The sequence below is a fragment of the Spea bombifrons genome, chromosome 1, assembly GCF_027358695.1.
Source record: "Spea bombifrons isolate aSpeBom1 chromosome 1, aSpeBom1.2.pri, whole genome shotgun sequence".
NCBI lineage: Eukaryota > Metazoa > Chordata > Amphibia > Anura > Pelobatidae > Spea > Spea bombifrons.
The window spans coordinates 10803606-10875694 of NC_071087.1; the positions used below are offsets into that span (position 1 = coordinate 10803606).

The following is a 72089-nucleotide window of genomic DNA, read 5'->3' on the forward strand; positions in this document are numbered from 1 at the left end:
AAATCCTTTTGTCAGCAAATGTAATTTGGAAACAGAAAGGGACCACACCTACGCTCTACACAGACAATGTTAAGACGGATATACATTTTAAATATTTATGGCATGAAGAGGCAATACGGGGTGGTGGAGTGCGACTGTACGTGGCATTGTTAATCATATATGAAATCAAACAGTACTTAGCAAGGTGAGGCTGTAGTGTTAGGCTTTCTCCATATGCACACTAATAACAGCCGCTGCTGTGTGCCAGGTTGGTGGATTCTTGGAATAGTTTGTCGAAGATAACAAATCACCAGTGGTTACCGAGAGCAACACAAGAGAAAGTACACAAGATGAAAGAATTTGATTAAACACTGAACAGGAACAACCCCCTCTTCAGGATTCTAGAACATTATGTAATCTTTTCTTATTTATCTCTGTGGTTTTTAGGACGTTTTGGACAAAGAAACCAAACCCGTTCCTGTTTGGAATTGTTTTAAATACATTATTGGACAAACACAGTCCTTTCAACCATGAATGGGAACCTCTTGAATATAAACAGGAGACTGAGTTTTAAGCATAGCTCTTTTGGACATATCTTGTCAACCGTAAACTTGCCAGAGTGCCCACTGTCTTGGGTTGGGTCCATCTCTGAGATATTACGTTTTAGTCACTAAACGTTGACAGGTTAGTTTGCAGAGTTGTGGTTCTCTGCGTAAAGAGTTGAGCTGGCCCTGTATAATGTATAATGGAATAGGTGAGGAGATTTTGAGGAAATCTTACAGATTTAACCATACATTATACAGGGCCAATCAAGTTCTTCCTGCAGCAGAAGCTCGCTGGAGTTGGACCTTCGTAACGTCTACCGAAGTCATGGAGCTGAAACACAACTAACAAGGGGAACGTGTAGTGAACTCAAGCATGGCATGTTTTCCCCAAGGTGAGCTCCTAAACCTAGCTCACAGCAAAACTGGAACTTGGAAAATGTTGGAGCCACTTAGTCTGTGGTGAATTTATCAATCTTGGACTTGATGTAAACCAAGTCCAATCAGGCTATAATCCAGAAGATCCTGGCTTTTAGGTAGCTAACGAAAAACTTTTAGTTTATCTATCTAACCATTTAGTTAATGATGCCCATGGGGGGGCCAGCATGGGCTATAGTGGGCCTTGACTGTTGTGCGGAGGAGGGGTAGGCTTTTTGGCGGGAATTTCGGGGGTGGAGTTGGGGGAAGATTATATAAGTGGCTGCTTTCCCGGGCTCAGGAACCATTTTTTGTGGTTAGCTTACCTGGTTGCGTGTCCCACCCTCCCTCCCTTTTTCTTTTGTTTGTAGGTTTGTGTCGTTTGTCACAGTCTGTGGGGCGGCAGCTTGCCAGGTATCCAGGGGGTTAATGTGGTGGTAAGTGAATGGTTGGTAACATCTGGTGGGAGGTTCTTGGCTGTCAGTGCTGGAACCTCAGGTCAGGGTGGGGGCATCTCGGTATGTCCCTTCCTTAAGTGGCATTTGGTTATGGTACCTGGATTGCTTGGCAAGCTTGGGTGTTTTATTGTATATATTTACATGTTGGTGTTTGAGTCATTGTCCTTGTTAACGCACCTATGTTTAATGTTTCAGGTTTTGGCGTGACAATGACTCTAATAAATAAAATTGGCAGTGGCCTTTTCTCATCCATATTTATGGTGTGGTGTCATTATTGGGGGGTTTTTAATGGGGAGTTAAGCCTAGCCCGGAGAATCAAAGCTACAACAGTCATAGATCTGTCTGTCCTGAGCTGGATACTAGGCAAACTAAGAGACAAATAAGTATAATTTGTGTAATTCTTTATTTTTTGAGTGATAACTAAAATTGCCACTCCTTTGTTCTAATTGCGATACCATTTTTGACTGATGCCCCATGTAAGATACACATGTACAACTATATCCAGATCAATGCAGCGAGCCGGAGACCCATAATTATATCATGAATACATTTTAAATGTAAATTTCAATTTCACAACTTTTACTTAATTGATACCAATTGTAGAATTGTTCAATATCATAGAATCGCCACGCCTGCTGCCTTAACACTAGAAATTTTCATAAAACGCGGAAATAATAATCAGGTCACTGAGGTCACCGAGTAGTCAAGTGTACGTATATTTCACAATGTCTGGCCATTTTTACTTCTAATATTATAGTATAGAACATATTAACGAATCCTGTGAAGTAATATATATATATATATAGCTCTTGATATATAGGGGTCCTGTGTACCTTTAGTGGTGATAAGAGGCATCTCCACAGGTAGAGTTTTACCTTCTGTTTTTGACATACTGAGGGCTACCTATGTAATTTAGAAAGTATTTAGAATCAAAAATATGTATTTAAAATGTATTTTAATTATATAATTGAGCATATTTTCTCTGTCTCTATACCTATTGGTGTGACTGTTACGGCTACATAACCCTTTGATGTAACACATAAAAACATTCCGAGCTTCCAGAAGAGAGGGATCTGGGAACCTGAGGGGCTGTCCCTACTAAATAGCAACATACGAGGTGGCCCTGGCTTTTAAGGTCCAGTGACCACCTGATGACAGAGATGCAGCCGACAGCTGGATATGCTTGGCCACGTACGCTATCTGTGGGCCTGATAGGAGGTACGTGTTACTGGACAGGCATCTTGACAGGGTTGGCGTTGGGTCACCATATTACTTCAATTTCAGCTTCAAATGTTAAGACACCTAGATAGCCTCAAAAGCTTGAAATCTATTATAAGCCAATAGAGGTATTATCTTTACAAAACAGACGCTGTATTCTCATTGACATAGTGACACTTGGTACCCCGTACAACACCCTCCTAGGGCTGGTCCTGCACCCGTTAGCTGCTAGCTGTAGGGATGACCCCTGCAGGCGCTGTCTTTACTTGTAAAGGGTGTTCCCAAGGATTTCGCTTTGTGACGTGGGCTCTAGGTGCGGCTCACTTGTGAGCCTGGGATAATTCGGCGCTGAGAAAATGTATTTCAAGCCGGTGTGCGGACACCACAGTTATATTCTCCAAACTATTTTTTTATTTATTAAAGCAGCCAATCAGTGACAAAATATTGCATTCTCACTTGACAATTTGACAATAATGGTTAAAGTAGATAAAAATACGATGGCGTTAAAGTGTTTAAAATGTGCTGGGCACCAAGCCTCTGCGGTATAAGCCTTGTGGACCATTGTTCCTCTTGTGATTTAACAACGTTTTATATTGAGAATGTTGGATATATGATTATATATATTATTTTATTATTATTTCATAATTATATTATTATTTTGTTTCTGCATTAAGTGTTTCCGTACTCGTTATAACTGTCATAAATAATATTAATTTACAATTCAGAGTAAAAGAACAAAAAACATTGAAGATTCCATTTAGTCCTTTGGTGTCCGCTTTGGTGCCTAAAGTATTCAGCATTATCGGCAAGAGCGTGAACCAAATAGAGCTTAAAGGAACATATGCACACGAGCATGCCATGTAGTTCTAATTAATAGGGCAAACGGCTAACTGCCCCCGTGAATCACAGCCACCTGCTCCTGAGGACAGCAAGCATTCGTTGGACACGTGCCACCATCTGTTTAATCAACGGGCAGCAAACGGGAGAACAATTATTCGGCCTGTCTTTCCCTTTTAATTAGATCTGAGGATGGGCACTCCAATAAAATCCTCGTGTAAACCAGTAAACATCAACAAAGCAATAGCGTGGCGTGCCAGGGTCACCGTCAACTCAATGCAGACGGTCGCTAGGACAAAACCACTTGGTGGAGAGGAAACAGAGTAGGTCACGGCACCCAACGAGTCCCCTGATTAATTGGGGCATTTTGCAAATTGGCTTATTTCCCAGCATAAACACCGCAAACCAAACACTGCATGCGGCATACTGGGTGCTTTCAACGGGGAACGCAGCTCAGCCAAAAAAAAAAATTAAGCTAATAACAAGTTATGAAACAGCTTGATTAACCCCCTTCACAGAAACAGATGAATGTGACAGCTGGAAGGCTCCCCGGATATTAAATACGGCTCCCATATTATTATGTCGGTTTCCTAGGAGAAGGTGGGTCTTGGGAACGGCGGCTTTGCAGCTGTTTTGGAATTACCTGTTGGCTACATTTTCAAATTTGGGGTCATAAGTCTGATTTTAAAAAAAATTAAAATTACTTAAATAGGGCTTTGCTTCAACTTCCTGCAGAAGAACAGCTTTTTTACACTTAATTAGTAGCTCGAGTTTAATTGTAACAAGGAGGTCACTGAGATTAACGGGGATTGAAGCTTTTACCTAAACAAACTCGGTAAAAGCTGCCACCGTACGTTTCGTGGAACTCAGCCAAAAAACTTCAATGATCTGCTGTCTTGACACTAAACTCAACAGGAGGGAAAACCAACAGCTATAAGTTCAGCTCAAGACATTTAAAAAAGGTTAATGAATTCTCCAAGTGCCAATCATGGGGCCTTGACTAAGTGAAACGCGTAGGGAAGCTCCTTCTTTCCCTGCTTTAGCATATGTAAGGGACGTCTTAGGTAAAGCAAGCTGTTTATGGGCTGATGAGCCTTAAGGCAGGTGCCTTTCTCCTGGAGCTCCTGGAATGGCGATATCCACATTGATGTCCTACACCTTACGTTCTCGAGTTCTTTATGAATCATAAGATTTGGAGGTTTTGAGAGAATATCTATATGATCCAACTCAGTAGAACTAGAGCTTCTGTAAATATGGGGAACGTTCAACTATTTTGCGTTTCATCACATTTTAGAGTGTTGTAGACCCCGGTTCAGCTACCCAACAAAGCATTGATCGACAGGCATGCGTAGGGGGCAAATAAGTTGAGTTCAGAGCGGATCCCAGCAGCTAGGAGACTTCATTGGGAGCAGGTGAACCAGCCTGGCTCTAACCGTACATGCAGTGTCAAGTCTGGACAGGATCCACTTATCAGCAGCACTATTTCTCATGGAAGGGTTCCACGGTATTAGCAAAATCACAATGAGTTGAGCCACGATATGCCTCACTGATCCATGAAAAACATATGGTTGTTTGCTATACCTTTAAACCTTTAAGTTGCTGACCACAAGATCTGAGATAAGAGAACAGACTGGTAATTACAGGTGAAAGAATAAAATATCTAAGTGGAACAATTGGCTCAAGTCTGTGTTGTCAAGAAGAAAGAAGGCTTAAAAAATTGCTATGCAAACAATTGCAACATAATACTGGTTTGGCGTACACGTTCCTGTAAGCAGATTCCAGCCTCTTGCGCTATCTTTACACTTCCAGGTTTGCTTAAATACCAGAGCAGGTTTACCAAACCATACAGCAGGTTAGTAGGGGTTTAATAATGCAGTATGATCCGACACTGTACAAAGCATAAAACATGAAAACATCTACATATATGAACTAGAACAGCCTCTCAGCAGAAATGGTAGATATAAATGCAATAAGGGCATTGGAACATGCATGGGATAATCATTCAGCCAGTCTTTACAGGTTTGAGTCTTCAGGATAAATGGCCAGTCTAGATGGGCCTTCAAGTTATGTCTCTATGAAAGATGGAAGTCTCCAGCTGGTTTCTCCTCCATCTAACCAACTTGAGGTCTCTTCCACTTTGGGTCACTTGGGGCTACATTCATTGTTGGTAGAGTGGCTAGTAATGTGTCCAAAGTGCCCAAAAGTTGAGTCCTGATGTCAATAGGGACTCAGTTCATACGCATTGCCTGAGGGAAACTTGCTGGATCTGTTGGAAGACCGTTTCCCCCCAGCTTGATTATTTTCCATTAAACTTGGAAGGTGCTGAGGGAAAAGAAGTGTGTTTTGCGGCGATAATTGATTGAGTAAAGCCTAAGAATTAGCATATTTCTGGTTGATAAATGAGCCAACTCTGGCTTTAGTGAATAAGCCATTGTGTTGAAGATTTTTTTTTTCTTTCCGTGAGGGAAAGTGCTTATTGACTTGAAGAAGGCTTTATTTTCTAACGAGGCAGCAACCTAGCAGGACTCAAGAAATCTGGAGCACCTCATACATATGTATTAATGGCTCGGGATGTGTTTGCAGGGCATGTACCTTCATTCCTGGCATAGGCCACAAAATACAGGGGTGTGGAATATGCTGACATATTATTACACTGCGTATAGTCACAGATAAGAAAATGTGTTTTCTCGTTGTAAGTAACTATTACTGTGACTACTTCAACTTGGTGATCCAATTCTATTATAATATAGCACTGGATGTTTTAAAGCAACTCTCCAGCCTTTATATATCTACTTTAATGCATGTGATAGCTAAGAGGTCCCTTTAAATTATCATGGAGTTCTTTTTTTGGATAAATATTCAACAGAGAGGACTTACTGAGCTTCTGCCATGGAAATAAACTGTGCTTATGTCGATTAGAAGTTTCCCTTTGATCCTATTGGCTGTTCAGTGGTTAGGATGTAGTAACAGCATGTATAGTACATGATAATTAGACGCACAGGTTAACATGTTACTTGTGAGTATAAGCATACCTGGGAACTTGTGGTCTGCAGTTACCCGGAGCCTACCATTGCGGGAAATGCCCCCATTTAAAGGGGAACTGGGCAGGGACTGGGGAGTGTTAGGACCCCGCTCCCATGATCTGGAAGATTTGGGTGTTGACCTGGAGAACTGGAGAACCGGTTCTTCTAGGGCCAAACCCGGAGAGTTCCCAGGTATGAGTATAAGTTTAGTGTATTTTCTGCAAAAGTCTATATTTTGGTCAATAAATTGTGCCTATTATGTGTGAGTTCCAACACGGAAGAAAAGCTGCCATAAACAAAAATAGGTGCGTAAGACCATTGGGATAGAATGCCTCTCTGTAACACATCAGCTAGAGTTCCCTGGATTTAATGTTTGGATTTACATTTTACCCAAAATAGGAACTCTTCAGAAACTGAAAGAAAGAACACCTAATGTTCTATAGCATACACCTTTTGCTCTCAGGGTTTTCCCACTGCTGTTGAATAATATCTTTCATCACCTGATATATTGGGAACACCCTTCACTTTTTCTTTTAAATCAATTTTTGGTGAAGTCGCCAAGAAAAACATAATGACAGAACGTCTTGCAACTTTTATAAGCCAAGTAGGCCAGAAAAAGTCGTCGAGTTCACACAGGTATAGGAACGGAGTGTGGAGGCTGATAAATTGGGGAAAAACCTGATAAACCAGTTTTTTTCAGGTTTTTTTTTCCTGCAACAATTTTTTTTCCCTGAAAAAAATGTAAAAAAATATGGAGTGTGGAATATGTTCTGTTACAATGATAAATAATATGTTTATGACATGGTATTCAAACTATAAAACATGTAAAGTCTCAAATCATTGCAAATTCTAACACTTGAAGACAAGCAAATCCCCAAACACTGAGAACACAATTCTCAAATACAAGCAATACGCATTTCTGTCTCTAAGGGGCGCTGTAGGGATAAAAAGGTTTCGGTTTAGTTTGGTTGTGGCCGGGCTCCATCTTGTTGGTATACAGTCCTTTCTGTCCTCACATTTTAGGCCTTAATTGACAGATAATACGTAAAATTCTTCTGAAAAATTAGATCTATATCTATATAAACTTTATCTAAATGTCCCAGAACCCACATAGAGCAACACACAGACAGCAAAAGTGGAAGCGTTAAATGATTGTACCGGTGCCGCCACCTCCCTAGCGCTGCTAGGGGGCCATGGGTTGCCTCTTTGGAAAGCATGCCCTAGGCCCAATTGTGAAGAGAAGCCTCATCAATGAAACAATCCTGATGTGCCGACTGTAGAAGATGTCCACATCACTGGGTCTCAGCGTTTGAGCTTCTCATATATCAGAGCCTGGTCACTAACCAGGTAGATTGTTTGAGATCTAAACGCGATATCCCCTGTCTCCCAACATCACTAGTGAATATATCACTAAAGACCATCTCCAATGCACCTGAGAACCTGTTTGACGTCTACCAGGTTGTAGACCGAATGTTTTCTCGCTGAAACCAGTAATTCATACACCATGTTCCTCCCATGAGAAACATACACCGCATTTGGGATCCTCTACCTCCGACCCCAGGTTAAAATTCCATATACAGTATGAAAGGTGGGTTGATTTTTTTTTTAATAAAAAAAATGGGTGCATCGGTTATATGTTGACTCTCCATGTATCTCTGTTTTTTAGGTGGCAAAGATACTTTACAAGAATGCAATTGTGTAAAGTCTTCAGTCCACTATCCATAGTTTGGAGGTTACAAAACATTCCAAATTAGAATATACTGCTTAACGAGCAGAAAACATACTTGATAAACCATTTGGTCAAATACATTATGTTGTGAAAAATATTTATTTTATTCAACTTTAATTTGCACTGACAGTGTCTCCCAGGCAGTTAACATTTCTAGGTGGCATCTTGACTTTTTGCAGATCTAATAAAATAGCTGCCTATTATTCAAAATACACACATTTATAAATGCTACTTGTATGGTCTATTCCCTAAAGCATGGCGGACAGCTGCTCATTCTCTAGCAATAAATAAATAAGCCGTTAACACGGCCTGTGGTAGTTGGTGGGCTATGACATCATACGCCCAAATTAGTCGCCATGGGTTTCTCACCTTTTTTGACCAAAGGCAATGAGTTAAGAGCATTAATTGAGGGTAATTCAACAAGCATTTTCCTAATCCACTAGTCTCCACATGCATGATTAGTTATGATCACGGCGTGGATTAGTCAACGTGGAGAGACAGCATTTGCTTGTCATATGCTTCTGTTTTAATTGCAAGTTTGGAGATCACAGGGCACTTTTTGTTTAAGCTGCCTAAAGGGAAAAAAATCATTACGTTTATCAGCCCAGAGAGGGAGCAATGGCTAAAATGGGAGATTATTCAATAAAATCAACCCCTCCTTTTATAAAAGAACTAACTAATCTGTACATCAGATTCCCACTGTGTGATGAATTATGTTTGTTAATCATTATTATTCATATTGACCTTATACTAATTGGATCCTGTGTTCATTAGGAACTATGCAAGTGGGTACAGAAAGCTGATTTTCACAAATATACATTAATCTTCCCGAAAAAAAACTGCGTGATCAAATATATTACAAAGCAGCTTTAATTTAGTAGACCAAAAATGAGGTCACTGCAATGTGTCCATATGGAGAGGGTGTAGCCATCCCTCCACTTTGGTGAATATAAATTAAAAATGATAGCGTAGATAGATTTAGTTCTAGTTTGTAATAGGCATTAATTCCCCTGATAATACTTTGTTTAACCCACAAGCAAAGCTACCCCTCAACATCATCTTCGTACCCCTCACCATCTACAAACCCACCCACCGCCATCATATTCTTCTGAACCGTCATTTTTTTCTGCCCACCATCATCATACCTACTAATATAATCATTCATTCATTCAGTTATCACATTCCTACTTATCAACTTAGTACCATTCATAATCCCCATTCCCACCGTCTGATACCCCATTATGATTTCCTCTCCTTATCTTCATACCCTTCTCATCTTCATAGCCTACTAGAAATGCCCACCCTGCCATTTGTATGCCCATTCATTTTATATGTTGGGGAGCATAAAGCTGACGCAAGTACATGTTAGGCACACAGGGGCACCTGCCCATGCCAGAACCACCCTCCCTGCCGGCTACATAGCCCTACTTGCTTGTTGATGGAGGCCACAGTGAATGGGCCAGTGTTCCAGTGTTGTATCGAGTGTTCCAGTTCAGGCACCCTACATACAAAGCCGCTTACAGACCAAATAAAGCGGTTATTTGTCTGAAGAGCCGTAACTCATTGTACTGCAGAACAAGTCAATGGCTCTCTCTCATCTCATGCATACATGTAAAGCTCCCTGTGTCTAATGTCATACAGTCCTGACCCATATTTGCCTATTTTGTTTCCATGAAAAGAAGTATGGTCAGAATGTGCGTCAGTGGGATTGGATAAGGTGGGGTTGTCTTGATGTTTCATGTGCTACTACTCCGATCACCCTTAGCCAGTTGGAAGCTGTGGTTCTATGGATTACGCAGTCATTCCTATTGTATCCACTCCCATATATTACATCACAAAACAGGCACAGTCGGAAATGAAATCACATACCAGAAACAACACATTCTGTGTGCATTTAAGCCTAAAACATGCCCGTTTAACTAGTTCCTCAATTTCCTTAGTCTAGTGTATCCAGTCCCTGTATGAGGGTGTTTTATCTGTTTCCCAATAGAGAGGGATTGTGTGTTTTGCAGTGTTAAGGAGGTGTATGGCGAGAGAACGTCCCCGCACTGAAATGTCCTGGGGAGTATGATGGTGGAGCATCACACCTATAGGTGTGATGGACTGTCTATCGCCCATGACAACGTGGAATGAACCATAACCCAGAAGGGTTTGTTCTGCTCGCATTCCCACCGCCACTTGCCTTCTTTGTCGTGACAACGTCAACACTTAGGGTCAGCGTCTGGAAACAACCTACGGAGCCATATAGATCAATATAGAATAAAAGAAAATGTAACCAGCATGTGGCCGCGTGTATCTAGCAGGAAATGGCACACAGGAACTGATACCGGCCCATGGGGCATTTGGCCAGTCCGGGTCTGTTGCAAACCAAAGAAAGCAGAGAATTGTCTGAACGTAAACCTAGCTGTGGAGACTACGATAGTAAATTTGGAGCCGCTTGCAGCTATGTCCTGGGCCGCTTGTAGCCCGTTGGCGGCGTGTCACGGGCAATGAGATACAGTAATGACGGCTTAAGTGCCTTAGTATACACAAAGAATATAACAAGATCTGGATGTTCCATAATCTGTTCTAAGGATACAGAGTATTATATCGGCGTTTCTTCCAGGTGGATTTTCCCAATACTCCATAAGCATTAAAGAAGACAGCGCTGGTTCCTTATCCCGTGGCCAGAAAGGGTTAATATTTGCAGGCACTTCATTAACACAAAAGTGAAATAAAGTCCATCTCGCAGCAGCTGGCCATTTCAAGTCGTAATAGAAGAGAAGCGAGCTTCCCACGAGGGGCTTGTCCGAACTCTATAGGGTGGGCTCATAACTCCATTCATTTCCATATGTGTTTCTCCATATGGTGTGCACACATGGCGTCGCATTTACTAAAGAGTGACTTGTCGATGCGCATGCAAATGGACATCATGCCTATTCTGTTCACTAAACGGGATCTCCCGGATGAATGTGCTGGCCCCAAACAGTTATGAATAGCTGGAAACAGCTTGGGGTTCGGCTACCCCAAAACCAGCAGTATTAAAATAAAGAAATGTTCATATACGTTCTATTATTACTGGACAGGTTTCTGGCTGAGGATGATCAGAGCTATAATTCAACATAAACTGATATTAATCTGATATTTTCCTTTGAGAACAGACTCCAACAATCTTATCTGCAATAGATATGGGGGTCTGTGTCATATGGCACCTATCGTATGCTTGCCAACAGCCCCGAATGTGCCTGGACAGTCCTGACAACCAAGCTTATGCCCCTGCCAATGTTCTTATTCTCTGAACTGTTGGCAACGCTTAGGCATGGGGGATTGGTCATGCGCGAGAGGTGGCAGGCAAGCGTTCCATCGTCAGAATATAAGATGATGTCATCCTCTCGCATCACACTCTGTCTGGTGTTCCAGTTCCGGGAACAAAGGATGTTTGCAAGCATACAACATGTTGAGAACAAAATATAGATAAACAATGGAGAAGCCAAATGAGCCCATGAAGTGCAAACCCATTAGATGGGAGGGAATTTCTTTCTTTATGACACGTGGTTATCTATTCTATGGCAATTGGCATTTTTAACGGAGGAAGTACTAATGCTGACCTAAGTCATGCGCACATGGCCGGCCCCAGGATTCTAGTAGACCAAGTAGTCTATGTCATCCTTACACGTACTCATGCATGTCCACCGGCAGTGCCTAGGGTGCTTATGTCATAGGGATGGACGCGCATGAGCATAATCCGATTACACATTATAGCTAATGAAGGATAATGAGCGTTCTGAGCTAATTACCCCTCTCAGGGCCAGTGGATGTAGGTATGTATTGGGTGCCAACAGATTCACTTTACAGTATAAAAAATACGAGGTACAATAAGCGCTGTCATATAATAAGTATAATAAGCTACACACCTTTTTACTGGGGTACAGTGTGTATGAATACATTAGGAAAGGAGGTCCCTGTCCCATGGAGCTTGTAGTCTAAGTAGCAGTAGGGAGTGGGTAGACGTACAAAGTCTAAGCCAACTAGGTGCACTAGTACCGCTACCAATAGTATGACTATTGGGTTGGTATTAAGACATGGACTTTAACCAGGGCCGGCCCTACAATGGAGCCGAGTGGGGCAAGGGGGGGGGTTCATTTTAAACTTTGTCCCAGGCGGCATTAAGTCTTGGGCCGGCCCTGACTTTAACTTAATAACAGGTAACATTCCATATTTTCTGTTAGTGGAGCTAGCGCTCTTGCTGCAATACCCGTATTAAACAAAGTAACAATCACGCCATACTTATTATTATTATTAAATATGCATCTGAAGTCCATGATGCCCTCCCACGTTAAATGTGCGGACATTGAGAGTCAACATTTTTGTTGATTTCATTCAATACATGAGAACGAATACATATTTATATTTGAAACGGTAACGTAGGATCACGTTGCACACCGGTTTGTGTTTTCCTGAAGAAAGCACGTGTAAGGATAGCTCGAGTATCCGCTGACATTAATCATTCATTCCTGCCTACAACATGCAGGCCGCGCAGAGCTAAAGATAAATATGGATGCGGACCACATATTTACAGGGAGCTGTAATGGAAATCCCCGTTTCCACAGAAATGCAGCCAGAATTTTTCTATGTATAGTGCGGAATAACATGTTATCTGCTGGTTCAGCTGCTAGAAGCGTATGGAGGTCCCAATAATCTACAAGAAGCCATAAAAAAATAAATATTTCCTGTAAGCTACACATTCATAATACTAAAAATATGTGAGTGAATGTAAGGGTTGCGCAATAATATTATTATTTTTTTATACTTATCAAGTGAAGAAACCTTGGTCAAACGCGTTGACGTTAGAGCGTTGGAATGTAAAGGAGGATCTAAGGAGAATACAGGAAAAATCAGCAACTTGGATAACCTGGAGTAGTCTTTCAGTAGATATAGTGCAGGAAAACATAGTAAAGACATCTAATATGACTCTGAATATATGACAAGACCCAGGATTGATTAAGGTCAGAGTCTTTACATCAGGAAAAGCGGGCATGGACTGGATAGGCATAAAGTTTCATTGAAAAATAGTTTTTCCTTCGATATTTCAAACTAGAAACATGCTTCATGTGACCTCCATAGAATCAGACACCCCACAACTAGCACTGTAGTTAAGATGAGATGCTGTATTTTCTTATATTTCCGGAACTGCTCCTTTTCATGCAACCTGCTTGTTGGCGGCAAATTGTGCCTTGACGAACTTCAAAGAACTTTCCTGCACAACTTTGCCCTTTTCCTAGGAAGATTCAGGCCTGGGCCCTTCATAATGTATGGACAATATCATGACTTGAAATGTTTCATCTGAACACAGCTATCATTCAAAGTTTTCTGCTGCTATTAGAATCTTTTTGCCAACCAGATGGATCGCTTCTTAGAAGGAATCTTACAAATCAAACTTCAGACCCAAAAAGTTATTCTGCATCCTAATCGACAGAAAGAACATTTGGTGATTTCAACCTCAACTGAAGCAAATCCCCCATTTCTATACACAAAATGAATCCATGGAACGATGAAACATTTTTAGAGATCAAAATAGGTGTGACAGAACTACATTGCTGGGCCAGACACATCCCCTCCCTGAGAGATGACGTCTCGTGGACACCCGCCCACCCCCAGCCTGGGCATTTGGGCCGTGGTTCCTCCTGTGGGGGAAGCCTGGGGGGGGGCACTTGTAAAAATGCAGGTTGAAATGTACAAAGACTATCTGGAGGCTCCTTCCATAGACATTGTTTCCCTGCACCTTAACTTAGTTAATTGTATAATTGTTCTGTTAAGTCTTAATCTTGTGTGATGTCATTCAATTATATATTGATGTAATTGAGCCCTTTTGTTGGGTTTAAAACCTGGCTGTTGTCTTGATGTTTCTGTGGATAAACATGCTATATTCTGTTCAATTAAATGTTCATTCCTGCTGTACTTAACTTAAAGTAGCTGTGTCTACTTGGGTATGCATACCAGGGTTCCACGGTGTGCTCGCTGACTGATGCTGGAAGTGATTTCGGGGACGACAGGAGGATACATCTGGGCGATCTCTTGATGAACCCATTACAATAAGAAATACACAGGTCAATAATAGTTCTCTTGTCTCATATATGTGTCTCAATACTCCTAAAAAACCTAACCACTAATGTAAGAACGAGAACTCTATAGACAGTATATTCTATGGCACTAATGGCAACCGGACCCAGGGAACAAGATGCAGACTGAAGTGCCTCTGCTGTAGCGCACATGCATTCTGTGATAAAGCAACACAAGACATCAGTCTATTCTGCGTACATGCGGTTTGAATGGGGAGATATTCTGGACAGAAGTTCGTTGTGATGACTATGCTGCCATGTTCTGTTATTTCAGGAGAACTCCTTAAGGAGTATATTATAATGCTGTCATTCATGTGCTTGGCTCTTCATTCTTAGGGGATTCAATATGAAACCGTTACAGATTTAGAGATGAGTGAGGAGATGTAAGTAGGGGAACCACTATGAAGAACTTTGAAAAGTAAGAGTCAGGATTTATAAATGAATCCTGAAGCGCAGGCAGCCAGCGAAGAGACTGAGGGGGAGAGGTGTTAGTGAAAAGTTGGGAGAGAAACATAAGTTTGGCAGCAGCGTTCATGGGTGATTGTAGAGACCTAAGACAGGGTTATAATAATCAAGGAGGGCGATAACAAGGGCATGGACAAGAGACTTAGCGGCATCGTAGGTGACACCAAAGCAGCAAGCGTAAAGGGAAAGGGAGATGATTGCACCATTGACATTGAAACTGTTGAAGGAATGTTTGCATTGGAGGGAGTAAAGATAAGAAGTTCAGTTTGAGAGATTGAGTTTAAGGAATCATGCAGTCAGAGACAGACAACGCCGTTAGAATAGCAGCACGGTCTTAGAGGGAAGGAGAGATCGTGATAGGTAGGATCTGGGTGTCATCAGCATACAGGTGGTATTGAGAGCTAAGTTTGAGATTAGTTTACCAAGTGAGGTGGCGTTACATGAGAACAGAAGGGGTTCTAGAACTATTGACAAACAGAACACACAATCTACAGGTAGTTGTAACAAATCATTTTTGTTTTTAATATTAAAAGCTGAAGACTGGGCAGATCTCCTTTAAAACTAACCACGGATTTCATGTACGTTTGCTACTTGCCCAGTATCACTAAATCAGTCTGGAATCTTTCCCTCTGGGTATACATTCAATATTCTTTAGAAATGCAGAGGAATTCCCTGTTGCCGCTCCCCATACCTGTATAGCTCATAAATGTGAAACTCATCAAATACAGTACTTACTTTGACTAATTCAAAGGACAATACTAATATACTAATGTTTTTTTTTGGTTTTTTTTTAACTTACATTAAAGCAGAGTAGTTGAGTTGCCATTTGTGTTAAAACCTCCATCAACATGTAAATCAGAATTGATCTTTAAGGTCAATATTATGGGTATCACTTTCTAGATTCATAGAGGTCAGATGCTTCACTTTTTTTTATAAATACAACCTTATTTTACATTCTCAAGTAAATAAGGACATGGTTTAGGGCATCTAAGATAATCCCGATTTACTTAACATTACTTAAAATTACAAAGCCATTTTAAAAACCTCAATGGCCATTTATCATAAAAAATATCAATTTATAATCTGAACAAAAACCAAACAGAAGCCCGAGTAGTGTGATTTGCACGTTTAAAACGATTAGGTCTTCCTTATTGTCTGATCTTCCACTGTTTGAAAAAACACTCAGTGCTCCTGAACATATCCCCAATCCGTATGATCTGCCAGAAATTCTTCAGACCCGTTTTATTACATTCACAGGAACTAAAAACGACAAAAAATTCTTAGCTACATTTATATTTCTCACTACAGCTCTTGGAAGACGGAAAATACATTTTCTGGAGAAATTTTCCTCCGATCTCTTGAACTCGAGAGCTGGTGCTAGACAAGCTTGATGGGATTTACTGTAAGTTTACAGATGTTGAACGCAGAAATACTTTTATAGAACTTGCTTTGATTTGAAAATTTTAGTCGAAATCTTGAAGGTTCAGTACTTCTTTCCAGGAGTAAGATCACCATACCCACTTCCCAGTTACTCAGATCGCCATCTCCTGAGGGAGTGGCTCAATGAGGGGGCGGGACACATGAGGGTGTGGCTGACAAGATATTACATGGGTTGGGAGTGGAACAGGGCAGGGAGTGGGCGTGGCTAAGCACCACACCTCTTCTGCAAGGGTAAGAGGAGAATGATCCACCGAGAAAAGCAACACTTCACCCGGAGACCTTCTAGGTATGAGGATCAGGCGACCACAAGGGCCCTGGGGCTTCCGACACCCCTCTGTGCAGACGATTTCGCTACAACATTATGAGACCGCATTAATAGAACGCACAAATAATTTTAGGAAAGACAGAACACAGTTATTCAAAGCAAATTGATTTTTATTTATCTCAAGGACAAGTTTCCTTCTAGTATTGCTGAATGGATCACATCCTGTGGAATTAAAAAAAGCTTTACAAAGTCCCTGTCTAAAGTTCAAGTGCTCTGATACATTCTTTTGAACAATAGAAAACATAATAATGACCTACAAAGTATAAACCTACTCGCACTTTGAAATGCATATATCATAAATTTTCAATGTTGTTCAGAAAAAAAAATTCAAGTACTAAATTCATGGGCTTTTTTTTTTTTTTTTTTTTTTTTTTATTTGCCTAAACTTTAAAGATCACCAGCACATTTTGATCAAAAGGTATGCGTCAAAAAACCCAAAAAAACATTTCGTACAAGGTGCGCATGTTCTAAAGTTTTATAACGGCTCCCATGAATAAAAAAAAAAAAGGAGCAATTATTTTGGTTATTTCGGACCAACTGTGAATAATATTCATGTGTTCTATCAAATATATGCATTTTATTCTTTCATATCTCCAATATAAAGAACTCTTATCTGCACTAGAGTTATGGCAGAATTATTTGTTTTATAGAATGCCCTTCAGAAAATTCATTTCAAAATAGAGATGCTTTATTTTCCAGATCTGTAAAAGCCATAAAAATGCAAAAATATCTATTCTTTTCTGTATTTTTTTTTTACATTTTTTTATTTTTATAAATGCCTCAAAGTCGCCTTAGAATCGCTCAGCGGCTTTTTTTTTTTTTTTTTACCAACAATTCAAATATGTGACAAAACTAAATATATTGTACTCCATCTACTTTATGTATATGGCAACCCCTGAAAAGTGAGGTCCTTAACACCTTGAGCTCCAAATGACATCTGCAAGGCACTGCGAGTCTGTCTATAGCGCTCAGAGTTCAATTTATAAAATGAGCTTAATGAAATAGTCCTTTTTCTATAAATATATATTTTTATTTATTTTATTTTTTATTTTTTTTGAGACAAGCAGAGAAAGAAAAATCTGGTGAAGCCAGGTCAAGCTTGTCATTTTTTTCTTAATATATATTTATTTTTATTATTTTTTTTGTTGAGGAAAAACTAGTGAGCATCTGTATAAACTTAGGTTTGTAAGCTTGGTCCCACATACTTCGCACCACTCAGCAAATACTGCCAAGGAGGAAACAACTCAACGCTCAGTCGCATCCAACTTACACATTTGTCCATTCAATTGATAAAACAAACTAAAACAGGTGAAAACATTCCACTTGTCAACTTATCCGGGCATCAGAAAAGGACACCCAAAGGCAGCCGCAGAAAAACTCAGTATGTATAACAGAGGTACACCACTAAGCATTAGCAGAAGCGTCGTGACTTAATTATTTTCTATTTGCTCCAAATCCAAGTCAGCGCAATCTATAGGAAAGATGCACCCCTCTGTGCTTTCATAGTCACTGATGTCCTCGTCGCTTTCGCTTACTGTGGTCTCGCTCTTATAATCCCTTGTGTTGGTAACGTGGCAAGATGGCTTGTGTTTCCCTTCTTCCATTGTCTCCTTCAGAGGGCTGGTACCAGGAGTGATGATGTTCATGAGGTCACTTGAATCGCAAGGCGATGAGACGATTGTCTTGAGCTGGGAGTCCTCGTCGTCTTCGTAGTCAAGCGAACAAAGACTTTTAGAATTTTTTAACGTCTGCAATAAAGGATGCGTACACATTAGATACAAATAACCGTAGTTGAAACCAAGAGGACATATTGTGTTGGTCATAAAGATACAATAAAATGCAATAGTCACACAAAAACATATGTACATAAAATTTATTAAAGGAACAGTGGACAGAATTAAGAAATTCTTTATTTTCAACGAGACGGTCAATGATGATAAGTGCAGGACGCTCAAAACCCTGATGTTTGTGTCCCTCAAGAACCTGAAGTTCCAGAAGCCTCTACCCAGAGGGATCGTAATCCCTGAAGAATTGACATTCTCAAGCTTTATCTTCTCAAAAGGCGACTGGCTACTTCCCGCAACATAAAACAAAACAGGCAAAAAATTTGAACAGGTTCTATCAAGCACTCGAGTGTATTAACCTCTTAAGCACCACAGACAAAAATATTTCACAAAGCTGTTAAATAGTTTTTTTGTTGTTTTTTTTTGCTCGAGTGTATTTTGGGAACAGTTTTTCCAGCATTGTAGAATTGTGGTGGGATTTTAGAAACTTTTTATTTTTTTTTAAAATTACAAAATAAAGCTTTTTTACGAGAGCGCCGCACAGATCTCCTGATGTAGACAGACATTTGCACAATGTGGCTGTTTTAACAAGGTAAGTCTTTGTTCGCAGACTTGTAGCAGACAGAGAAAGCGGGAGATCATTCTCCGAAGAGCACAATCCCACCGGGCAAAGTACAAGATCAAATCGAAACGCGCTCGGCATCTCTGCCAGACGACGACAAAGAAACCCCAAATACAACCCCAAACGCAGCAGCCGCGGGGGATTTGATATCCATTCCTCTTGCTGCTTCGGAAGGGTTTGTAGGACAGTCAGATAACAGATTAATCAAAGTACGCGTTATATCTAAGCCCACAATGAAAGGAAGTCATAGCAGGGTGTATTCTGGGCTTCTACGCAAGACAAACGAAGGTTAGCTGAGAAGTCCACAAACATTCTCTGTAACCAATGAAAATCAGGCGTGCGCAAACAGGAAGGCAGCCTTAATGTACGTAAACTGTACCATGCGGCACACGGGCGGTATGTTGGACGCAGACCAGAACGATAATTTGCGGTTTATATAAATCTGCTCTTCATAATGACTCGATCACAGATAACCCGGTGAGCTAGAGGCTTCCATGTGTGTTTAGACCCTTTTCTCAGAACATTCTTAGAGGATTTTCAGGCCCAATGCGTACTTATTATTTGCTCAATGCCGCCATCGCATTTTACTGCATGCGAAAGGGAGAGTTGTGGGTTTAGCTCTCACTTCATTGCTCATTAGGAAGGGCCAACACTGGCAGGTATCTCCAGCTGGCCCTGCATAATGACTGAAGAAATCTCACTGATTTAACTATACATTATACAGGGCCTTCCTGCCAACCCCGCCTTTTATTTTTCACAATATATATATATATATATATACACACATACACATATATACGCACGCATACACTATGCCAGATTATTCTTATGAATCTTTCTATTCTAGATCTGCACTCATTCTCTGATAAGACGAGCAGAAGATCCGAAGGCTTGATGGGTGTGTTTGCTACACTTACGTAGGGTATTGTACTTTTGACATGTTAAGGCAAGTCCAGGCAAGTCAAACTACAACACTTATTTAGCAATGACCATTATTTACCATATCAGTGGAAAAAACACTAGCATATCTAGTATGTAATTTAAGTGCCCCTAATTATAGATATCTGACAACTTCAAGGGCATTAGCAGTAACGTCTCTTAATATCTCACGTAACAGACATGAAATTGATAAACCCACTATATACTAGGGTCTCTGGCGTAGGCTCAGACTTAAATTTAGGATAGACTACCCAATGCATGTTTAAATTACCACTATGGCTGGGAGACCATTCCACTTCTCTACCAGTAAATCAGGGTGCAGAGAAGCTTACTGTGATGGCCTCCACTTAGAAAATGCAGGTCATCCAGGTTCCAATCATTATGTAAATGTCCCGTTTAGTCGGATTAGCCCTAGCTGTGCATGTGTATTACGAAAGTCCACAAAATCATAATTTTAGGTCAGGCCTGTGGTCACATATGGAAAATAAAGCTCTAAAGGGTTTTTTTTTTTACCAAAAAAAAACCTGCCTTCATTGCAAAAAAATAAAAATAAAAAATGAAAACGCACCAGATAGTGTTTTGGTGTAAATAAGAGTGAGATCAGTCTTATGTATTTTCGGACAGCGGACATTACAGAACCCCCTATTTAAAGCTACCAGCACAGAAATCGCGAATTCCTTTCTTAATAGGGAAGCTTTGGCTCCGGCTATTATATGCAAAGCTGAAGGTATGTAGAAGATCTGCTTTCCAACACAATTGCATAATATTTAAACAGACCGGCAGCGCACGTCTCTTCAGGGCCAACAATTACTTTGAGTGTTATGCTTTAGGTTACACATTAAATCAGAAACAATCCCATTGATTAACCACAATATACAAAGGAATTAAACTTAATATAGGGAACGACGTATACAAAACGTTACAAGGACTTCTCCGTTATGATGATCTACCAACACGCTATACATATTTTGATTTAAAAAAAAAAAAAAAAGAAATTAAGAGGGGAAAAGGGCAAAAATATATATTTCTAGTATTAGCGAGTCTGAAAGCTTTTGTGTAGGATAACGTGAAAACGACCCATTCTAGAAGGCAAAGTATTAAAGGCTGATGTAATTCATGAATTTTACTGAGCAGATGGGTCAGTCTGCGATGGGAAAAGGAATCAATGAGGCTCGCAGCGAGATGTAAATCTGTGTTCTGAGGTGAAGGAACCTATGGTGGGCTGGTCACGTAGAAGGTAATCCTGGCACTTAACACCATATCTGATATGTTCTACGCGGCTCAAATCCAACGGATGTTCTGTAAAAGAAGTACTGACCTTTGGAAAAGGAGTATCAGCACTTAAACTAATTTTGAGTCCAATGTTGGGTCCTCTTGAGGGCCAGTCTCGTGTACATTTCACATTTGACTGAATGGAACTGCATGGAATGGACAAACTGGACACGATGACCACATGGTATTAGGCAAGCCGTTCACTATGTGTATCTTACGTGCACATATGTACTTTACCTAAATATATTTAGGGCGTTTTGCTACGGTTTCACAGAGGTTGTAGTAACAGCTAATTTCTGCTAGGAAGAATCTAAACTTTGTGAAATTGTCCCATTACACGAAAGCAGTTTGTCTGTAGAATGTAAATATTAGGAATTTTAAGAAGGCTCACAGAAGAGTGTAGCATCATTCCTGACGGATAACATATACACTTTTTTGGACTCGGAACATTTTAATTTTTTCGGAGGAAAAAACCCAGAGGTAGAGAACGAGACGGATACTTCTGTATTTCCAGCCTTTCATTTACTGAAAAGACAGACTTCATTAACAGTCATTACGGGCCTAGTTTCACATTGTGATCACTTTGTACTGTTCCTGGGCGAGCACAGCGACAGATGCTAGATGTACCGGCCACCTCCCAAGCATTTTATTCAGTTCGTCAAAGTTCCATTCAGAACCAAGAACCCCCTCCCCAGTCTGTTGTCTCCTGTCACAAGACAAAGTATTGGCTTGTCTTCAGCTTACTTTTGAAGCCCGATCATCATCTGCTCAATCTGCCTTCTGCTATTGCCTTTCCTTCTTCCCAAGCCTGTAGGAATTTGAACTTTAAATGGGTATCCTCCAGGGCAACAATAGATAAAAAACGGGGCCCTTTGATTGTTCAAGCGCTACTGAAAGAGGGCCTGAGATTCATCCTGGCTGTGACCAAGCAGGATCTTGTCAAGCTAAAGCTTCCCCTCCCCTACTTCCACAGCGAGCCTTTCTTGCCCGTAGCTACTTATTCAAGCTCTCAGCGCCTGCTCTGCCATTCAAACCAGATGAATTCCTCAGGTTCCCTTTCCAGAGACTATATGTTGATTCTGTGAATAAAGGGTCATGCTAAGCTTGCAAAACTTAGCGCCCCAAAAAAGATCACCCCTGGTAGGATTTATGGCTGTCTATTCTTCAGGTAGAAGAACAAGAAACAACCATGGATGTTTAGAAGTAGGTACAAGATTATTATTGGCACAAACCATCTGTTTTTCACAGAGCCAAACTTTTTGGCAGGTTGTTGCACTCTATTCCCCCCCACACACCCCTAACGCTAGCCGTTTCATTCAGCTTGGTTAATGGTGCAAATAAATATCCATTAAGTTAATTTATGGAGTCTCGAGAGTTCACGGAATACCACGGCTCAATAGTCAGACAGAGGGAGAAACAAACCAAGGATGAGGCTCCAAGCAGGACAAAATAATGCAAGACCAAAGTCAGACAGACAAGGAAAAAAAGATCTATACAACCACCGAACGGCAGACACTCCAGATTTCTATTTCACAGAGGAAAAGGGATCCTCATAACGCATTAGCAGCTGAGAAATGCCCATTACGGTAGACTATCCTTCAAGTCACACAGTTGTGTTCTTCTATCGTTTCAGCAACAATTTGGGCGAAGGCTCTGGTAGCTGAAGAAAAACACCCCCCAATTCTAAAGACATTTAATGGCTTGAAGCAGAGTTGTCCAGCGACTGTCCCTCAAGTCTAGACTAACCAAGCAAGGGTTCATAAATAGTTGGGAAGTCCTGGTTTAAACTTTTTGACAAGCCAGTTTTATCGATTTCCTTCTTTCAAAAGGTCTTCGTTAGGCTCAAGACTGAAAAGTAACGTGAATTCTGAAATTTATATAGCATTAGGATGTATGTAAGGTATGTTGGCTCTCCCTGAATATTTGCCATCTACATATTTCTAAAAGTATAAAACTTTTGGCACAATTAGGACTAATTTTGTGTTGTGACCAAAGCTGTGCCTCAGGAAGAAGCATACTGAACTAATTCAACCACTTCTAGGGACTTAGAGGCAGCTTGGTTCCCCCCGGCTTTTTAATTTGGAAGGAATGGGCCAAGTTTCACCTCATTAAACTCGTGGATATTTTGTAACAAGTAATTTCTGTCAAGCCACGCCGCCCTTCTATGGGGGGATTGTGACAAGTGCCAGCAGCTGTTAGAGCAGGCACCTTGCCTCGGAACAGAAGATGAAAGGGCAGCTGCCAGCCAAGCATGGGGTCCAAAACTTCCACCAAATTAACTCTTCAAACTTTCATTTATATTCTGTCCTTAGCATGGGATGCGACATTGGTGGCCCCTCCAGATGACAAGAATAGTATAAATAGGGGCGGGGGGTGCGGGGCTTTAGAATTCTGGTGAAAAGCGTCACGTTAGCCACTTGCATACTAATTACGTTAATAGAAGCGGCGCGCTGCAGAATATTTTATGGGAGCCTCTGATGAATAGCCACTTGTGTGCTTATGATTTGGCGAAGGGTGTTCAGGAGACGTTTACGAATGTATAGTTCATTAACAGTAAAATCCTCACCCTGCCTTTGGTAAGTTGCACTCTCCAGGGCTTCCTCAAAGTGAGGAGTCTGCGTGGCTCTATTTATGAAACACCATGTAGGAAGGAGAAGTTCTAAGTGGAATGGCACGTACATCGAGGGAACTAAAAGGAAACAATTATGTTCATTTTTGCCGAGTTGCAGAATCCCATTTTAAACTGGTGCCCCTGTATAAAAGCTTTACAGAGGAACGGCACGACTTTAAACAATATTCTTCGGGAGCTGTTGGCTTATTTCCGTTTAGACGATGCAGGAGCCAAGGAAGCCTGTTAGAGCTTCCCATGGGTGCTGAGACAGCAAAGAGCGTCTTCCACCAAGCAGCGAAGGAAAATCCGCATCAAAGCTCCCGGCGGTGGGATATATAGATGTCAGAGCTGAAAAAACCTCAACTGAGAATTGTACGTGAAACGTAAACACCCCAAGAGATATATGGCTCTCTCTTGGATGGCACAGTCCGGATTGTGGCATGCAGATTATGAACCCGGATAATGAGACTGCAAGTGAATCGTATTCAAACACAGCCCACCTAAACCAGAATAAATGTGCGAATGGCCAATAAACTCTGGCAAACAGTCCTGAAAAAAAAATGTTCTGTTTCCCATTTCAATGCTATAGAAGCCGTTCCATTCTCCCACCAACGCAGACTGTAAAACTGAGCTCCGGTCGTAAAAACCCAGGCTGTCTTGTCAATATAATTCTGGGCTTGGAAGCATGACCGTCAGGAGCTTTGTTTTGGAGACTGTTATGGCAACAGGCTTCCCGTCCAAGGTCTTCAGTATGCGATACTGTAACAGACATCTTGTTTCAGGAGATCATTAATGCATGCTATTACTATAATGTTTCTGTTAAGTCATGATAGATTAAAAAAAAATAATGTCCGTCATCCTGTGAAACCAGTGCCCAGAGTCCTCGCGGGTAGACAGTGCTGACCATCTGCTCGGGCCAGTTACACATGCTTGTCTTCAACATCTTCTCATAATTCGCATCTCCAATACAGTCAGATGACACGTTGTACAGAGGAACACTAGATCATTTTAAGCCAGAAAGATGTGTTTGTGTTGGGAAGAAGGAGAACCATACAATAAAAACCTAAAAAAAATTAGACAGAAAAGTTTTAGAAGCCAAGGCTACCCTCCAGTTCTCACTCAGAGCATACCGGGCACAATGGATAGAGTAAAACGCTAAGAGGGTTTAGTCGGCTGGCGTGTCATTGGCACAGAGGCTGCCAGTAGGATTTAATCCTGAACCCTGCCACGGGGCAGAATGCGTAAACCCGGCGACGCTGCCTGCCAGGAGGTAACAACAGCCACTGGAACAGCGAACAAAGGCGTTTTTCAGTGCCTGCAGAAAGATTTTGTGGAATTCCTTGAGAACTGACACGCTGTTCCACTACAGCAAAGCTTGACATGATTCTGGATTGATGGTGGAAAAAGAAGGGTTAAACACCAGAAATTTTTTTCCACCCCCCCTTTCTAATCAGCATGTCTTCCATTGTCCGCCGTCTATTCAGATACAAACTAAACTTAGACCGGTTTTAGAAACAACAAGAGAAAAGTGGAAATCAGCTGAGTGCCTGCAGACGGTTGGACACTAGACTGTACATGTCGGGAGTTCAGGAAATAAGGGGTGAGGCACATATACATGCCAAAAACATGTCATCAGCATTCATTCTTTAGGGAAAATATATCTGGGCCTTTAACTGCTTCAGTACCAGATTGAGGACTGACCTTCAGCACCAAAAAGTGTAAAACTTGGCCTTTTCATTAGAATAAATGACTACTGGTGGTGGGCCACACGTCGGAAGCCCCTTAGGATCCTATACGTTGTACCTCCAATTCATTACCATTATTAAGAGTATGTACTCCAGATGGGTACAATTAACGTTCTCAGCTAAATAAAGCTCCTTTAAGTCTACGGTTCACAAAGCTGATCACATCGGAGGGTGGGAGCCGCGATGCAACATTCCAAAAAGAACAAGTCTGTGAGAAGAGCGGATGATTCCTCAGATGAATTTGTGCAGAAAATTGCACAAATCTGCATGAATGATGGAAGTGAAAGGATAGTAATGAACGAAACCGTCGGCCATCCTGCCTACATGCGGAGTTTGGTAAATATTAGTTACCAGCAACGTGGGATCTTCCCAGAAAACATATATAGATATATATACTGTACAAAAACCCAACAGGAGCTTCAACAGAACCTACACATACTTCTTGCAAAGTTGAGCTTCCATGAGCTGCTGGATGGAGTAGAGATTTTACTTATTCTGCCCCGTGGCCGGGTTCAGGATTGGATCTGTGTTGTACTCTTTCCACTGCGTGGAATTCCCAGTGTGAGAAGACTAGTTAAACAAAGTTCTCTTTACTGGGAAGTAAACCAGACCAGCCTTGGAAAGACAAGGGCCTTGGGTTCCTGACATAAGCACCATGTAAACTCAGGCGTTTGAGGGGCAAACGATGATCACGGGTGGCAAGTTCTGAGCAGAAAACTGGATCTGCATAGCTGAAGTCAAAAGGCACGGAGTAGCAAGCACCAGCCAGAAGATGCTCACTCTGGAAGCGGTCTGGCATGTCGCTGATATGGAGTACATAAGCAGCGGTCTGGATTGTGAACACACGCCAACTCTTCCGCTCATCATCAGGCCCCTTATTATTTCTGTGCCAGACGCAAAAATGAACAGTATTTATCAAGAGTAGTTCATAGCGCGAAACGAAGCAATATTCTCCAGAATCGCTCCATATTGGCCAAATCCAGAGTATTTAAAACATACGTGAAAAGCGGTTTTATCTCCATGGTGAACGGCTGGTCCATTTCATTGGACCGATAAACTTTCTGTATCGTTAGATTTCAGCTTTCGTGTAAGCCGCAATCAGAAAGACTTCTGGAACGTTTGCCTATATAAAAGTGCATTACAAACGGGGGCAGGGAAGACGACAATCTATAAAGAGTGAAGAAAATTACACAAAGGCAGCCAAATCTCAACAAAACGTGGCTTCAGTTTTTGGTAACCGTAGTTCGTTTCTGCTGCAGAACTTCCTAAAGCAGGCGGCTAATATAAATTCACGTATTTGGGGCATTCTTATATTACCTTGGACCCTGGAGCCAGCATGATGAACAAATCAAGTACTGACATTATATAGGGGAGGACATTATATAGGGAGGACATTATATAGAATTCATAAAAGCATTTTAAGGATGACTGAGATCAAAACTTTTTCAAGTTTCCCCCATAAACTGTATACAAAAGCAGCATGTTTCCAAAAAATATAATTTTTTAATTTTAAAAACGCTACACTAGATATTTACTGCTTAAATGACGCTTTAGAGGCCGCCAGCCATACAACTTAGCCGCAGTTAAAGGTTCTATCCCCTAACGTGGCGGTTGGGTCATCGGCACAACGGAGTTATGTCTTCCGTACTCATTGGCCAATAAAGGAGGAATGGCGGGTGTCTGACCCGTCATGACCGCCATCTCCAACAGAGGAGCCACGAGAATCAAAGTCAATGCCGCCCCACGTAAGGCTCGAGTGCAGCGTCCCACGGAGCTATTACACCAGACGGGGCTGAGAAACACAACAGACATCCCGTTTGAAGAAGGAAAAAGAGAAACGAGAAGGAAGCATATGGCGTGGGTCACAAGCGAGCATTACGGCATTTCCTTTATAATTATATACTACCACTGGACAGCAAAGTCAGGTCTTCTAACCCTGACCGCATCATTCCCACTACAGTCAGCGATTTACAGCCCTCTCTGGCTGAGGGTTACTGGAGTTGCTAGTCAAAAAACAGTCCAAATTCATGAATACACTTGCCGCTGCTAAAATTAAATAATCCAATAAGCGGGCATTAAAAATAGGATTATTCCGACGTGGAATTTTACAAACAGTATGATCTAATTAGGGCTTTTTATGTGGAAAACAGGCTTTTTTTCACTTTAGCAAATTTTGCATTAATCCAGCCCAACATATTCCTAAAGCAGCATCTACATAATTTCCATAGAATCTGAGAAATGTGCTAGAGTCCTCGCACTTCGGATACCGGCCATATCCTCAAAATACTGAATCAACAGAATATTACCGGATGGGCCAATTTTTCCCAAATCGTAGAATTCGCTCGCTAGACCTTATTGTAATGGAATTCATCTATGCTAACGTGCAGTATACATGGTAATGGGAACCCACCTAATGTGTACACCATAAGGGCAGCCATCTTAGGTTTCCAACTGAGTAGGACCCAAAACGGAATTAAATAAAGCTTTATTTAAAAAAAATTAAAAATAAAAAAAAATTATATATATATATATATATATTTTAAAAAACTTAAATAAAATTTATATATATATATATATATATATATATATAAATTTAAGTTTTTTTAAATATATATATATAATTTTTTTTTAAAAAAAAGCTTTTAAAAAATATATATATATATTTTAAAAAAGTTTTAAAAAAAGATATATATATGTTTTTTTCTATGTTTGCATTTTGCATAAGTGAAAAATGAAGCTTTGGTTATTGGGTTCAGTTCTCCACCCCACGTGGACTTCAGTTACTACATGCCGCCAGAAGCCAATGTGGTTTAAATATCCGTTAATGTATAAAAGGTGAGAATGTGGCTCACGTTACTATCCACCCCAACACGCAAACATATGCTGAAGGAAGCTTTTAAGCCTCCCTTAAAATAGAGCTTTGCGTGTTACTTCGAGTTTACTAAACACTTTAACGACCTCGGAGAGGCTGCAATGTAGCATCAAGGAGCGGGTTTTAACTGAAATGCGTGCCGTTTAGCCCTGGGGGTTTGCAAGCGGTCGGATTCAGAGAGGTTACACCGCTGCGAGATGACATTTTGGCTTTTTCTCCAACCCAACAGTCCTGCAGTTTGTGTGAAAGTCCCAATTTTCAAGGGACAGGGAGCTTTGAAATCACAGGGGGTCTGAGCCATTTCAGCACTAAATATGCCATGTGGGGGGGGTGTCCAACAGTGTATTTAAAATAGTTATTTCTCAGATATAGATATATATATATATATATATATATAGACACGGGCGCTGTCGTTTAGAAACTTCAGCTCAGTAGCTGGGGAAGTGACTCACCAACCGCTGAACAGCAGAAGACTTCTACATCTTATTGTTGCTTAATAAGTTTCTATTGCAGATGAGCCATATTTTCAGATTTAAGCTACTACTACTGGAAAAAAAGAATAAAAAAAACAATTTGTACATAGTTCCCATCAGCCCTGCCTTTGCCATGAGAGTCCCCTTGGGCCAAACTTCCTGAGATCTCGCAGCAACATAAAAGGAGGCTGAATAAGCGCGTCCCATAGTAATGGGATGGCGAGAGGAGATCAGAGAATCTACCCAACTGGCCTATTCACCTCATCTGCTGGCAAAAGTGTAGCAGTTACCAGAGACTGTCTAAAAATCAGGACTAGCCTGCAAAAACCAGAACTGTTGGGAAGTATGTTTATTTACTAAGGGTGTAGATGCACTGCTGCTTTAATTATCCCTATTTAAAATTGTAACCATATGGAGCAATATTAAGTTATTCGTACAGATAAGATCCACAAGACACAAAAAAGGCAATTTATTTTTTGCGTTTTGGGCAGAAATTTAAAAACTTTATTATTTAAAAAGGTACTGTCTACATTGGGCACTAACCCATCCGATTGACCATAAATCAAGCGGCCCAGGCTAGTAATAAAGGACGAGGGGCTAATGAGGTGCTAGACGTGGAAACAATACAGGCTTTACTGGGACTTCTGGATTTATCAGACGCGGGGAAGCAGTTTCCAAATATCCTAAGACACAGACACTGAAACCGTCATGGCGGAAGGAGCCGACAAGTCTGATCATCCTGTGTTGCAGCAGAGAAAGCGGAATAATGGCTTATTACAGGGTCGGCACGCACTAAAGGGAGGGCTGAGCCAGAATTGTTAGATAATGGGGCAAATCCCAAAAGGGGGCTACGAATTTTCCTACAAGGTCAAACAGCTGTCTTAAAAATTAGCCAGCAGTATTTCGCTGAACGACTGGCTGGAAAGTATGAAGGCTTTCATTCACGAGCTCGTGTTTGTCTGCCCGAGACGAAACTCTATCTGCACCTTGGCTGACATTTCAATTCTTCGGGTACAGGTGGCGAGGGCCGGCTCGTACCCTCACATTTTCCTCTGCTTGCGATGAATCGCCGGAACACAAGTTGCATCGGTCAGCGGCAGCAAACGAGGTTAAAAGCACGAGTATTAAGAAAAACGCAGACATGGCGAGGCTCTGAGAAATACTGAACTCTACGCGACACATGGGTTACTGCATGGGTCAAGAAACTGCTCTGCTACAAGCCGTTCCATGCTCACCCGGCCACGGGCATGCCAGACCCAAGACGCCCATGCCGCAATGAATGGTGAGGGGCAGCTAGACTGCAATAATTTTCGGATCTTCATTCTGAGCAAACGTCATAATTATACCAACATTCAAACTTCTCTCCCAAGGTCTCCCAAGGTTTTTGGGGTTTTGGGGGGTCTGTTGAGAAGTTACATGGGTTGGGACCTTCAACACATCCAAAGGACAACGCAAGGTCAGCGCTTATAGATGCTTTACATTAGAAGACGCCAGAAACGTCTTCTGTAACCGTGGAAGGCAACCTGTGTGCAAGCATGAGATTTGCGCTACGCAGGAGAAGATGAAAGGTTGCTCTCGTGTGTTACCGATGAGTATGCTTGATCCTGACTCAAGTTTAAGAACTTCTTTGGACCCTAAATGCATAAGGATCTAAGAATCTGGTTAGTTTCTGGTAGTCTACTGCCTGGTGGTCGAAGCTCTGCTTTCTAACTGGATTACATTTCACTTCCTCTAAGAAAAACACTCCGACAATCATTGTGAGAACCTAATTCCGCACCACGCCTTGTGAGGTGATAACAGCCCAAAACATCTCATATTAAAGAACCCACATCACTGCACAGGAACCAAGACGACTAAGTAATCAACCCTTCTTTGCCCTCGGGCCAAGAACATCTTGGCTGGATTCTGCAGACGGTCACAACGAAACGGGTTGTTTACTTGAGTCCATGAATAAAGTAGTCTGTCATAGGGCATGCTTGCTTGGTAACCACCTTGGTAAGCGACGGCATTCCCTACTTACGTTGGGTAAAGCAGACTTGACGCCCTATTGGCGTAATCGGCGTGGATAATAGTCAAGCCCAAACCGGACAGCAGAGCCGTATTAAATCTATGATCAATTCAACCTCACCATATATAAACAGGTGAAGTGCTGCGCTGGAAAGGTATCCATACGACTACCACAAAAAATTATATTACCCCTAAAAGCCCCAAGTGTCCTTCTTGGACAGAATATGGCCCAATTTAAAACACATTTGAATCAGCCGTTCTATATTACAGGTATTAAATGTTTGCCGCGAAGACTTACCCGTGTCATTTTAAAAAAATCTAAGGAAGGCCTGTTCCATCGGACGTCTTCATCGCGTCGGCGCTTTAGTCTGGTTTTTCTTTCGTTGAGCACACAAGGCTGGGAACGGCATCTCAGCAAGCCCTGACGTCTGCTAAGCTCCGGGGTTGAGGTGGGTGTGCTGTTGGCCGAAGGCAAAAGGTCTCCGTTCTCTTTGATGTGCTCCTGGGAGAGGGAAAGGCGCCTCCTTGGGTAGAAATCACAAGGTCCTCCAGAGGTAACGCAGATGTTGGAACCCGTGTTGCCTTCCCCGCTATCCGCGAAGCCGCTGCTGGCAGAAGATGGCCTTGGGACAGAGGACGTGTCATTTGTGGAGATTGAAAATATGTTGTTGTTAAGGGACAAGGCATTTTGTGGCAGGCTGGTGCTTGTGCTTCTTTGAAGGGTGGCATTACCATGGCTGTTGCAGCGTTGCAACGTGGCACTGCCACCACTGTTGCATCGTCTCTTTGACACGGGAGTCCAAACTTTGGATCCGCCGGGTTTCCAGGGTGACCGGCAGCGGGACAGTTCATCCGGCTCAGACAATGACCTGCAATGTCGTTTGGTGGGTGGTGCTAAAGGCTGCCCGAAGTTGTCATTGAGATTAAGTTCACTTATCCACCCAGATACTATACTCGAGGACTCGTTCTGCCACTGTAGATTAAAACTGCCGGTCGTGCCCGAACTAAAGGGGCACATGGAAAACGGGAAAATGACATTTTTGTTCAGCTCATTCCTGATTGGATAATTCCTGTTGATGACTTTCCAGGGGGACTCATCTTCTGCAAAAGATAGAAAGAGGGGAGAAAAAGACAAAGGATTAAAAAGTGCATCTGTAGACGGGTAATCACAGCGTCATCTATAAAGGTTGATATTGCATCTAATATTGGTGGCTAGTCCACTGGTTGCCTTACGTCCTATGTATAGAAACATCATTCTCATAATCTTTCCCAAAAACACAAAGCCAGATTGAGTTTAGTAGAGAACTCCGTTTTGGAACCATCAAGACTACTAACAATTACGTGGGAGCAGGAAGGAATGGACCTTCTGTAGCCTCCGGCCACTCAAACAAGGCATTTTTATGCAAAGCGGCTTAGAAAAATCCACACACACACACACACAACAGGCGCTGGCTACTGATCCCCAGGTACTGTCAGAAGACCAGCTGAATCTAGCAGGTTCTGAAGCCACTTTGAAAGACTTCTTTCCGCTGCATCTGATTTGCAAATGAAAAAGCTTTCGACTCCATTAGCCAAACACCTTGGCTTTCTTCTAAGAGGGGGGGGGGGCAAAAAAAATGGAAAGATCAAATCTAAGGTTTCACACAAAAAATACTTACCATTGATTTCGTAAGGGAACAAGCTGCCACTTTTGTTCAGCTTCTCAGATGAGTGCTGAAATTAACCAGAGAAAAAAAAATTTCAACACCATACAACAGCACATGGTGTGAAATACACCGATCACACACTTTTCTACTTTTATTTGATTTTATTTATTTTTTTACAGATGGAATCTGGAATGCACCTGGATAATGTCATTCAATGCTGCAGAGACCCCGTCTTGCATGGTTTTGAAGGAAACCAAAGACAATCGTTACTTGGATACATAAGCAACATTACATATTAACGAACAGAACGTTTGATGGGGGAATAAGTGCGGTCTAATGCAAGTTACACAACAGTTTAGTACTCTACACACATTGTGCTTTTAATGTACTTTAACAAATTAAATTCATGGTCAAATTCATGTAAACAAAATTAAATTCATGGTCAAATTTGCAACCGACGGTGCTCTTACAGAACTGGAACGATAGAAAACACGGTTTGCAACATCTCTATTAGTGACTTTTATTAATCTTCCTCGGCAAAATGCTTCTTGGAGCTCGATTTATTTTTCACTTCGCCAAAAAAGATACCATTGTTCAAGGGCTTCCTTTCCAATTATATTTTTTTTCTCCCGTGGAACGTAAACATCCTTAAAAACAATTTTCATTTCTCTTGATTAGAAGAGAGGGGAAAAAAAACTTCACTTGGGGTAAGCTTAACTTGTTTATTCTAACATGCTCTAATGCAAAAAAGGAAAGGGTTAAACCGACTGCAAACAATGCATTGTTTAAAAGAGAATTTTAAAAACGCAGATGGAGAAGCCTCAGCCACTTTTACTGCCCTCTTGGAGGCTTCCCACAAGCATCAAAAAGGGATTGAAGGCAAAGAGTACTTTCATCCTGTTCAGCAACTTATCGTGTAGTTGGGGACCAAGCCGAACACATTGGGGACATGTCCACCTGTAGAACTGAGAAAGGGCCAAGTTGGGCAAGTAAGATCACAACAAAATGCCAGATGAGGGAACTGAGCCTTAGCCGTGCCAGTAAAGACAACCTTGACCCGGTCATGGACAACTTTCTACAAAAGTTTTGCCCTAGGCTAAGAGGTTCCAGAGGACGCAACCTAAAACGGCCAAAACCACTCCAACATTCAGAGCATGGCATCATGACATGTGCCGGTAGAACATTAAATCTGTTCTAGAGAAACGTTTGCAGTCCGTGTAAAATAAGGGTCCCAATGGGAGACCTGTGGGATAGATAGATTAAATCCATGTCAAGCGGTAATACCACAATAACATGCATATATATAACTATGGTTCCCCTATCTCAGAGCTGTTAAGGGAAAGGGGAAGGCTCCACCGACAGCCTTAAAGTCCTCTGGATAACCCCCTCTAACCAGAGAGCTGGGAACGCCGCACACCGGTAGGACAAAGACCTTAGCGGGGGGAGAAGACTAATATCAACTGTTATCCTAAGGGCGGAACCAGTTTGGCTTTTAAGGTTGTCCCTGTCGAGCAGAAGACGTACTCCATAAAAAGGACCCTCCTATGGCTTAAAGCCACCAGTCCTACCTCACCGAACGACATAAAGAGAATTATATTTTATGTTTGAGTTTTGTTTTTTCTTTGCCCTTTTTTATATAACTGCATCAAGCATGTCATGACAGATATGAATAAATCTGGCTAAAAAAAAAATGAACACAAAACAAGTCGGGCCACCGCTTCCTGTTAAAAAGATTTGCATAGCATCTCGGCTTCACAAGGTGTAGTCATCATGAAGATCAAAACCACACGTTGCATCTAGAGACAAAAAAATAAGTTGTGTTCTTTCGCACTGTGATTTTTCAAGCTTTTCATTGGGTTTCGGTCAAGTTTTATGCATTTATGAAGCAAGGATAGAAATATATTTCTGAATGATGAAGACCTTAGGTGCTCTTGTCCTAAAATGAAGCACAAGACCATCACCGATAGGGCTCACCGGTCCATAAGGACCAGTTAAATACACATTTATTATTCGTCTCTAGTCTTTTTTTGTGTTATTTTTGTTCTTTTCTTTTAACCAGCACCTAGACAACTCCATGCCACCTTCTCATGCTTCTTCATAGACAAAACTTCAGCGTTTACTGTTAACGGTGGACCGAACAGAACAATGAAGGAAAGGTTTAACAAGAGGAAGTTATAATGATTAAAAAAAAACAAATATCCTCACTTGAAAAGGAAATTGCGAGCGTTAAGGAGACTATTCCAGCCCCAACACTGTTACAGGATCCTTAGACCCTCTTGACTTGATCTTATATGTGGAAGGAATCACGGTAATATCAACTAAATGGGCCAAAAAAATAATCCATGAATAAGCCCTTATTTCTAAAGTTCTGTTGAGATTTTTTTATTTCTCTCTAAGAGAAACGTAACAGAGGGGCCTGTGAGGGTCAAGGATGTTTCTAATTCTGAAAACTGAAATATTAATGTTTTATAAAAATAAATTCTTATTTAAAGCACGGAAGAAATTACTTATTTCATAAAACAATCAGGGAGGAAGTTTGCGAGCTCATGTTGACGTCTGACATACTCTGCTGGGCCAGGAAACGTCTGATGGTACACTGGCTCTCTGCACTTCCATGGAATAAGCTTGTATTTATAGAAGTCTTGCAGGAATAGAACTTCAGAGATGTTTTTCTTCTTCAGTAGATAATCCATTAGCATTAAATAAAATAAAAAAAAATCAGGGATAAGTCAGAAGTCTTGGTTGAGTTGTGGAATTAGGGCAATTTATAGCAAAAATGTTGGGAAGTCAAGATCCTAAGATTTCAGGCCTTCTTAAGTTCGGTAAGGAGGACAAGGACAGGCGTTCAATGATTATTCCAAGCAGCTGTAGTGTTGGTTTTGTTTCCTTGTTTATTTCTGATTTTCTCCTCCACCCCACCTGTAAACAGATTACGCTTCGTATATAATGGTACTAATTAAAGCAGCGTGGCCAATTAATTGGTAGATGGTTACATTTTTGCATACGCTGTTCCAAATAGAGAAGAATGACTGCTCCTTCCATTGAGGGCACAATTGCGCTTCTGCTGGGTCTCTCTCGTGCAGGGATCTGGGCGAGAGGTTGATAAGCCATTGCTCGTTGACGCCATTCTGAATGGTTAAAGTGTACCACGCACGCTTCTCTCTGGCGTGCAGGAATCACCATGCAAAAGCCCTGGGAGACATTTAAATCCTTTGAGTGTTCAGCTGGACTATGCAAGAAGTGCCATGGTTTGACTTTTATCTCCAATACATGTTTAGGCTCCCAAACTCATGATGCCCAGCCAGCAGTCCAGAGCGGAGATAAGATGAGTTGCTGATATTATATCAATATATATTACATGTATGATTCCAGTATCTGAAACACGGTGCCAAAAAATACAAGCATAAGCATAGTTGTTTCTATATTACCACCAGGAAGGTCAAGTCAGAGCCTTTAAAATGTTTGACAGCAGAGACGCGATTGTTTTGCTACGCCTGTTGAGGCTTAGGGATTCCTAGAACATCTGGATGTTTCCTCAAGGAAGTTGCCTATTGTCTTGGAATCATCTGCCCGACGCAAGCTCTCAAAGACAACATGTTCCGTCATTTGTTCTGGACATTGTAGAGCGTGGCTCAGTCTGACCTTCTCGTGCAGCATTAGAAGAAAAATAAGCATGTACTCGTCTTATCGCAGACAAAGTCCTTGAGCAGGCAAAACACAAGTGACGCTGGTCCTCTCAAGACACGCTGCTTTTATTGACCGGTTATTAACTCGAGGTTCAGAAGACGGATCGACGAGGATGGTTCTCAGAAGTCCATTTGCTGCCCCAAACACAGACAGCATAGGCACGGAACTCGTGTGCGCCCCCAACAGTGTGGAGGCAACAACCCCCCTACCCCTATCCAAGAGACCCTGGAAAGTACTTGAGTTGCCTGGAGGTCCTGTTTATGGATGAATATGTACCCTACTTTGCACCGCTGGCTTCTTTGTTTGCTAGGTGTTTGCAGAAGCCAGCTGTAACGCACTAGTTAGCAAATTATTCCCAGGTATCAGAGATTAAAAGGTTCTCAATAAACACTGATAAGCAGAGTGCATATGAGCAGCCAGCGCAGGTCTCGACTCTTGCAACACTCAGAAATTACAGGGGAAGAAGAGGACACGAATGCTTTTATACAGGTTAGTTTGGATACGGGCCAGGACTGCAATGCCAGTAAAAACCCTTATTTACATTTTTTTTTTTTTTTTTTTATGGTTGTTATTTTCCTTGACAGTATATGTTTGAAAGCACGGTAATCATTACATTTATTTAAAGCGTCTGTACTTTTAAACTTATATATTCCTAGTTTAAAAGCGTTTCCAAAATATTCATAGCTCCACACAGCCTTGTTGCTTGTGACTTTTATAGAGCAATATGCTCGGTCTATGTGAAAGGGTGTAGCTGGCAGATAAGCCAAACTATTAGGGTTGCTGTGAGTTGTCAGAACTTTATTTTTATTCTGTTTTTTTTTTTTTTTTACAGCCATTTTAAATCAATAAAACATGTACGGCCAACGTGACGCTGCCGTGTTCTGATAGGACCATCACAATCCATAAAAGATGGCGCTTTCATCCATGTTTGGGAACTTGCCTGCCAAAGTGTTATATTTATATTCAAACTGGAACGCACTGACCCTGAAACGGCAACATTCAGCATTATAATTAGCTTCCGATTCAACTTTTTTCACAAAAGGAGGACGGTAAAACAGTTTCCAGGTTAAATTTGCATTTATAGATTTAACAGATCTTGGAAACCTTTCAACTCAGGTTTTGATTGTGTCCAATAAAAGCTCTCATAATTGCAGATCGAACGTTTTAAAGCTAAACCTTCTGATTCTGGAAATCAGCTCTACATAAATTATGCAAAGTTATGCAAATGAGTTATGCAAATCTTAAAGCGTACGATAAAGGAAACCACCTTCGCATTATCGATTTGGCTAGCCTTAGGTCAGGGTTAATGGGGTGAAAGATTTTATAGATCTTTCCCCTTATTTTGTCCAGGGCTGTACTTCTAGGTGCCCCTAGGTAATCTCTGTACCATGGTTCCTAACACCTAGAACATCTAGAACAGAGATCAATAACAGAGGGGGGGCGCTTTCACAAAAACAGCCTTCATGGTAAACATTAACCCTTTAGAACTCTATAAGCTAGAAATCAGACCATGTGTTACCCCAATTGCAATAACTGGTCACGAGCCCTGTCGCTTTACAGGGACGAGTGCCGGTGTTACGTACCAGATTAATATTATAGGTTTTGCAGGACAGATCATCCAAGCTCTGATTTTGCAGTTTCTCTGTTATTAGTGTTACCATGGTAGTTGCACCTTCTCTGCGTTGCAATCCAATAAGCATTGATCCTTCTTTTTTTTGGGAAGGGGGGGGTTCAATACTGTTTATCCATTTCAATTGCTGGTGGAGTGAAACATCCTTGCCGCGGTTACGAGGTACTTAATACTTTTCGGGATTGCAATTCATTGTTCTCATCTGCAAAAGCAACAACAAAAAAAAAAACAGTCCTCGATTAGACTAAGATCAGACTGGCACATAGAACGCGGCAAAGTGGTTATCACATCGTAAAACAGGAAGCGCTTCTGTGCCGCCGCGAGCTTATATTAGAAGCCAAGGCTGTGGGACGCTACAGGAAGCCTTCGCGCTACAGATGTCGAAAGCAGCGCACAGATAATGTGTCTTATTGCCTTTAAAGGGAATGTTCTAGCATTATTCTGCTAGCGTGTTCCGTGCACACAAAGCGGAGCGGACATCTACTTTGCATTACCCAACGGAGCATATAGCCGACTTAGAAACGTTCTACATTTAGGGCTTCCTTACAATGACATGGCTTGTACATGTGATGTACACCAATATCATTCTTTAAGAGCCTCCTGGTTCCAGAGGGAGCCACAGTTCATCTTAGAGGGCCCATATGGCTTCTTGGTATCCATGTGGGCCCTTTGAAGCCAACACATGGCTGCTAGCGATCGTTGAAAGTTCCACCAAGCCAACGCAACGTGCGCCAAAGGACCGGGAAGAATGCAGCGCATTTCCTTGCAATGATGAAAAAGTTCTGGATGGGGGGGAATTTACAAATAGCACAACTGGCTTTACACAAACAAAAATCTGGCAGTTAAACACTTCAAGATTCCATTAATATGACAATATGGAAACCAGACTCCAAGTAAAGTATGTAGTATGTCCGTGCTTAAGAGACCATCGGTTTATCGTTAAGGAAATAACATCTTTCTGTGGTCCCGATGGGACGTTCATAGCCCAGGGGGCTCCATTGTTTTTATACAAAAGAAACCAAAAACAGTTGAAACGACCCTTTACAGAGAGGCCAACAAGCGCTGCAGCTTCGTACTCGAGGACGACGTTGCAGGTCTGATCAACAATCCGTGTGAGGGTTCTTAGGATCTTAGACAAGGCAAGTGTCACATAAAGGGCAAACATCTTTCATGCCCCTACAGGAAAGAAAAAAATAATAATCGCCCTTATCCTGGTCATATGGGGCCGCTCGGAATGTACACACACGTACGGTATATCTCTTAAATATGTGAAGTCATTAAAGGACAATACGTTAATTGTGTTCAGCAGCCGGTTGGAATAGCAATAAGACGAGGTCAGGCGAGGCTGGCTGCGTTAACAAATCCATACTCAAAATGATTAAGTTATACATTAAGGGCAAGCGGCACACAGACGGCACGGAAAGAATGAGCGAGAGATTAAACACGAAGGCAGTCACTGGCCTCAAAGGAATAAAAGTCAGGTCTTGGTTTTCTCCAACTAAAAACGGACATCATTTTTAACCATGCATGGGGCAGATCAAACGAACTTTTATTTTATCAAATATGATAGGAAAACATGTGATTTTCAATAAAGGTGTTTTCAAAGGCTCAACGTGCAACATGTTTAACAAAGTAAAGAAAGGAATCTCCAGCTTCCCCACCCTTCCTTTGCAAACCGAGGCACAGCAGAGCATGCAACATGTAGCCGAAAGTTGCGACACGGCCCTTTCTTAAGAAGCCTGAAACTGTTAAAACCTGCTTTCAAGGGCTCTTGCTGTAAGCAAATTGTTACTCGGTACTTACAGTAACACATTTATCAAAAGGTTATACTTTCAACTGTGACATTTAAGAAAGGGCGAAAAAGCTGGCGAAACCACGATGTCAAAAAACATCAGATGCTACTGAACAAAAAGCCACACTTTACACAGTGAATACGTTCCGTCAAGTGATTTTATCTTCACCGGCATTGTTAATGGGCTACATGTTGGTTGAAAGTGAAAATGTATTAAGTTATAATTGGTAGATGCTTTCACATTGGGAGATTTAAATAAAAGCATACATCTTTAAAGGAACCCCCAAACCTGTCTCTCTGAATGGAGTCCAACAGAAATCTTTAGAAGTTTGTTAGTAGATATTTATGTAGAGACTGACTCAAGAGAAGACTTATCACCTCAATTGGGTTCTTCTAGATGTTCCCATGGTTACTAGAGCATAATATTTGGTGGTATTAGTGGGGTGCTTTAGGGACTTGGTTAGGTGCTCCGAAGCAAACCAAGTTTAGGTAATTTGGTTCCATTATGGACCCGTGAGCTCTGCCACGTCGATACTCCCAAGGCTTCTACTAGATTTCATGTTCAAGGTCGCCATGGCCTTCAATAAAGACTCGGCTGGGAAACCCCACGCAAACCAAGATTGTATTCTACTTAACACGGCCAACGGCCCCTCAGAAAAAGTATCTCTGAATACACCGTCACCTTGTTATGGAGAACGTTCTCAGGTCACCTTGGCTTTCAGCAGATACGCTGGCTTGTCTACAGCGAGATATTCAGCCTCACGCGAAGGAACACATCTTATCTTTTATAGCACAGTAAAGCCACGCTAAGGAAATGTCTATCGATGGAGCCCAGGAGATAATCACAAACTCGGTCACACGGAAAACCGTAATTAACTACGTTACGAAAGAAGGCTGCAGCAACGAGACTGAAAGTTAACCTACTTCTCATGAATAGGAAGCTGTCACCCTACGCTCAGGACAGGGTTATTCTATACGTAAGCAGAAATTGTGGTCGCGAATGATCATCGTAATCCAAGGTTTAAACCTTTTATCTTTTGATCTATACATTGGCTTCACCAATATGCCCCATGTATAGCTGAATGTCTTCAAACTGGTCACCTATTGACAATACTGCTGTGGATTTATTTTGCACATTTCAGGAGTCAGGATAAACAACGCACTTAAAATGTGTCCTTTTCTGATAGAAATGACCCCAAGTTTCACGCCTAGACAGCTAAGCGTTCTAAACATAAATCCTGGCGTATCCGCCCAAGGAAAACACACAGCAGCGCATGATAACGGAAGCGTTGGTTTGAGGGCATCGTACATGGGGTGTGATAAACAGATAAAGCCATCGCGAACAATGAAATCCTCCACACCCACACAAACTCTATATCTAAGCAACGTCACAAACAATATTTGTCTTGTGCCTCAGATCTGCAATCGCCTGAATAAAGTTTACAACGGCCCGTTTATGGCAGGTGCTATTCGATAATCATAACGCTACGTGCTTCACGGGAAACGAAAGCATGAATTATATGCAGACGCTACAGACACCGGGGACCTTCCAGTCAATGCTACTGCTTGCCTAACAAAGCCACTTGGAACCTACCAAACAATGTAACATCTGCTTCGCTTGTTTTGTGGGTGCTTTTATGGCAATTTTGAACTATACATTTTCCCAAAATGGTGCGTGGTTTTTCCTGTTGTAGTCTTTGCATAATATATTATTTTCAGGCAGCTGTTTATTAGTCTTTTGCATGTGTTCCTTTTCTGGCATCTCAGCCCATCCACTAGACAAACACCCCGACTGCTTATCATACAACTGGAATAGCTCAGTCTTAATCACCCAGTCTGAAAAGTGAAAGTCTTTGTAGGAAGGGACTTCATTAGCATTGCCATAAGGAATCATCGTGGTGTGGTGTGTGAGCAGGGAAGGTCGCCCTCAGAACCCATACATGGGGAGTCTCCAGGTCACAGCCGAGAATCACACCCCACTCACCACGTTCAATCCTTCAGCGTGTGGGGCTAACACACCAACATCACCCAAAACCGCCAACCCACAGGGCTCCAAGAGGAACTTGGATCTTCCCAGGTATGCAACTATCACAAGACAACAATGGCGGCCTCCAGGACTCCAGATAAAGGAAGTTTATTGGAACAAAATGAGATAATTCCAACAAAAGATCAGGTTGCACCATGACAAAGCTATGTTAATCAAACCTTACAATGCAGAACTTGGCGCTGCTCCCTTAACGTTCAATTAAAGCCTTTTTACAATAGTTAAGATTTCAAGCATCTAGTGTAACACAAGTATTTCCCACCCAACTTTTCAAGAAATGGATTGCTACATAAGCTCGGTAAGGGCATCAGTCCAGTAACAGACCATATTATTGGACGCCAACACGCGTTGGTGGGGGAATTCATTTCTCTGACGAGGCGATCTTTATGGTTTCTTGTAAAAGCTCGGCTTTATGGAAACAAAAGTGAAGCCTTTGGTACTTTGTACTGTGATGTTTCCTCAAAGTCCAGAAACCGGTCATGACATTAGTTACCGGAATCAGCATGCCAGGTGACATAAATAAATGGCCTGTGTTTGCCAGGAGCCGTTACCTGTCCACAGGTGCCACGGCGCATAAACCGATGGAATACCGAACTCCGCTCAAGACAAGATGGAATCTGCTTGAAACGCGGTTTTAGAGCCCTGGGGCATGGCTGCAAGATATCTATTAATATAACGCAGCTGCCGCCTCTAAATGTGAATTCTATGGGGGGGGGATTTTAAATGGACTAAAGAAAAAAAATTGACAAAAAAAATGTATCTGCATATTCTCAGCCGAAAAGTGACAACTGCGGTAAAAACTGGGTGCCAAATATGTTGGCGCGTTTATTTTTAATATGGATGTACATCTTTAATACAAATATATATCTATATATATATATCTATATCTATATCTATATCTATATATAGTCCATTTGATAAAACACTGCAGAATAAAAGACCATATGTAAATATAATGGATTATATAATATATAATGGATTAATATATGTATTTTCCCGTGTTATATGATGGTAGGCTATACCTCGTATACACGTGTCACGCGTGGTGGGTGTGAGAGCCGGACTGTGGCGTTAGATAAGCACACCCAAGCAATAACATCAGAGAAAGAAACACTGGCTTATAACCGAAGCAACCTGAAAATAGTCAAGTTTAATTTGTAATTAAATTCTCCTTTAAAATATTTGGGTGTTACTTTCCACTATATCATGGGGGAAGTCTGGTATAGCAGGCTACTTTACTGAAAGAGTGGTACATACATGGAAGAGCTTCCCAGCAGAAGTGGTATATGTTAATACAGAGAGGGAATTTAAACATACATGTGAATATGGCTTTACAGCAGGAAAAATGGACAGGCTGGATGGGCTGGAACTAGACGGGCTAGAAACAAGTAGCTTCATTAACTTTTCATTGAAATGCCTCTGATCATGCTGGGAAAGCCAAAAACCAAGGTGCTCTCCCACTCGGACAAAACAATCATACGGCAGCATATCGAGTTATTTTCCGTTCCTATGGCAACCTATCAGCATCTGCTTTCGCGTCACATGACAAATAAGAGCTCCCGACAAAAGAGGCAGAGATAACAAATCAGCTGCGAACATGGTGCTAATCTGTGCGTGTTCCCGCGTATAAACACACTGCTCACAAACAAAGAGTCAAACGAGGTGCGCTCTCCACTTTATCTGCCCCGTACACACAGCATAAGGTGTTCTTTTCTCCGGCATGTTCTGACTGCTCAATACCAAACCAGGGCTAAATATTTAAACACCCAATTTTAACTGTGATCTCTTTAAAGAATTCTTTACGGGTCACTTTCCTTATTATACAAATCCTATCTTTTTATAAAGATATTAGAACTTCCCCTTTTTTACTACACAATTCCGTAATCACGGTTCCAAGAAGAGGTGGCCACCAACAAGTTCAGGATGGACCATTCTAATTCAGATTAAGTCGTTCTTGTTAGCGGATCCTCTAATAGAGAGTTGACCATGAACCTCGTGGAGGGAATCGTTGACGTAAACTGTAAGGAACCAGAATAACGGATTCTTTCATCTCACAAGCCAAGGTCCACGTCGCATTCCTCAAAGAACCCCTTCGCACAGCGATGTATCGGTCACCACGAAACCCAGCGCTGCTCGGAGTTAATCAGTATAAGTGAAAAGAACATCTGATTGTGAAGATAACCAAATCTTTCAAGTCGGTGTCATGTGTTTATCACATGATGTCATATTTATATAATCTCATTGCAAGAAAAATGGTTTGAAAAATCTAGGTATTTTTGGTTGGGTCAAAAGATACTCCGTTTTTTTTTTTCTCTTGTATCAAAAGTCGGTCACCATGGCGGAGGTTTATCGGTCTCCACCATCCAGTAAGAAACAAGAATATATCCTTACAACACGACACTTAGGGCCACACCTTATGGATTCCCATTAATCCCAGTTACTGGCAGCAAGTGGTTTTCTTGACAAGTACAGTCCAGGATACATTGAGGAAGAGAATGAGCAAGATCATTCCACGCTTCACACCCAATACCCAGTTCATATACTACACCACAGACCAACTTCTCAAACCATAGCTGCCAACATTCTGATTTGAGACCGTGATGTAATCGGTAGGCAGAATTTCACAAGATTTTCACGCATTCCTCCAACACCTTGATGTCCCTACTACACATTTATACCTTACATTGTAGAAGATATCAATGTCTACCAAACAAGATAGCGGGGGGGGACAGAAGAGTACCACTAAAACCAACTCAATTTTCTTAATTTCTACCTTTAACAAAATGGATTCCACCAGACCGCTTCATCAGTATAAGCCAAGTGACGGCGGGGAACTCTGCCTTGTAACACTATTTATGTATCAATTTCTGCCATGGTGGTTGTGAAGATTCCATGATAAAAAAACTACTTGTATATAAGGGTTTTGTACACTACCAAAGGTCCATGGTTGATACCTAGAGCTTGGGAGCGACGACCATAGTGTTATGCTCCTCACCACTACGGTGCTAGAAGAGTCAGAAGCATCATGAAATATGAATCACCGCATTGGTATCCATTAAAATAAGATCTGAAGGCTCCATAGAATACATGCTGGTTCTAATCTGTACAGTTCTTTCACGCTCTCATTAAACATGTACAATCACGGTGTGTGCACACTGCAACGTAGAAGGATAGGGTTTCCTGACCCACCTTCAAGCAAAAGGACTCCGGTGACTCCATGAATAAATAAGAGACTCATGAAAAAAAGTCACCAAAGCCGTAGAAGAATAGCTTTCCGTCAGGTCTACCGATATGCCAGAAGATATGGTAAAATATCGAGTCCCGGAACCCCACGGAGCTCATGTTTTCACACCTGATTGACCCTCTTCTGCTCACTAAAAAAAAAACATGCACCAACAGGGGTATTTTAAGGACTGGAGGAGAGACTCTGGTTTACCCAAGTTAAAACCAGCCAGGGCTGCCTGTTTAATGGTTCACAGGCGGCCAACGGATTCCAGCACGCAACAAGGAGCTTGCCAGGCACCGAGAAGACATGGGCATGCAGGAGCCCAGTGTCATACAGGAACACTTCCAGAAAGAAAAGTCACCCTCTGCACAAGCAATTTGCAAGCACAAGGATAGACGTTCAACTCCTACACTGCTGTGGTCGTGGTGTGTAATAAAACAAAATGATATACCAAGGAACAACAAGTTGAAGCTCTCAGGAAGCCAAAGGCAGGCGAAGCATAGAGGAAGCTTCTGAACAGCTGGAGAGTTAGATTGTATTATAAACAGATCCATGATTAAATGTGATGGAAGAGCAAAGGCCACTGAAAAACTGGACTAATGGGGTATGACAACACCTGTATACAAAGTAAGGGGTCCCTTCAAATTTTATATACATTATCCGAGGTATGCATGGGATCCTATTAGTGTTACAGTATAGTGCACTAACTAACCCTCCTGCTAACCTATATCTCAGTGCTATAGGTGAGGGTACCGCTCCTGCGTTGAAACGGTGAAATGTGAAGTTACTGCACGTCGGCTTACAAAGTTTCCATTTTATAGCAAGCTTAGGGGGAAGCAATTTCCTTGAGCACACCTCACTTCCTGTTTCTCTCCAACTCCGAGCTCACTTAAAGAACACAGTCAAGCCACGTTCAAAACTTCTAATATACTCATTCTGTCCAAGAAAAAATACTTACAAAGCATGTACATGAAATCACAATTTGTCATGTGGTGAATAAATACGGGTTTCCGGTTAATAAAACTTGGAATCGCTTAATTTATCTGCCCCCAAATCTTAAAAAAAAAAGTTTCAATGTATCTTATTTTGAACACACAAACATATGCGGTTCTTTCACAAGACTATACACAGAGCGAGCTTCCCAGAAGGGGGAACGTGTTTTGACAATTTCTAAAAATGACTCAAACATCAGTTAACGCGTCATGAAATGAATTATGCAATAATGCGAGAGAGCGCAGGGTAATAATCGCAACCTAAATGTAGGCCACAAAGTAAATAAATGAATGGAAAGGCATGAACTTCAAGCAGCAGCTTCCCCAGTAAGGGCATATTAACTATTTCATGCACAACGGTGGCTGCGGGAAAAAAACAGTATATATTTCTTTTTAAAAAACACCAGCATTTCACGTGAGATAACGAACGTGATTTAAACGCTTAGTGTTTTAAACACGGAGCGGGTCCTGGCCCAGTCCATGTTTAATTTATTCATTTATTTTTCATCATTTATAACCTATATCTTTAAAATGCAAAATATAAGGGGGGAGGAATGCTTAAAATTGCTTTTCTATTAGACTGCATTCTTTAAAATGTAAAGCATGTGACAGCATGTACGTTCTATCAAATGGCCTTTTATTTTACATCTGAAGGCTTATCGTATAAAAGGAAAAAAAGCTATTTAGAGGCTTTTTCCACCTCTTACAACAAGAACCTACGTTTGAGTCACATGACAATTAAGCATTCCCTTGAAAAAAAATGTAATGCTTTCGTACGTAAATGCAGGATTGCAGAACAGATGGGACAGCAGCTTCAGGACTTTACTCTCCGCCTGACAGATTTGCTCAGAGCAGAGGAGGAATTCCGATCTATACATTCCACGTGTAAACGTACAGACTGATATACGATGATATATGATGATCTGGTTTTCTTTGGGTTGCTCGCACACTCGCAATGCCCTGAAGCCCACTGGTGGGTGTCACAGATATAAACACATCCACGTCAAACTATCTCCAAAGCTACACTTCGACAAGAAATAAAAATCTATAAAATGCACCCCCGGCATAAAAAAACAAGTGTCTTCAAATACCTATCATTACCTACAGACACCGGCCATTTTCCAAGCCCTTGATGAGGGTACCTAAAAATTTAACCTTGCCTTTTTATCTTATGTTACAGCCATCTTGTTATTGTCGGGGGGGGGGTAGGCGGAATGCTTCGTACCAGGGCTCCCGCGCAGGTTCTATGCATGCAGCTTTAAATGTCAACATTCTGTTATCGTAGATGAACTGCGCTTATCACAAGGGCCAAATATGATAATTATAAAAAAAATATTAAAAACGAAAAAACTGTTTTCCGTCACTCAACATATCAATGAAGACATCTGTTCCTTAACGGCAAAAGCGCTTGGCTACTCAAAGCGTAATTATGCGGAGATCTGCTGAAGGTCATCATGCTGCACTGAGCAATTGGTTCACAAAAATCAGCCCCCCCTTCCCCCCAGACCCCCTGGATCCCAACTCAACACCCTGCAGCCCTACACACGCTGCCAGAAAACGCTTTATCTTGTGCCATTGTGTATCAATTTACATACAACCATAGAACTGACCCATCGAGTCGACCCATTTTACCTGATGTTGAGACTCAGACCTTAATCAGACGTCGTTAGTTAAAATCCAGCACCCAGCCCAATATCATTAGCATTCTTATCACAAAAGAATGTCCTTTGGAGGGTCGTTTAGGGCCTAAAACTATAAAAGCCTAAAAATCAAAGATAAAAAACCCTAATCGTTTATTTATAAGGCGTTAACTAACTCGGCTCAATAGATATTCTAATATAAGTTATGGAGCCCCTTCATAAATTCTTTGGCCAATGACTCCAAACACACCAAACTCCATGCCATTGGGGGGTTTACAGATGGTTTAGCCGCAAAGGGAAAAGTCACGGACCTTTAAATGCAGTAAAACTCTGCACCAGGAATCATTACGCTCCTCGGGGGCAGGTCCATGGTGTCCGCAAAAAAAATGCTGACACCATGGATTCACAAACCTGATTATGTAACAGAATACTACAAGGTTCTAAGACACAAAGGAGTCTTAGATGTAATGTAAGGAAGTTTTACTTTACCGAAAGGTTGGTGATAAATGGAACGGCCTCCCAGCAGAAGTGGTAGAGGCCAATACAGTGAGGGAATTTAAACATGCTATGGGCCATTTTACCAACATTTCAGCCTAACAGGAAAAAAAAAATCCTTGACACAGACTCGGGATGCATTTTGAAGATCAAATTTGTTTGTTTTTTCAAGTAACGTTTGAAGCACTTCTGCACTACAGAACAACGTATTGTCAGAAGCCGGTTCTGCTACATAAATGATACATAGAAAACTTACGTTCTCTATGCAAAAAATAGTAAAGTAACTGGTTAAGGTAAAATACTTTACATATTTGCAAAAAATAGACTTATTTTTTTTCTTTTTCGGGAAGTATTCGTGGCAAAATTACATGAAAAACTCACATATTGTCATGTATATTTATATAATTATATATATATATATATCTCAAGTTTTAACTTGTAAGTTCCTAAAATGTATATTTTAAGTAAAATATTATGAGCAAATGAGTATTTTGCAATGTTAACATTGAGGCAAGGACGCTTACAAGGAAATACTTTGTGCCATATCCATACAATGTAATTCAACTTAACAACAGTTGCTACAATGCAACGTTATTTTGTATGAATCACAGCTTATTTCCCATACAGGGTTATTATTCACATGCCCATTGACAGGCCAGAGTTACTAAAATGCACTTACATGACTTCCTATTTAAAAAAAAAAAAGTGTTTCAACCCAATACTTTATTCATTAAAACCATGTGTTTATAATAAAGCCTGCTTACTGGAAATTATAAGTGGAAATAAAAAAAATGTATACTCTTCCTCCTCCCTATAACCCAGCTGTACATGCAAAGTTTGCATACTTTTTTTTAACCGGAAACCCTAGTTTAGCTGAACTTTTGAGATCTGGCAGGGTGAACAACATTCTGTCTCCACCCAAATGCCCCCAGTTTTCAAAAGGTTAACAATCAGCCTACAGTCAAACAACCGCGCATACACACTCCAACATAGTGTATTTGCGACAGGCTCGACATGGCTAAGACGAAGACTCTCCGCCGCAGTCTGCCTCGTGTATTCCCAGTATAAACAGTTCCCATTGCCTTAACATTGTCAGCTTACTCTGGTTTGTGTTAAAACTTTAGCCTGTTCCCAGGAGTTTAATTTTGCTACTTAGTTTCCCTGTCTGAATACACAACATGCACAATCACCCTGCAAGCCACAAAAAAAAAAAAAAATACATATATATTTTTAGAAATAAAAAATTAAAAAGAAATTTAGTAAATAAAAATTATTGTAGAAAAAAAACTTTAAAAAAAATCAAGATTAAAAATAAAAACCTTTTTAATTGTATGAAGAAAAAAAACAAAAAAAAAAAAAAAAAAAAAAACACCCTACAGCCACCAGGGAGTTAACGTCTGCATGTGTCTGTCGGCTCAGAGAATCTCATGGTAATGTGAGCACTGAGAAGCAGAGTAAGCCAGCTGGAGGCTTCTTGTGAACCTGAGGCCTACGCTCTCTGCAAGCACATTCACACCACCCCCACCTTATATACCTATCTTTATCTCGAACCCAGAGAGACCTCTCAACCACCCAAGCCCTAAGCTTCCCAGGAGTGCCTTCAGCTTCCTAAGAGTTCTATTAATAACCCAAATCGCAGCCTTTTATCAATTTCGTGAGATCACGGCTATCCCAGCATAACCTTGCAAGAAAACAAGCAGCGGGCCCAACAGTGGGCCCTCCACCATGGCACATAGGAAGCCTGCAACAAGAAGGCATCGCCTGGACCTGCGTATTATATTACATTAGCAGAGGGACGTGCCATGAGCCACTCCAGCAACTAAAGGATTAACAGTATGGTGCGCACATGGTTCCTGTAACAGGGGACACGTATGAAAAATACATATCGCAGGGTTAGCATAAAAAACAGTATGAAAGTTCAGCAACAGAAATATATATACATATATATATATATATATATATATATTTTACAATTATGGCCCCCTCCAAAAGCCCAAAGCCTGGCTCTCCATAGCCAAGTAGGCCTCAGTTTTTTTTTTCCTCCTTAAAGTGCTCATTTCTGGTTCTCACGCCACGAAATAAACAGCTCGTCTAGAAAAAGCCAAGACCGAGCGACCGTGAGAAGGCAGAAGTCTCCGCACGCACACCACCTACACACGACCTGCTGTGCAAACGCTTAACGGGAGCCACACGTATGGGCAAGAGACACCGGGGCTCTTCGTTATTCAAACTGAAAACCCCTTCAGTGCCAGAGGGAAAGTAAATGAAGGCATGAGCTCCCTCCCCTCCCCCAGCAGTTAAAGATTTAATTAAAAACGCAAATAAAAAAAGAAACATACCTGCGTCTTGTAAACAAAAACCTAGTACAGAACACAAAATATATACATTATATATACACATACAGAAATATATATATATATACACGTAGCACTTGTCTGCTGGGATGCCAGAAGGGACACCCTGATGGGTGTAAGTGGGTTAAATAGCAGATACAGTTTTCTAGGAATAATATGAAATAGTTCAGACAGAGACTATGCTAGAAGAAGGGTTGGGGGGATACGCATGGCATGGCAGCCCATGCCCCCCCCAACATCATGACATGTGTGTACCTACGCAGACCGCTGCCTTCCCGGCTGCTCCCGGCACAACCTCACCGCACTGAGCAAATAAAAGAACTAGGCATGCATGCCTGCATACACACTTCCATGCCGCAGCTCCGCCCCTCTATACACTCATTGGCCAGCAAACGCTATCGTTTTTTTTTTTCTCTTTGCACAACTTTATTACTAATAAAACGAACGAGACACACAGGAGTGAATGAATTGTAACATTAGTTAATAGTAGAAGGAAAAAAGCACAGAAAGAGAAAAATGTCATTACAAAAAAAAAACAAGAGCAATATATAGCAAAGAGAATGTCTTGGCGAGGCGAGAAGAGAAGAACACATATATATATATATATATATATATATATATATATATACACATATATATACACACGCGCACACATACACACCACTTAACTATTGCCTGCACATAATAAATTAAAAGACAAGGGAATCGCATATAAAATTAAATAGTAATAATGATAAATTCATTAAAGTCTTTTATGTCTTACATAATATTATGTATCAAAACTGTTTCTAATTCCTTCCATAAACATTGTTAGTAATACGGAGTGGTATATTGTATCAAATAAAACATTTCCATAAAAGTGATACATATAGGATTTCACACACACATGGGCCATATGCATAACTGAGCTGCGATTGTAACGCGCAAGTCCATCCTTCTCTGTAAAGTTATCACAAGTACAGAGAAGAAGTTTTTATATGAATTCATCGCCACATACTGCACTTCAGACTTACGCAGAAACTTTCTCACGGTCCCTTTTTCAAATCCCTGTCTATAAATATACGAGCAGAAGTGCATTAAAGCGCCACACGGTGGAAAGACGAGGAGGAAATTCCGTGCCAGATCTGCGGCTATAAAGCAACAGGAGTCTATCAGTCAGCCTGAGTGCTGTATGAAAGATTTAGAGCTCCTAGAAAAGCTTACAGGGGCCAAGGAAACCAAGGATTGGGGGTGCAACCACGGGACCACAACACGTCTACATCTGGTGGGAGACATTACTTTGGGACTTAAGGGTTGGCCTCAAAATAAATCAAGAAAAAAACTAAAATTGGGTGAAAAAGGCCATTTGCCCACACAAAATTATAGTTTTTTTAAAACTTTTGTAATGAGAAAAAATATTAAAAGTTGCGCACGAGGCTGATCTATACCACCTCAGCTTTAAAATAAAGGGCCTTATATTTTTTTTAATCTCTTATAACCACCAGTTTAGCCAGAAAGACCAGTTACAAAGGCGGCAGGTCTTTGTGGAGAAACACTAAATAAATCTGGCCGTGGGTGGTCTACTGGTAGAATTTGGGGTGTATTACGGACACTTGTATTATTAAATCACTTGTTTTAGAACTAAAGTTGTAGGAAAACTTTGAACCGGCTTATAACATGCAGACCCTCGTCTCTAAGTGCCCCAAAATATTATACATGAGATTTTTACAGTATATATGTTCACTGCCATTCAAAAGTTTGGGGTCACTTAGAATTGTCCTTGTTTTTAAAAGAAAAGCAAACTGTGAACAATAAAATAACATGAAATGGATCAGAAACCCAGCGCAGATGGGGTTAATGTGGTAAAAGACTACTGTAGCTGGAAATGGCTGATTTTTAATGGAATCTCTTCATAGGCATACAGAGGCCTTTATCACTCCCATCACTCCTGTGTTCTAACGGCCCTTTATCACTCCCATCACTCCTGTGTTCCAATGGCCCTTTATCACTCCCATCACTCCTGTGTTCCAATGGCCCTTTATCACTCCCATCACTCCTGTGTTCTAACGGCCCTTTATCACTCCCATCACTCTTTTGCTTTTATGTTACAGCTACAAATGTCCTTGATTTACACAAAACCAGCTAAGTGACCCCAAACTTTTGTACGGTAAGGCATATTATACAGAACAACGAAAACGTGGCATAAAATATGAAATATTTAATTTACCGCACTTCCACCTGTTTGCAATCATGCATATAGCGCAACGCACCCCAAAATTAAACGAGGACCGGTGAAATAACGTTTGCATGCAGAACTTTTCTCGCAGTTATACATCCAATAAACGCGCAGCTTGAGATTTCACCCAAATTCTCAATTTACGCCTTAAAGTATTTTAAAACCCCTGGAACTACACGGTGAATTATGAGCGTGATTGGCTATCCTCCAACTATGCCCTAGCTAAAAACACATGTTCATTGTTCACTGGGAGAGTGCATGGCTGTTTACCCTTTGCTAGGCATGTAGGCGAGAGATAGGGATTGGAACCAACCCACCAAAGGGATCAATTCTTTTCCAACAAATATAAAAGGAAAGAATAAAAGTTAATACAATAACCCGGCGAATATTCCGTAGGAGAATCTTAGACGTGGGGTTCACAATAACTTTTTTTTTTTTTTTTTTTTTTTTTTTTTAAGAGGTTTTTTACAACAACAGAGCACAAGAGCAGCTGCCTTGGAGTTGGGTTACACGGCGGAGAAACTCTAGCCAGGGCACCTAATTCCCAGGAAGCAACATTGTTCCAGCCCTTAACAAGCATTCTACACGGGTGCAGAGTATCAATGGAAACTTTTGTGATCTGATAAAACAAAAAAGGGTGTTACCGTCTTAGGTAAAAAAATGCTGATCAGCCACATAATTTAACAACATGGACAAAATTAAGCATATATCGCCAAAGTAAAGGAGTGTGTTTTATATATATATATATATATATATATATATATATCTATATATATATATATATACACACATATACATACACACACACCCATATGTGTGTATAATAACACTTGTGTGATTTAATGTACTAAATACCCACAGGTAAATATACATAAATGTACACACATGTAGATACAGCCACTGTTCTATCTAGATGATTGAATCAGGATTAAATGGGGGTCCCATCGGTGTGCAAAGGGGTTCAGGAACCTCAATGATCATTATTTAACACCCTGGTGGGATAGGAACAAAAGCCCACAGGCCCCAGAACCTGTAGAAATCGTGTAAAGTTGCAATTCCTGCATTGGGGCCCCAACCTCTGCATTCCTCCCAGCAGTAAAATCAATACATCGGATTACCTGTAGCCTTTAAGTCCCACAACGAGATCTTAAAACAAAATGCACTCCAGGAACTTTGGCAGCAAAAGTCTTAAAGAACAGGAATCACAAGCAGAATCATCAAAACAAAAAAAAAAGGCGTAAAAAAATAATACTGTTCTTAAACCGTTTGCACTAGAGCCCCAAACGCCTCTACTACTCACTTACTTGGGGAACTTACGAGGTACTGCTACTTTGTGCAAGGCGTTTTATAGATTCAGACGATACCATGCGACGGATTCCGATGGGGGAGGTTTAAGAAATATCAGCGGCTCTTAAACTCCTGTTAAGACACTCGGGACATAGTGCCAATGCGTGTAAATATCAGCACAGCTGGTGTTACTGTAGCTCTACATTGCTTTTATTCACGTATGAAGGCGGAGGCCTTCAAGTATCACCCCCTGTAACATGCTGTTAAGTAGTTCGTTCCGGTTTGCAAATTATAAACAAAGAACCTCGTGGGAACTAAGTAGACATTCACTGTCTGGGGGAGGCTGCAGTGCTGGTTGTGGCCGCCGGGGGCAGTGTTACAACCACTTTCTCTTATTTATCGACTAATTACTATTTGTTTTGTTTTGCTTCTAAATGCATACGATATTGTTACAATGGTTCAAGCAACACATTTAAAAACCCCATTCCCCATACTTCTTACGCTACAAATCAAGCGGTTCGTTCAAATTTTTTTTATATTACCCCATTGTACAGCGCTGTTGAATATAATGGTGTTATATTATTATTTAGTGTTTTATATATTGCTATCGTATTCCATAGCGCTGTACAATGTTATATAACTCAATATATATTAATAACCTTTTAAATGTCATACGGCTGAATGCAGATGTCCCTGCACTGAAGGGATTCATGTTACCCACAATTAACAAACATAATAGTTAAAAAAAAGTGTAAAATTACTTTTGATTTAATGAAAATCGCTACAAAATTGAATGAATTTTGAAATGCAAACCAACATGCCCAGGTGTGACACGTCCGGGGTGTTTATTAGACTAAGGTTGGACGCTACATAAGCGATGCATTAAACCTGCTAATGTTTGAGACGCTGCTTTATTGTTTGATAGCCCTACTTGCCAATGTTACTTGGGTAATACAGCGCTGTGTACTGGCCCAGACCGACTAGGCTTAGGTCAACAGGTCCAGGGTGATGGTAGCCCCTCTGCCACATAACAGAGAGGCAATTGCCTTTTTGAACCCTTAGCTTGTTTTTCTGGCCCAACCACAAGGTCTAATGATACGTTGGTCAAACGCATGTTTTCACAGGCACGGCTTGTGAAAGGGTCGGGGCACCCTGGCTAGCCCTGTCCTGCAAACACTAACACAGACCGCATTAAGTAGGGAGCCCATTGCTTGCTCCAGGATACACAATGTAGGCAGAGCACAGGAAGTGTGTTTGCCACTTCCTGCTTGGGTTTAGGAAGGTTTATAAAGCAGTCATCAGAGTGGGTAATGGGAAGGTAGATTTCCATGATGTGCGCAGCCTGTGCTTTTGGTGGCGGGAGATATCCGTATATACGGTATAATGTCTTTAAAGGGGAAGTCCCACTTGTTTGTGGTATACCTGTGTAGTCAGTAGGCGACCCTGCTGTTGTGTGCCTAGCATTGGCATACCTGGGAACTTCTTGGCTCCAGCTACCCGGAAGGTATGCTAAGGTGTGCTGGTAGGAATTCCGGGTGTTGTTGGCGGGACACAGGCTATTTTTGGGGGGGAAGTGGGGCCTGCCTCAAAGACCATTAGACCATTAGTGACCTAGAGACCTGAAGAAGCAACGCTTCACCTGTAGTCTCTGGCCAAAGCCCGGAGTTCTCACCATGTTCTCATGATGTCACACCATATGTTGCATGCCACTTCATCTCTGTAGTGTTCCGAGCTCCAGAAGGCTTCCAGGGCACAAGGAAAGAGGCTGCAGAGTGCCAGAGGATCATGGCCAGATGGCTATTTATGTTAAACATCCAGGAAACTCAAAATAGAAGATTTAAAATGACTTAAAAAACAGTGTGTATTACCTACCTACCTAATGTGGTAATAATAAAAACACCTTGGGCAGGATGGTGGGAGTTCCCCCTTTTTTAAAGTGACATTTTTCGGTGCTGGTTTCTCTGGTCGGCAAATTCTTTAAATGGCAGCAGCCCCGGGTGAGCGCCTGCCTCCCATCTCCCTTGCTAGACTTCCTTATCGCCTCTATTCGGGGGGATTCCATTCCCTTCCGACCTGTCAGTCTATTAGAAACATTATAACAAAGAAAACATGGAGTGCGTCCATGATTTACATCATTTTTTTTTTTATTACTACACTGGATAAATACTCTTTTCCATCTGAAATGTTAACCCATTTTATGCCAAGATACACAGTGACTCATTGGCGAGGATGAATTGGCTCCGGGGCTAAGTGATCACGTGCCTCAGTTGTTGCAAAACAAACACAGGCTTTTCTTACATCATCTATCTTCTTCAGCTCCACCTTCGTTCCTACTTGTTTATAGATCAGGAATGCTGCTGATACCCTCAAGCTAAACGGCATCAATTCATTCCATTTATTCCGGTAACGGAATATATTCCTGTTTTATTCTCAGCCAATTTGTTCTTCTTCTTTCGAGGGTTGCATTGGACCGAGGGACGGGGCTCATGAACCAACAAAAAAAAACCCACTTTAATAGCAAGACAGGGTGGCTCAGACATCAGACAATAAATTATTTGAAGTGGGTTACGTTATCCAGGCATCAGCATACAAAATAAACACAGTATAACAATCAGGTCCGGGCTGGCGATCACAATGTGGCCCTGGCGCTTAAGGGTCGATGGCTGCCAGATGACTATCACTACTGAAAGCCATTGGCTATGAGAGGCTGAACCTTACATTATTATACTCACATAGTGTGTAGCCAGAATTACCAAGCTGGTGGCCGCACACTGCAGCACCCGGTCTGCTGCTGGAGCCGGTGCGTATGGAACGATGTCGGCCAGTGGCCCACCGGCATTGATATATGTTCCAAAAACATTAATTCCTTTACAAATCAATTTCAAGTTGTGTGGGGCATGACTAAGGCCCCCCGTGCATTGTATACCCCACCACTTCCTGGCACCCAGGGTTTTGCAGGAGATGGATTTAAAAACTGGGCAAGGCCGCCATCATGAATGGCACCCTATGTTTTCTTGCGGAGGAGCGGTGAGGCAAGTACCCTGAGGAGCACAGTTGGGTCATATAATGCACCTTACGTGACCCTGCTTGGCGCCTTATGGAACCCGCCTGGTAGGCAGCGGTGTGACTGCCAGGGCCGGACTGGCCCACCCAGAGGGTCTCTGGATATTCGGAGCCATAAAGTCCCCAGGTAAGGCAATATGGACACAAAAAAGTGATTTTTTTCTCTGGCTCCTAGATCCAAACCAAATTTGTGGACCCCTGGCGTTCAGCGTAAGTAAGTGATTTTTTCTATAGGGTTAGAATTGTATATTCTATTTGGCCACAAGATTTTTATTTATTTTAACCAGGCTTTTATTAAAACACCGTAATTCATGCTCACAAGTGCAGGGCCCTCTTCTCCTCCTGTGCTACGTCTTAACATGTTCATGATATTGTCGTGTTTAATGTTATTAATGTAAACTGCCCCATTATTGTGATAGCGCTGCGGAATCTGCTCTATAAATAAATGCAGGTAATGTCGAGTACCCCGTTAAGTGGATGATTTGTGTCAGGTGCCTGGGCTCTTTAAAAATATATATTTTACCATTACTCAGCTCCAGCCTGAAAGTTCCAGAGAGAGATCCGTTCACCATGGGCATAAATCATACACATCGCACCATTTCACTTCTACACTGATGAGCAACACAATATGGCGATTTTCATTTAAAGAGATAATTGTTCAGATGACTTTAATTACTGTAGGATCATATATATATTTTTTTTCTCTATTTATAAACTTGGAGACACAAAAGCTCATAAACTGGAAAAACCAGCTGATGACAAAAATACCCCCAGACATTATAATGCACTTTAATGCTGATTAATGCTGAGAGGTCTCTTTAAGTTTTCTCCCTTGCAAATGCATGAGGGGATTCTGGAGAATCCCCCCCCCCAAGTGCCTCTTTCCCACCCCCTGGATATTTGCCATGCAGGAGATGTGCACCTTCATATGTGATTATTGTTGAAGGGGCTCACTGGGACACCGGAGTATCCCTTTAACTCCAGTAAGTCCACCATGCTTTATTAAACTATTCTAAAGAATGATGAAGACATCCTTTGTAGGGTGGTCATTGTAGGGAACTATGAAAAAAACATGAAAAAGGGGCTCAATGACATGGGGAGCGGGCACGATCCTCCATTATCCTCTTTTGTCTCCGGCAGCACCCATAAAAAATGATACTTGCCAAGGACATGGTGTATATATTGGGAATAGAGCACTGGGAGCAAGTCATGTATTTAGACCTAAACCTTCTGGTTCTAGGGTGGCAGGTAAGTGGAGGGTGCTCAACCCTACCCTGATGCCACTCTGTCCTAACCACTATTTTGGGGGTTAGGGTACCACCTCCTTAATATTGACATAAAACCCTTACCAACTATAAGTATCAGGAGGTATAGATTAGAGTGGTCAGCCCTGAGAAGTTCTTAGGTCATCATTCTACAGTCACATATAGTCTCAGTGTCGTGACATCACATTTTCACCCCGGTTCACTTTAATACACAAACAATTTGACTGCAGAAATGACTTATTCAGCGCCCTTTTTGAATGTGTTCATCTGATAACAAGAACCAGATCCAGGTCAGATCGCTCCACAACAAACATGGAAATAAATACTGATGTAAATCACTCCAAACCCTTAATTAAGTGGAATCACTGAAAGTATATATAAAAGATGTTTTATTACATGGGTTTCCTATGGGGAAAATCTCTGGGTAAGGCATGTGCGTTACTATATGTGCTTCCAAAAACGTTGGAAAGGCCAACACTGTTGGCCGCATTGTATACAAAATGATGTCATCGCAGACTTGTTAGACCTCGAGCTTTGAAGTATCGCTGTTAAAACAAAACCGGAAAAGGTTAATCCCTTCTCTGATGTTTACTGTAAAGTTCGCTCAATGCTCTGTAAGCTTTCCTAAGGAGGTTCCTCTCTAGCTGGCAGTTCTTCCACTGCCAACTGTGCGAATGCCAACAAATTGTATAAATACGAGTTTCCAATGCTTGGTGGCTGTCCTGCCAAACAGAAATGATGAATATTTATGAAATATAGTCCTCTTTTGGCGTTGCTCGTTTCACCCAGGCCAGCCTACCTATGCAGTACGTACGATCGGACTATAGTAGACATACCAGCTCAGGTGTGCGGCCCTGAAGAACGTATAATATCTATAATAAACTGTATGTATGTATAAAATCTATAGTATAGATAGACCAGTTCTTATCCTTCGGAAAGTTTCGTTCTGGCACGGATTCTTTTTTTTGCAGAGGGACACCATATTTAATGTGTACCTCCATGAGATCTTTGTGCACATAAGACAGAGGTCACCCAGCGGGGAAATGAAGCAAAGGGTGACCTCGGCTACATTAACACGACTTGACTCTCCAAGTTCAATAGATTTAGGACAAGATAACCGTGTGCTGCAGAAAACAAGCAGAGAACAGAGGAAACGGAAGGTAATGTAAGCCAGACCTTATCTGACAAGGGAAAGAAAGAGGTAAGCTCCAGGGCACTCATCAGAGTCATAACTAGGTTTAGGTGGGCTGGTGGCCCGATAGGGTCTTCTGCTGATACTGCTGCTCTGCTGGCACATGGGTTCCGTCAGCGTGCGGCAGATGGCTGGATATGCGCAGCCACACAACACCACAACTTACATCGTTAAAGTGCCAGGGCCTCTTAGCCGCCGGCAATCCAGCCCTAAGTAGGGCTCTTGGCTCCAGTTACATGGTCGCGTCCTCTTCAGGGAGCTCAAGGAAATGGGGTGTTGCTGCTTGGCGGCTCAAGCACACTGCCCATCTTGCCCTTCAGTAGTTAAGACCCTGGTATTCATATTTATAAACGCCCTTGTGAATATAATACTCTTAGTTCTAAATATTGTACTCGCTCTAATACCCAGACAGACACAATCACACACCTCGCACATAGCCTGAGCCTCAGCCTGACTTTGGGTGGCTCACACGACACACACTGCTCCTGCTAATACCATGGGGTCACATAACATTGAGTTATATGACCCTGCTGAGCCCTGCCTCCAAGAGCAGGCCAGTTCAGTGGGTGAAATGTTTGCTATAAACACTATGCTGCCGGCCTCTACTTTATTGTTACTGTTGCATGAAAGATTTCTGTGTTGTTTTGATGTGATTAAAACACTTGAGGTAGAAGCGCATGTTTCTGGTAGAGGCCGGTTGTATTCCTGAGCACCTTGTCAATGGTCAAGCAGCACAGCAACTTTTGCCAAAGTTAACGATTCCAAAAATGTTAATGGAGATCGGCACACATGGCTATGTTCCTAAGAAGTTCAAGAGCCCCGTTTGTTACTATCAAATCCGGTTTCAAAGGAGCGATACCTGGAGGCGAGAGAAGGGCTTGCGTTGTAGTGTGAGCGTGTTGGAGAAACAGAGTTTGCAATCCATTTGGGTCCAATGGACACTTTGAGCAGTAATGACTGGCCTGGTTACTCATTGGTAAAACACAATCTAGTTCAAATAGTTCATCTTAACGCGATGACACTTCCTGATAACACGGCTTACCTTCAATCACAGCGGTTAAATGTTGTAAAATCATTATCAGATCCATAAAGGTGTCAGCATGCGCAGAACTAGAACTTCTTGGCAGGTGGCTTTTATTTTACAGCCATTGTTTAAAACTTGTATCTCTCCTGATGTTCCTGTTAAAGACTTTTATCTAAATGTTACTGTGAGTATAGAAAAGCCCTGGATCTATTTAGAAACATTGCTACAAAAATGCTCCAGAGTCTATGATCCCCCAAAACCCAAAGACCTCTCCAGATGCCCTTCGCCAAAAGCTAAGACCTTGCTGTTTTTATCTTGGCAGTAATGGAGTCCGACATGTGACGTAATGCCTTTAACATTTTATGGCCAAAGGGACACTTTTGCTTTAGGGGTGTGGTTAAAGGCGTGGTTAGGGGTGGGGCTTAACCAGACTTCTGATGTGATTTTGTGTCCTCTAGATAGCTATGTTTATTTTACGTAGCCCTGAATACATATCTACAGTAACTGGCTTCAATTCCCATAATAATTAGTCAATATCATGGGTGTTGCATTAAATTAAGATTTAATTCTCTAACACCAGGTGTGTTATTTATACTTCTAAAGACCTCATACAAGAGGTAGGAGACAGGGGATAAGAGAGGCAAATGTATGCGTGTTCGGGACTTACACCTTTGAGGATTTGCTAAATGTTAAAAAAAATGATCAAAAACCAACAAACAACACTTGGAAGGTTTAGAAGAATACATCATAACGACACATTTAAATGAATGTAGCCATAAATCAGAGTGACCTGTCTAGTGCCTACTAAAGGTTACATTTCTCTCTTTAGAATCCCCGTCTAACTCTACTGGCTTCATTCCTTTGGCTGAATACAATATAGAATGCTAGCTACACGTGACTTTCAATTGGGGTAATAACGTAATACAGACTCAAGTGAAAGATTAAAGACAGATTGTAGATAAAATGTGTTTTTAAACCAAAATTCGTATTTCTCCAGATAAATTAATTAATCAATGTAAAGCAGAAGTGCTGTGTGACATCAGGTGAAGTAAAATAAATGAGACTTGAGGTTTTCTTCTTGTTTAATCTCTTGAAGGCAGTTAAGGAATTCACTCAAGAAAAAGAGCATGTGACTGCAAATCTTCCGTTTCTTCATGTCTTTTCATCAGATTAAGTTGCTTTGCAACATCTTGTAACATGTAAGACTATGTAAATGTGAAACTGGCTGGTCCATGTAGCCTGTATGCTCAGGACTATTTTAGAACCCCACCACTGTTTTCAATTTTGACCTCCTCTCCTAGAAAGGGATTCCATGGGTCAACAGCCTCACCCAACTCAACAACCAAACCAAGAAACCAAAATAAGCTGTTAGACACTGGGATTCAGAACAAAGAGTCACATGTAACAAAACAAATCAAGAAGAAGCAACAGGTTGATTATAGCCCCCTTTTGTAATTATCTCATTCTTTCACTCTCTAACGTTAAATCCTACCCTCTAGTTCTGGTGCTCCTACATCCTGGCAATAAACATTCGGTACGTTTGAGACATTATCATTTCAGACATTATCATTTTTGCAATTTACACTTATGAGACTTATTAATAAAACAAGAACATTATATGGTGAGGTTCTAAATGTGAAGTTATCACCATGGAAACCAATTTTTGTTCTTGCTGATTGCTCCATATAACAATGTGAACCAGAAATGGTCCTTTCAAAACTGGTCAAGGTATACTAGCCCGCAGACCCTTCTCGATATATACGGCCCCCAGGTACTCTCCTCAGCTCATTAGTCACCATCCCTCGGATCTTCTGCTAAGCCATCGGAATACGATTCCGTGAAATCACTTATTCCATTAATGGAACACAATGCTAGTGACTCACCAACCTACTGCTTAATAGTTTCTTCTAAAAGCATCCAATTTCATCATCCTTCATGTAAGCTGCTCTGGTAATTATGGTATTAAAAGGCTCACGAAATCATGTATTTTTTTTTCTGGAAAATGCTCTGAAGTTCAATGTTCGAGACGTTATAACCTCGTGTCCATTTTCCCCATGTCGGTGGCGGGCAGGACTTGTAGAATAGGTCTTATTCACAATATGTGAATAAATAAATATTTGCCATAGATTGAATTTAGGAAAGCCATGCTTCTTAGGTGTGTGCTGCTCGGGAAGAGATAATAGAAGTGCATTCTCTTTGTAAGGTAGATCGTTTCCAAGCCATGATGACCACAAGCAGACAGAGGATTTTGGATATCCCATCGCGGTCACCCATCACTCAATCAATGTTTACAATTATTTATGATCGAGCAAGTATATGCTCGTCTGCGGAAATCATGCGCAACTTTTGAAATGTCTTCTTACTATCTACTGTATATGCCAACCCTGGGATTTACTTCTATTGCAGGAATTTGCCTATCCAAGGAACTGCAGAGTAGGACTAGAGGTGGTAGCCAAAACCATTTCAAAAGTTGCTGTGTCCTGGAGAACACAACTGATGTGGCAGCCCATAGGCACCAGTTCACTGTTCTCATTTACCTCCCAGTTACAATGTTACAATTGGTGTCCCCTCACAACAGTAATGTAACACACATCTACAATAATTGACAAAAAAAGAGTATCGGTGGGCCAGGTGCAACTATCTGAAGATCCGGAAGTGATTTTCCGAGTTTAGGACTAGATGCTGGACTTCGTTTAGATGCTAGTCACAAAGCCCACGTCAAACGCGTTCTCTTCAATGGCTTAAACCAAAAGCTAGAACCTGTTCTATGAATTCTACTTAACGGCACTTACCAGTCATCTGTTTAATTGAAAAGGACCGTTATGTTAATTCTTGGTTTGTGGGTGTTTTTAATTATCGTTATTATTATTATTATTATTGCTGTTAATCCAGCCCCACCTTTCAGTGAGTTCCGTGAATGCACGCTTCCAGCATTAAGTGTACCCGTGAATCAGAAGAGGCTGAATAAGTAGCCTAATCCGAAGAGAAAACGCGTTTTAGCCGATAACGTAGCGGCAGAACCTCGCAGCTGTGTGTCCTTCGCATTGTACCAAAATGTGCAATTCAGATTGGGCACTGAATTGAGCCAAACGCGTTTTTGTGTAGCGGGGAATTCGTTAATGTTTATTATCTTTTATGCCGAATCTCTTGCAAGGTCCCCATAATCCCCCATTTACATACATTGTCGCACTCCTATTATATTACATATAACAAGTGACATCATGCTTCGGAGGTAGACTTAACCACTTTATTATTTCTTTCTTTCTCGGTCCGGCTCGGAACCTAGCAGAGGCTGCGGAGGATAATTATTCTGGCACACATCCAGGTTTGCGTAGCTGATGAACCAGTAATTGTAGGCTGACCTAGGCGATGAATGCTGGGGGGGGGACATTGTAGAGACCTTATTACAAATCCACTGCCCTAGACTGATTCTCAAAACTGCCATCTGCTCCGCAACCGAGCTGGAGGGAAATATCATAACAATAGCTGCTAATATCTTCTAATGTCCACAGATCTAGAAGTCTTTATGCAAAATACGCCATTAAAATAACAATAATCCTCAAAAGTTCTACAAAAAAAAAAGATTTTAAGGACCTGCTCTGTAGACCACCTTAAGCGATGTCACTTGCGATTTTCCCTATGCAAAGCCTTGAATCTCCCAGTTTATTTTTCACTTCATAAGCCTCTTGGCAGAAATTCAAAATGGACGCCTGCCGCCATCGCGTTTGGCAACTTTGTTCGTGTGTTCGTTTGAAAATGGTAATGCTGTTTCCCCTTTATGACAATTGACGTGCCAGACACGTCATGACTTTAAACGGGTGTACGAAGTGATCTCGTATATCAAGAAAGCCCTTCTTGTCCTGGAAAAAAACCCCAGTATATTAACTTGTTCAGTAAATGAAAGAGAAGAAAATTACAGCTAAACACGAGCACCACAGAAATGTTAAAACAGCCACTGTCACGAAGGGTACAAAAAAAAATAAAATCAGCCATTGTCATGAAGGGGTTAAAGAGTGAAAATGTTAATATAGTTGTGTGCGTACTAGATATTCCCTGGGCAGGCATAAAGGCGGGTTGGAGGGTGATCCAAGTCAGCAAATCGGGTATTTTGATCCTTTTGTGAATGTGTAGTTGTATAGCGCTATCCTAAAGAGCTGTTTTCGTGAAGTGTCTGAAAAGGGGAACTGATAAACTGTCCCCTGTTATCTCACGTCAGATAAAATAACTTTGAAAACTAATATTTTAGCAGGAGCAGGTATGTCCAGTGCTCTCCAGCTGTTATTTGATCACAACAGCCCTTATCTTCAACCGTTAAGAAGTTTACAGTGTAAGGACAGCTGGAATGTAGTCAGGTCAGTACCTCACCCTAACCGAATCATAGGGTATGTGCAGTAAGCCTGTGTAGGGTTGGTGCCAACAAGCCCATTCGTAATTCCCAGTGACAGAAATTCTATAAAGAATATATCGAGAGGTAAAGAATTCCGAGCACGTTCCCAATGTATTCCTTCATTGAACGCTGATGGTGTCCCTCTGTGCCAATGGCACCCTGGCCTGCTGGACAGGATAATGTGCCATCATATAGAAAATTATAGGGCTAAGCACCTCTACAGAATGTCTTACCCAACGAGGGGAGGGTTAGGTGGAAAAGGAGACTAATCATCGGAAAAGAGTTACGTCATAGTATACATGCTATTAGCTGCCAATACTACCTTTGATTTCAGAGTCACCTGTAAATATATACACTAATCCTATCCCCGCATAGACGTCTTCTCTCCAAAATAAACAAGCTCAATTTAGAAAGTCGGCATTCCTAAGCAAGATCTCTATTCTTTTTTTTTTATTAAAAAAATTATTAAAATCATTTTTTAATAATTAAAAAAAATTAAATAATATAAAAATGAATTCCATTCCTTTAATTAATCTTTTTCTCTCTGAACCTTTTCTAGTCCCATGAAGTATTTTTTCATAAACTAGTTCCCAATATTCAAATTGTGGTCTTACCAATGATGTTTAAAGAGGCAATATGACTAATACACCAATTTTTAAAACAGGATAAAAACTTACTTACTAAAAATCTATTATTGGCAGGCACTCACAATCTTTATCCATACAGGATTTCCCTAATATCCAAATATAATAAGAATGCTTGATTGTCATTCCCAAATGCGTCATTTTACATTTGTTTATGTTGAAGTGCATCTGCATTTAGTTACTCGGTCTCATATGTTGTCTAACTGCATGGATACAGTGATTTTATAACGTAATTTTTATATAATAAAGAGGACCAAGAGTGTTTTTCCACCCAAACCAGACTCTACAAAACGTCGGCATCATCCCCCTTGCCATGCCACTCAGAAGTGTGTGGGGGGGGGTAGGTAGCGAATAGCATGTTTAAGGTTGTATAATTTAGTTTGTGAGGTTTGGACAAAGGGGATAAATAAATTGAAGAACCCTTTTCTCGTATCATACCACTCTTTATCTTCCTGTCGTTTATTTCCAACCCAGGAACCGTAGTTAATTCATCGTGCCCCCATCTTTGCAAACGTCTAAAGTGAGGGCTGTTAGTGGAAAGAAGCTTTGGGGTGCATATCTATGGCATTATTCACTCACTGCACCAATAAACCTCATACTCATCTAGTAGAAAGGAGTACTCTTATTCCTGACACTAAACCAGACGGCTATTATTTTCCCGGGTAATGCAATATAGAGATGAAAGCCGGCTAATTGATCAGTAATTGGCGGTACTGTATCTCAGGCTTTCATATCTTCAGCACAAACAGTAGCATCTGTCAGTTTCCATCAAGCAGGTTCCCCGGCGTGATATGACCATGGGGTATACTATAGGTGGCAATAGGATAGGCATATTTTGCAGCAAGCAGCTGGAAAGCCATATGGGCCACGCACTTTATCCTCCTTAATATCTTTGATCACACCCTTGATTTCCATGATAGTAATCTAAGTGTTTAAGGACCCCCCCCCCGGGATTGCCCCGTAAGGCAGAGATGTCTGAGAGAGGTCAAATAACCTTCTATTTGTGCGTCTGGGCTGGGCATTGTCCTCGAATGTCTCTGCGATTGTAATTATTTATGTTGAAATTGCCTTTTGCCACCTTCACTTCACACCTCTCAGCTGCTCCGACTTAAATACGGCTCAACCGGTTCCATAACCTCTCAGCGAGTGTCATGTGTATTTTTGCTCTAGAGATAGCAATGCTAATCGCCTCCTGGCTTGTGCCTTGTGTACTATCTGTTCCTTGATATATGATATGTCCCCTATGGATCGTGCAGAGATAGAAATAATAACTTGCCATTAGACAGCTAATGCCATTGGCTGACGGTTACTTAATTTATCAAAGGTGCTGTCTTACGCAGACAGAACACTTACTGCGCTCTCGAGCATATTAATCAAGTAAGCGTTAACGGGTCTGGCGGTTTATGTTATCCTGTTTAATAACATAAAAAACAACTTTTTTTAGTTTCTATGGCAATAACCTATCAATGCGTGCTTTTGTGTCACATGGCCATTTAAGGGTTCCCAGCAGAAATGATGAAGCAGGATTTTCTATGATGAAATAATTACTTCTGTGAAAAAAAAAAGCTTAATCCTGAAATATTATGTAAAATGTAGACTTTCCTTCCAAAGATGCCAAAATGTAAAATTCTATATAAATGTCCCTTCAATGCTATTAGCCGGACATTCTTTGCTTATGTTATTGATGGGACCCGTCACCGTGATATATTTGTTTATTGCTTAGAGAAACAGCTGGATCAACTTCTAGCATTGGCTTGATTAGAAAAATATTCTCAGAGTGCTTCCTGATTGGTTGCAGACCACCGCATACAATTAGCGACCAGTCACATGCCTGATATCTGATCCGAACACCAGATGCCCTACAATGCTCCGAAAACTCTCATAAGAATATTAAGATGCACAATTCTATCTGTCCATTTTCTTTTTATCTCTCCCTTTCTCCTTCCTAATCTCTCTTTTTTTCTTTGTATCTGTCTGTTTTTTTTTTAAAACGTCGGCTTCTTTACTTATTTTATTTATTTAACATAAAAAATGTTTCACCAGGAATAATACATTGAGATTTCTCCCAGTGCTGGAGGGCATAGACATGATTTAAAATCCCATTAAAAACGGACCTTATTAATGGCCTTTTTTTTAATAATAATTATTATTATTTATTACATGTTTTATATATATAAATATATTATATTTATTATATATATATATATATATATATATATATATATATATATATATATATATATATATAGTCAGTAGGATTTATATTTACTGTTTTGGATCTGAGAAATTAAATTATTATCTCGTGAGATACTTTGTATACAATTCTCCCCCCTCTTCTGTACTCCAGTATGTAAATTGTTGTGGAATTCCACCGGCTTTACCACTTGAGTGAATTTCCTGACCTAACGGGCACTTAATTTCCTGTTAGGTTCACATTTTGCTTAATCTGAGACAGAGCGTGTTCTATAAATGGTCTGAATGATGGAAACTGTGAAGGTAAGCTAGCAATTTGTTGATTATTTCGTGGAGAACGAAGCCAGGGCCCGGGCCTAGCCCAAACATCTGAAATTAACTAAAAGCACATAGACTGGAGCAATAAGGCACAGAATGTTTGGGTAAATCTTCGTGTATAAAAAAAAGTGAATTTCCAACGATTGAAACAAGTAAGACATTCTGAGATTACTGATTGAATTTCTGTATAGTGTACGCTACGGGTCATTTTAGATCAACCAGTCTCAGCCAGGCAAACTAGCAAAGGCTCAAGCCTGGATTGAACCAAATCCCTGGCTTCACTCAGCTCATTGTTTGATATGAATTATGAGTAAGACCCATGCCGGACAAGCCGTATGTGTGGGCTATAAAACTTACTATCACACATTTTTATGGTAAAAAAAAAATAAAAAAGCTTTGAAGATTTTTACTTCTTTGTGTGTTATTGGCACTGCTTACAATTTCTCCGTTTGGTTTGGCCCTGCTTAGACACTCATGGCTTGCTCGCCACTGCATGTGTCAGACTAACAGGGCTGCATTGTGTGATTCCTGCCGTGCCGGCTGGTTTTGAGGCATTGTGTTGTTTGCATCAGACAGATCAGCCCAGAAAATATCTTGTATTTTTAACCCCTTGAGGACAATGGGCGGTCCCTAAACCCAATTAAAAACAATGCATTTTGAGCCCGTACATGTACGGGGTTTGTCATTAAGGGGTTAAAAAATGCTTTACTTTACATAGAGGGTGGTAGATAAGCGGAACAACCTCCCAGCAGAAGTGATAGAGGTTAATACAGGGAATTTAAACATACATTGGATAGGCATAGGGCTATCCTGAATTGAAGAGGAGACCAAGGGCCGATTAAAGTCAGGGAAAAACGAACAGATTAGATGAGTGGAATGGTTTATCTGCCGTCAGATTCTATGTTTCTATAAAGGTTGGCTGCAACTGACAATAGATCAGCAAAACCAGTGCTAAAAATGGTAGCAGAACAACCCGAAAAAAATCCCTAATTTATATTACAGCTAATCCTACCCTATTTGTGGCGACGTTCCCTTTTAACGTATAGCTGACATGTGAACCCTGAAATGCGAAAGACAGGAACGTATTTAACATTCTCTGCGCTGACTGACACGTTTTCTTAATGGAGAGTGGAACAAGCACGGTATTGTGTTTTAAACCTCGTCTTTAATGACTTGGAAATGTCTTTTAACAAAATCAGCTCAAAATCAGAGGGTTTTTTTTTTTTTTAACCAGACACAATACTTTTATCTTGATGATTTTTCTTTCTGTCGCTGCCAAGAACTTTTTTTTTTTTTTGTAAAAGTACAAATATCCCCCCAATATTGATCTGGTTTTACTAAGTTACACAGTAGCAGTGCGACCGGAGATTTTTGCAATTTTTCAAAATAAAAGAGAACAACATAAAAAAAAATGAAAAACCAAAGGAAATCATCCTTCCTACTATCCCATATGGGATTTTTTTAATGTTTTTTTTGGCCCAGGTATGCCAATACCCCCAGTGCCCCATACCCCATCTGATTTGACATTCCAGTGACAGATCAGGTGCTGGAGTCTTCATATGCAGCCCGATCATTAGAAGCAGGGCCGGCCCAAGACAAAATGCCGCCCCCCCTCTACCCTTCCTCTCCCTCTGTCCCTGCCGCCCCCCATTATCTACCCTTCCTCTCCCTCCCTATTATCTACCGTTACCCCCCCCCCTTGTACTTACCTTTCAGCAGTCCTGTGTCGAGTCTCCCTGTTCGGTCTCGGTGCCGGCTTGTAATGCTGAGCGCCGGAAATGACGTCATCTTCCGGCGCTCATCATTACAAGCCGGCACCGAGACCGAACAGGGAGACTCGCCGCAGAGGAGAGAGGGGCGCCGAGCGGGTACTGACAGCTTGGTAAGCGAAAACCACTCGGCGCCCCTTTCTCTCTCTTCCGCTTAAAAAAAAACAAAAAAAAAACGCCTGGAGCGGTTGCCCCACTCGGCTCCATTGTCGGGCCGGCCCTGATTAGAAGGTACCACGCAGCCACACTTATGTCATTTGGTGGCCGCTGGCCTTAAAGTGCCAGGGCCACCAAGTCAGTCCGCCCCTGGAGCCCGTCACATTCATAGCCAATAGCTCAAATAATCTCATATGATATTGTGTCCTGGCTCAACACCGTCATACGGAGGTACGATATGTTAGCAAGAACCCCGCTGAAGGATTTCTACCAGCATCTTGTCCATCATCATAGTCAATTAGAAAGTCAATAACATACTTAACGCCGAGAGCATTTGGTTATCATCCCACGGACTTTTATTTGTGCATCAGCTGAAAAAATAAACAGTTAAAGTGACCTTTTGCTGCCAGATCCTTTGAACGGGACGGCGGTTGCATTGATTGCGTTCTATACAGCCCTTTCCCCTCATTGGAACAATCTGTATTTTAGTTTAAATGAAATTCCCTCTCCTGTAAGATGATATCAGAGCAAAGGTTTAACAAGCTTTAGTGTTATTACCAGAGAAAATCGCTCCTATTAGAAAAAAAATAAAAAAAATAGCCCATGGCAATTAACTCCTTCCTTGCAAATCATTTAGCTTTTCTTTTTTTTTGTGGTATAAAAGGATATAATAATAATAAAAATAATAATTAAAAAAAACACGGAATATTTCACGAATAAAGGTGCACCGGGGCAAGGTACGGAGTAATTTCTTCCGATGCCGAAGGGGGTATCCTAGAGATACGCCGGAAGACATGGCGCTTCCGCACCATTAAGCGTGCCGTGTAAACCGCGTGACATGCTCAAGGCAGTTGTTACATGTATGACGATGAAACGAGGAGACCGTGGCCTAGACAAAACTTTAGAACTGGTGAAAAGTATTTATTTTTACTGCAATTGAGATGCTTTCGACTGCGATACGGAGTTAAAGCAACAATATCTGTCACGCGTCTCGCAGTTTAAAGGGAAGGCATTTGTGCTGTTCCTGATTCAAAAATAATAATAATATGTAGTGACGCTTATAAAATAGATTGACAGGATGTTTGGGTTATTTTGGTTCTCTTTGTGCTGAGTTCAGGCTGAAAAAGGCAAGAAATGGGGAAGCGAAGGAAAAAATGGCATCCGAGACTCGGAGACATGGAATACGATGGCGGATAAGAACCATTGGGTCATCTAGTCTGCCCGTTTTCTTGATGTGAAGACCCAGTCCTTGGTCTCGTCTTAGATTCCGGTAAACACAAAGACTGGCAACTCTAGAAAGAGGGATACGTCGAGTCGAGCCTGAAAGAAATACATACAAAGATGCAAAAATACACACAGGCGACCTCTAGGACCTAAAACCAACGCATAGCCTACGACGGTATATCATATGGCCATAAGACGGGAGAGGCCACCACACATTCATCCCTTACACAGTACCGTACTGTGCATTGAGCATTGAGCTCACTGTATTGTTTATTTATATTTTTATTGATGCAATTTTTTTATTTTTGTTTATATTTCCGTAAAAAAAATATTTGTTTTTTTAATTTTTCCCTTTGTGGGAAGAGGAAGACACATTGCACTGCACTGATCACACTGTGATCAGCATTCAAGGCTTGCATTGCTGATCACAATGCATGCGATCAGCCAGCAGAGGGAGCAATCATTGATCCCGGCAGAGTCTAGACAGACCTTGCCGGGTCTCTCCTGTCCTCCGTTGACCGAATGAATAATCAAATATTTCTTATCTAACGCACTTGCGCCGTTACACCGTTAGAATCTATGAGTGGGCAGAAAGCCAGCGAGGGGGCTTGTCAAGAGGAGTCAGCTGCAAGCCGCGCGATGCCGAGAATCTGCCAGTACCCCTGAGAAGCTTGAGGCTGGGGTAATAACGCAACAAACGAAGGGGAAGAATATTAAATTCTTTCAATTGACGTGGTAACTCCACGGCAACCCATGCGGAGAATTGCTTTTTTTATAATAAACATTTTTTTAGATGATATTCAACAGGTTTGTTGGGTCAGGGCAAGGATCACAAATGTAGCCAACGCATGGTCCCTTTCATTGTTCAATCAAGGACAAATTACCCCTAGGCCTTGTAAGCAATTTGAGTATGACGCGACATGATGAAGAGCTCATTTTGGCAACATTGATGAAAAATGATTTATTTTTTTTACAAAGAATTAGATAATC

General features: G+C 41.3%; 1 protein-coding gene across 2 annotated transcripts; it reads right to left on the reverse strand.

Moving 5' to 3' along the window:
• Positions 1–16620: 16620 nt before the first annotated feature.
• Positions 16621–53822, reverse strand: FAM53A (family with sequence similarity 53 member A). 2 transcript variants are annotated; one of them, XM_053458179.1, is made up of 5 exons: positions 53696–53822; positions 37773–38021; positions 32515–32569; positions 31155–31957; positions 16621–18279 (listed from the first exon to the last, which is right to left on the reverse strand). In XM_053458179.1, exons 2-5 carry the CDS (start codon positions 37887–37889, stop codon positions 17962–17964), a joined length of 1293 nt encoding a protein of 430 aa, XP_053314154.1. In that variant the 5' UTR covers positions 37890–38021; positions 53696–53822; the 3' UTR covers positions 16621–17961. The 2 variants fall into 2 exon arrangements, with proteins under 2 accessions (XP_053314154.1, XP_053314155.1); XM_053458180.1 differs by lacking the exon at positions 53696–53822 and having other exon boundaries at positions 37773–38355.
• Positions 53823–72089: the final 18267 nt, after the last annotated feature.

What these genes read in the sequence shown, in the direction of transcription:
- FAM53A (XM_053458179.1), bottom strand. Translation starts at nt 37,889, where the DNA reads ATGCTTATTGGATTGCAACGCAGAGAAGGTGCAACTACCATGGTAACA. An exon ending in AAACCTATAATATTAATCTG is followed by an intron (nt 32,570 to 37,772) that starts GTACGTAACACC and finishes GGTTAATTTCAG; the next exon opens with CACTCATCTGAGAAGCTGAA. An exon ending in ATTTTTTTAAAATGACACGG is followed by an intron (nt 18,280 to 31,154) that starts GTAAGTCTTCGC and finishes CCTTTATTGCAG; the next exon opens with ACGTTAAAAAATTCTAAAAG.